The 72089-nt window shown below is 39.8% G+C and overlaps 2 protein-coding genes and 1 long non-coding RNA gene across 3 annotated transcripts; 1 reads left to right on the top strand and 2 right to left on the bottom strand.

Moving 5' to 3' along the window:
* Positions 1-21786: 21786 nt before the first annotated feature.
* On the bottom strand, positions 21787-22686 carry LOC149407770 (uncharacterized). The gene is made up of 2 exons (XR_016301494.1): positions 22333-22686; positions 21787-22039 (listed from the first exon to the last, which is right to left on the bottom strand). It is a non-coding gene; the product is annotated as an uncharacterized LOC149407770 (long non-coding RNA).
* A 15964-nt stretch (positions 22687-38650) lies between these two features.
* On the bottom strand, positions 38651-39166 carry LOC149407769 (uncharacterized). The gene has a single exon (XM_089621903.1). The coding sequence runs from the start codon at positions 39164-39166 to the stop codon at positions 38651-38653; it is 516 nt and encodes a 171-aa protein (XP_089478029.1).
* Positions 39167-45956: 6790 nt separating this feature from the next.
* LOC149407768 (Pentatricopeptide repeat (PPR) superfamily protein) lies at positions 45957-47716 on the top strand. Its single transcript, XM_089627430.1, has one exon. It carries the CDS (start codon positions 46000-46002, stop codon positions 47635-47637), a length of 1638 nt encoding a protein of 545 aa, XP_089483556.1. The 5' UTR covers positions 45957-45999; the 3' UTR covers positions 47638-47716.
* Positions 47717-72089: the final 24373 nt, after the last annotated feature.

Here is a 72089-nt window from a genome sequence, read left to right as displayed (position 1 = left end):
ATTGATCTAGGGTTTAATAAAAAGTTTAACGCTTCGGGTAAGCGGCGGAATTTTAAAAAATTTCTTTTGACAAGTAAAATGATTTTACTAACCTAGAAAAAGAGCAAGTACACGTAAATAAAAACTATTATGAGCATTATAAATTCACTAACCTTTTTAGAAGCTTGTCGCGATTTACAAAATTACCATTTTACCCTTCTAGCTGTTATTTCCTCAACTCCTTTGTCGCTTGTGAATAAGTTAGAAACAATGTATTGACGAGGAGCTAACAAGTCACATTGTTTCATCCAAAAGAGTCAGGACTCAATTTGGACACTGGCCAGTTCATTTATTCACATTCCAAGGAACAAAGCACGAGGTGATATACATTGCATTTCAGCAATCTTGTACATGAATTCCATATCTATGAGAACTTCACAAAGTTACTCACGACATCTTCATAACTTATTACTTCACCAAAAGGTCTTGTTCGGAATCACATAGTGAGTCCGAACTCTGACTTTCTCAAATGAGAATACGTAAGCTATGAAATGACATATCTCATTTTAGGATTAAGGTAAGCATGATGCAATTCATACGTAGTGACCTCGAGACATAAGAGGTTAAATGGTTTGTTCTTATATTGTCTCTAGAAATGCACTGGTCAATTCAGTACCTTCGGAATATACCTAGAAGAACTATAGAGTCTCCAACTCTCAATGTCCCATAACCAGACATCATAGATTCTCGCGACTTCAGGAATTTTTTGAACCATAACCTCTATCATCGCGACTCTGCTATAAAAACAAGGACACGAAATCAGTAACCCAAAACAACAATAAAGACGAGAATAGGGAAAATACCAATTACCTTGTATCTTGAACACCCATAAAAACGCCGACCAGGATGATCACCTTTCCACGCCGTCCGCAGAACACACACCATCTTGCATCGACACCGCGGCCTCTGCTTGTCATCGGAACCGTCAGAGAAATTACTCGTGGAAGATGACGCCATTGACGAACAGCGGATTGGATTAGGGTTTTGTTTCGGGAAGAAGGTTTTTTTTTCGCGATCTAGGGTTCAGACCAAATGGCGATTGAGTCTTTGATTTGAGATTTTCGATTTAAGTTATTTCTTCTATTTATTATTCGAGCTTATTTCATTTAGATTTTAGTTTTCAATTTCTTTTTCACTTCAAATAAACTAAGTCAGGGGTAAAATCATAATTCCACCAATAAAGTCTTTAAAATCATGCCACATCATCAAAATATTATAATTAAACGTCCAAATACTGACGGAAGTGGCTAGTAGTAACACGTGTCTAAGTTCTGAGTTAAGTTCTGCAACATTTCCGAGTCCATGGGGTGAAATGTAACCGAGGTACAAGTCTAGGGGGAAAAATGGGATTTATTCTTATAATAATTTTATATTTTTTTAGATCGACTTCAAGCAAATAGGCGGTGAGGTCGAATCAACGGCTGCTGTTGTGAGACACCCCAAGGGGGAGAATAAGACGAAGGGTAAAGACTACGGAAGCTCATCGTCAAATCACGATGTAAAATTCACTGAGAATATAATCTTAATTGTTATGAGATTGGCATGTTTTCAAGTGTATTCAGTGACATTATATTCACGAAATATTATTGTTGGTGACAAAAAAGTCACAGAATAAATATTCATCGAAAAGGTTGGTTTCGTGATAACATAGTCATGACACTGTATGATTTACTGAATTGTATGATTTCGTGACTTAATTGTCAGAATATTCAATTATTTTGTGACTTAGTTGTCACAATATTCAATTATTTCGTGACTTTATTGTCACAATATTTTGTTATTTCGTGACAACATAGTCACAAAAGAATACGACATTAACTGTTTTTTTTCTCTAAAATTGTAGATTCGGAAATCGGCATTGGAATGCGACCTCAAGGATTTTCGGTCAGAGGTTGCGAATTGGATGAAGAAGTTGCCGGCCATCATGCATGCAATGTCCGACTCATTGAGAAATGTAGTCGGAAAATAGGATGAACACCCGCCCAACACACTTACGGCAAAGCAGACTGTTTCGAAGCCTCTGTTGGAGGACGAGGCTGAGAAAGAAGATGAAGAAGAAGACGTCAATGAAGAAGAGTCTGAAGAAAAAAGTGAGAATAAGCCAGAAGAAGAAGAAAATCAGAGTAGTAAAGGCCTTAAAGAAGGAGAAAATGAAAAAGAGAAAGGCAAGAATGATGTGGTAGTAGTAGTAGCAGGAGAAGAAGAAGAAGAAGAAGAAGAAGAAGAAGAAGAAGAAGAAGAAGAAGAAGAAGAAGAAAAGACCAAAGAAGAAAAAAAGGGAAGAAGAAGAAATTGAAAAAGAAGGAATAAAAGAAGATAAACCAAAAGAAGAAGAAGAAAAAGAAGAAGAACAGATAGAGGAAGAGGAAGGTGGAGAAAGAGAAAACGAACATCAAGACAGAGAGGAAGGCAAAGAAGAAGAACAAGCAAATGAAGAACCAGAAAATGAAGAAGAAAAAAAAAAGAAGAAGAAGAAGAAAAAGAGGAAGTGAAAGAAGGAGGTTGTAACGATATGGCCTTAAGAAGAAGAAGAAGGATGATGGCAATGACGATGAGGACTGTCAACCGGAGAACGCGCCAAAGGAACATGGTGTTGAAATTGATCTAGGGTTTAAGAAAAAGTTTAACGCTTCTGGTAAGCGGCGTAATTTTAAAAAATTTATTTTGACAAGTAAAACGATTTTACTAACCTAGACAAAGAGCTAGTACACGTAAATAAAAACTATTATGAGCATTATAAATTTAATAACCTTTTTAGAAGCTTGAACGTTGAGAAGCTTTTGGAAAGTTGCAATGTTCATCTCCCCTCGCAGCACGTCTCTCTTCTTTCCTCGGCAACATGAGCAACCACGACAGTTCTATCACAAGAATCACTCGAGAGAAAAGGAATTAGTGAGTGGGCACTTTTAAACACGACGACTCGAGAACAAGTCTCAAAGTCGAAGAGCTAAAAACGCTAGGTCAAATGTGGACCTAGGTGCCAAAACAAAAACGAAAATAACTAGAGAGAGAGGAAGTCGGCCAATATTCTAGAGCGAGAGAGGCTCTCAATCTATAAAAATTTGGGATGAATAAACAATGAGAATGAGGCCTATATTTATAGGGGTGGGATTACCTTCAATAAGGTAGTTTCCTCTTCTATAGAATATCACATATTTATGAGCAAAATTTCCCTTTTTCCCTTAGAGTCACACGGCCATAATGCCTTCTAGAAGGCTTGGATTTGTTTCCTCTTTTGTTCCCTCCTTGCTTGTTGGCCGAATTCTCTCCTTCCTTGTGGAAGAAATTTGTTTCCTCTTTTTCTTTTAGCAAGTATCTTCATACATCAATGCACAAAGTAATCTCACTTTTTCTCTAGATGATGGGCGGCCAATGCTCTCTAGAAGGAGCTTCTAGAAGCTTCTTCATTTGTTCTTGACAACATGAGAAAGGCCCATTAAGAATTTTCAATAAAACTCTTATGAAATGAAATCAATCCACAAGGCCCAATTAATTTAATCTTGGCCGTGTGGTTTTAAGCCATCAAATGACCTTGTCAAAAAATTTACTAACATTCATTTCATCCTATGTCCAAAAAAACAAAATTACCCTTTTGACAATTTTCGTAAAAACTTGTCTCGTTCTTGTTTTGACTTAGCTTCTAGTTTAACTATTCCTACTCGATGTGGTTTGTGACAGTGACCTCGTGGATCCAAATGAACAAAGCTTGAGCTAAATACTTGGACTCAAAAGTTCACAAACCTTTTCCAAGTTTAGCTTAATGTCAACTGATTCCACTAAAGAGTTGACACTGAAAATCTCTCGGTTCAAATGAATTTATTTTATACTCAAGAATTCAACCTAATTGTAATGAATGGATCCACTGAATATTATCTATGTTTACCCTTCATGAATATCATCAGCTAGTCGGGACTTACAAAATTACCATTTTACCCGTCTAGCTGTTATTTCCTCAACTCATTTGTCGCTTGTGAATAAGTTAGAAACAATGTATTGACGAGGAGCTAACAAGTCACATTGTTTCATCCAAAAGAGTCAAGACTCAATTTGGACACTAGCCAGTTCATTTATTCACATTCCAAGGATTAAGGCATGTGGTGATATACATTGCATTTCAGTAATCTTGTACATGAATTCCATATCTATGAGAACTTCACAAAGTTACTCATGACATCTTCACAACTTAGTACTTCACCAATAGGTCCTGTTCAGAATCACATAGTGATTCCGAACTCTGACTTTCTCAAATGAGAATATGTAAGCTGTGAAATGGCATGTCTCATTTCAAGATTAAGGTAAGCACGATGCAATTCATACGTAGCGACTTTGAGACATAAGAGGTTAAATGGTTTGTTCTTATTTTGTCTCTAGAAGTGCACTGGTCAATTCAGTACCTTCGGAAGATACCTAGAAGAACTATAGAGTCTCCAACTCTCAATGCCCCATAATCAGACATCATAGATTCTCCTAACAATCGTACTGAGGTCAATAGTCCTTTGACCCTTAGATTGCGAATATATCGTTTTAAGCAAACTACGAAGAGTTTGTTCATGCAAATCTACATTTGTCTCTTCGTAAGTTGTTAAGTTTGTTTATGGACTAAAGACTAATGTTTTATCATAAAGCTTCAAACAGACAAGGAAGAATGAATGAACGTTTCAACTTTTTATTAATGAATAAGCAATTACAAGCAAGAGTCTTCATGAGACTTTATTACATCAAATGTACAAAATAAAGACTACAACTCTTCTTGTGGGCACCATTGGCAACAAAATCCCACTTGACTCAAAGAAGATGTGTGTAGTCCTTCATGCCTAATCCCTCTCGATGTTGGTCGAAGACCTTGTTCGCTAGGGCCTTGGTGAATGGATCTGCCAGGTTGCCCACCGTTAAGATCTTCTTCACTTCCACGTCTCCGCCCTGCACGATCTCTCGAAACAAATGGTATCAGAGCTATGGTCAAAGATATGCATGTATATGTAATTAAAATTATGAGCTTGAAAATCGTTTTCGGAAGTTTACTAATTTTGTGACAAGTTAGAATTGTTTTCTTAGATTTTTTTTAATTTATTGCTCTTGCCTTTTATATTAAAAATCATGTTGATTTTCTATGAGTTTGGGATGTTGTTAAAACACATTAGAATCAGTTCTAAAAGTTTTTAATTTTTTATATTAAAAAACGTGTTTTTAAGTTTGAGAAAATTTTGAGTAAATTTTGTGACTAGTTTTCTTGTCTTACTAGTTTCTTTTATTTGCCTGAATCGTTTTATGCTTGTTTTTATTTCCTTTATATCATGTTATTACTCTCTGCTCATAATTTGAAATTTAATGATTCTTAAACCAAATTAAAGGTATGTGTGTTCTCTTTCCAATGCCACCGGTTTTGGGTCAAAAGGACATCGGAGCAGCCAGTTATGGCGATTTCACTCCAAGGTGCGCGGCTGTTCCGAAAGTCCAGTTTTTTAGAAATCTGGATTTTCAGCCCCACTACCATGAGTTATAGAACTCTAATTAAAAATTTTCTTGAGAAATTTTTTTATAAGATTATAAATATAATGTGAAAGATTAAAATGTTTTGATTTTTAAAGTTTAATTGAAATTGAATCTTTATAAAACTAGTTTGAATTTTGAAAACCGTTTTCATTTTCAAACTTGAAAATATTTTGTCATCCAAATCAAATAAGTTTTCAAAATGTTTTCAAAACTATATCTATATCACATATGTTAAAAATCTATATGCTCTTGAAAATTTGAGTGGGAGGTCTCCTCGTAGACGAGCCGAAAAATAAAAAGGTATGTAATCTCAAACTTTCAAGTGTTCGAGTGAGTTGAAGTTCACACTTCCCTCATGCACTTTCCCGAATAGAAAATACGAAAAGATCCGAGTATGTACCTTGTGCCTTTATGCACTAACACTGCTCTGAAGCGTTAAACTTTTTCCTTAAAATTCCGCCGCTTACCCGAAGCGTTAAACTTTTTCTTAAACCCTAGATCAATTCCAACATTTGTCATGTAAATCTACATTTGTCTCTTCGTAAGTTGTTAAGTTTGTTTATGGACTAAAGACTAATGTTTTATCATAAAGCTTCAAACAGACAAGGAAGAATGAATAAACGTTTCAACTTTTTATTAATGAATAACCAATTACAAGCAAGAGTCTTCGTGAGACTTTATTACATCAAATGTACAAAATAAATACTACAACTCTTCTTGTGGGCACCATTGACAACATATGGGGACCAGACCAAGGCTCCTCAATCTACTGCGGACCCGAACCAAAAGGAACCAACTCAAGAATCCAAAACTCCCAACCGAAAACGCGAGGTGGTTGATGAGGTCAGTTCCTCATTGGTTATCACGGAAAGGGAAGCGGAAGGTTGACATTGTAGTACAGATATCTGCATCAACTAAGCCATCCGGTCGGCCAAGGAAGCCCCTGTCGTTTACACTCCTACACCTCTGCCGGCTATAGTTAAGAAGTTTGCAAAACCCGGTCTGAAGCCATCGGCCTATCCATTCTCCGAACCCCATGGAGGAAGCTTCCGAGATTGAACTGAAATCCTTGGAGAAATGGATAAGAGTTGGTATGCAAAATCATACCACAACAGGGTAAGTATCTTATATATTTGAATTAAGAAATTGATGACTGTTTTATTTGATCACTGGAATTCATGACGCTATGTTGTCAAGAAATATTTATTTGCGTGACTATGTCATCGCTAAGATTACGTCGTATTTGTGATAACGTTGTCACGAAAATCGGTGCCAGTGTTTTCGTTATTATGTAGTCACTGAAGTATTCTAGTTTTAACTAAAGATCCGCAATATTCTTAATATCATATTTTTTATACATGTCCAAGTACAGGAAAGAAGACGAAAGTTAAACCCCACATTTGACTATCCGAAATTACGAACAAGACTTGGTTTTGGAAATTATGGGAGGTACGTCAACATATGAGTGGCTGAATGGCGAGGTATGTCAACAGATTAGTGGTTTTGAGCATTAGTGACATGGTTGTCACTAATTATTGTGACACAGTTATTTGACAATGTGGTCATGAATTACTGTCACTATTTGTTGACCACATTCTCACTAAATTCCTTCTATGTTAACATTGACTTTTAGTACTTAAGGAAGAAGTGAAGTCAAGGGAAAGTCGATCAGAAGTATACGACAACCAACACACACTTTCCTGACTTTGTCATGGTCGTAAAAAATAATGGGATGAAGCTGAAGACAAGGACGGATATGATTAGATGAGTCATATCGAGCTTATGGAGGCTATGATGAGCGACGAAAGAGAGGGGATCTCACAAACGCCATGGACAGATGTAGACAATGTATAAATCCCTATGAATGTGTTGGGACACTGGATCTTGCTTGTCGAGGGTAATAGAAATTTCCACATTTTTGCCAATTTTACTTAATGTCATCGGTCTTGATCAAGGCAGCTTTGAGCCATTCAATTATTAAGAGTGGAAAACATGCAAATCAGACCACCAAGTAATTTTTTTTTATTAACAAAAAAACTATTTGTTTTTTAATTTGAAAAGTCTAATCTAATGTGGATCATTGTGACAGTGGCGATTGTGGTATGTTTTGCATATAGGCTGCGATCCACGGTGTTCTGCTTTCTGATTCGATGCATAAGGACATAGATATGTATGTAAAGAAGATGACATTGGAGCTGTTGACACATGGGGCTTTAAAGGTAATGGATACTCCAATCCAATTGAGAAATATGGTGTAGTATTTTTTGGGTGATTAGAATGTCACAAATACAAATATGACAAGTATATATGAATTAGTGTACCTAAGTTATGATATTTTTTTGGTATGTTGAAGTTTCAGTAAATATTATGGATAAATGTAGGTAACATTAATATATTTTGTCAGAACATAATCACGGCAAATAGTTTTTTGTTGGAATGATTCTTATAACAAAGTACCCCAACTTCTTGATAACATAGTCACTACCCTCTCAAGTTGTCTGAATCTTAAGTGGTACCATAATCATGAAACTGTTATCTAGTGACAACAAAGTCACAAACCAAAGGCAACGTAAAGTGATAATATATATATATATATATATATATATATATATATATATATATATATATATATTAAAAGGTTCACAGATTAAAACCACAGACTACGGACTCAGATCATTACAAAGACTCCCAAAACGAGAATACAAATAAAAAGCGCCACCTGAAGCCTGAAAACCGTAGTTCGAAGTGATGAAATCTCGCTTTCCATTTTTTTCCTTCTCCTGAGCAATCTTGGGATTATTTTCTTGGATCGGTTGCACATATATGGGTTTCTCCAACGGGATAAAGTGCTACCCCAATCCCCATCATCCTTACGCAAAAAAATATTAAAAAACTTAAGGGAGTTCACCGAATTGAGTCAACGAACCATATTTACACACTAATACCTTTTTATTATTGCAAGTCACGAACCTCCTCCCCGGATTTCCACCAGTCCAAGCCGTCCTCTCAGCCACATGTATGCCATATTCGCAAGAAAACCACCCATGTTCCATGGCTTCGAATTATTTCTGTTTTTTTAATTTGAAATAAAGAGCCAGAGATTTAGATTTTATTGATGGCGATCGAATAGATAAGGGTAATTAATAGCAACTTTATTTCAATTATTTCGATTAACGTCAATGACATTAGGTAAGGATATTTACAAGCAATTAATACTTGAATTCGTTGACCGTAGACACCAAAATATTGTGACTTTAACGTCACGAATTATAAGAAAAAACTTGCTGCCGAGTGTAGCGTGCTTTTACAACAAGAGCTCCCGTCAAATTTGGAAGACCTTGGCAAGTTCACATTGTTGTGCCCTATTGGAGACATCTTCATCGAGAACGCTTTATGCAATTTTAGATTCGGGCATCAACCTCATGCCTTCGGCCATCTTCAACAAACTCGAGGTGGGTGAACTAAAGTCCATGCGTACCACTCTCCAACTGGGGATCAGACTGCAAGGCACCCGTGCGGCTTCGTGGTAGACCTCCTTCGTGCAGCTTCATCATCGACATGGACAAGGATCATGATATCCCCATTCTCCTTGGAAGGGCTGTCTTGGCCACTTGCGGTGTTCGCATAGACGTTCAAGAAGGCGAGCTAAAGACGCTCATGGAGAACGAGGAAGAGACGTTCAAGATCTACAAAGCCCGAAAGCGGAAAAAAAGAAAGAAGCAGTCTATGCTCTCAAGAAGGACAAAGTCACCCCTCTGCCACCCCTACCTCCACCACGTGCTCCTCCTGAAAAAATCACGAAAGGCGCGAGAAAGGGCGCGACACCGAAGTCTCAATTCAAGATGGCGCAAGGACAATGTCTGAAATCGTTTAAAGAGGTATGGAGGAAGAAAGAGCGCATAAAAGAAGACCCATCGCTGCCTAAGCGCGACCGCGATGAGTAGGGGCGTTCGACCACCCCTGCGAGGTAAGTTTTCTCTCTCGTGTTTTTATTGATCTACATTGAGGACAATGTAAAAATTAAGTTTGTGGGTGAATTACTTTGCGCGGTGGTGCATTTGTAGATTATGTTTTTTTTTTTTTTTTTGTTTGTTTTATTTTGAAATTTGTGTTCTAGAGTGCTTAGACCAATGTATATATGCTTGCCAATGAAACTCTAACATCTTAAGATTTAGATTTGGAGTTTAATTTGCGAACTACTAGGTGTGAAAGACTTTTATCAATTTTGTGTGACCATTACTAGACACAAATTTTTTATGTCTCGAAACATAGGGGACCTTGAGAATTGACCCAACCGATCACTTGAATAAGAATACCTGCAACGCACAAGATGTTGTCAATGGTGCCCACAAGAAGAGTAGTAGTGTCTATTTATGTACATTTGATGTCATATAGTCTTACGAAGACTCTTGCTTGTAATTGCTTATTCATTAATAAAGTTGAAACGTTCATTCATTCTTTCTTTGTTTGAAGCTTTATGATAAAACCTTAGTCTTTTAGTCCATAAACAAACTTAACAACTTACGAAGAGACAAATGTAGATTTGCATGAACAAACTCTTCGTAGTTTGCTTAAAACGATATATTCGCAATCTTAGGGTCAAAGGACTATTGACCTCAGTATGATTGTTAGAAGAATCTATGATGTCTGGTTATGAGGCATTGAGAGTTGGGGACTCTATAGTTCTTCTAGGTATCTTCCGAAGGTACTGAATTGACCAGTGCACTTCTAGAGACAATATAAGAACAAACCATTTAACCTCTTATGTCTCGAAGTCACTATGTATGAATTGCATCATGCTTACCTTAATCCTGAAATGAGACATGCCATTTCACACCTTAGTATTCTCATTTGAGAAAGTCAGAGTTCGGACTCACTATGTCATTCCGAACAGGGCCTATTGGTGAAATACTAAGTTGTGAGTATGTCATGAGTAACTTTGTGAAGTTCTCATAGATATGGAATTCATGTACAAGATTGCTGAAATGCAATGTATGTCACCTCATGCTTTGTTCCTTGGAGTGTGAATAAATGAACTGGCCAGTGTCCAAATTGAGTCCTGACTCTTTTGGATGAAACAATGTGACTTGTTAGCTCCTCGTCAATACATTGTTTCTAACTTATTCACAAGCGACAAAGGAGTTGAGGAAATAACAGCTAAAAGGGTAAAATGGTAATTTAGTAAATCCCGACTAGCTGATGACATTCATGAAGGGTAAACATAGATAATATTCAGTGGATCCACTCATCATAATTAGGTCGAATTCTTGAGTAGAAAACAAATTCATTTGAACCGAGAGATTTTCAGTGTCAGCTCTTTAGTGGAGTCAGTTGGCATTAAGCTAAACTTGGAAAAGGTTTGTGAACTTTTGAGTCCAAGTGTTTAGCTAAAGCTTTGTTCATTTGGGTCCATGAGGTCACTGTCACGAATCACATCGATAGGAATAGTTAAACTGGAAGCTAAGTCAAAACAAGAACGAGACAGTTTTACGAAAATTGTCAAAAGGGTATTTTTGTCTTTTTGGACATAGGACGAAAAGAATGTCAATAAATTTTTTTGACATTGTCATATGATGACAAATGAAATAAATATTACTCAGCCATATTAGTGTAATTGGGCCTTGAGGATTAATTTCATTTCATAGAATTTTACTTGAAAATTCTTAATGGGCTTTTCTTATGTTGTCATGAACAAATGAAGAAACATCTAGAAGCTCCTTCTAGAAGCTCAAATTTCGTCCAACCCAAGGAAAATAAGGCTGAATTTCGTTCATGCCATAGTGGGAAAGAGAGTTTATTTTGTGCATTGATGTATGAAGATACTTGCCAAAAGAAAAAGAGGAAACAAATTTCCTTAAGAAGGAAAGTGCATTTTCGGCCAACTAAGAGGAAATCAAATGAGGAAACAAATCCTAAGCCTTCATGAGGCATGTTGGACGTGCAAGGCAATAGGAAAAGAGGAAACTACCTTTTGAAGGTAATCCTCCTCCTATAAATAGGAGCCTCATTCCTCACATTTCATTCATCCAAGTTTAAGAGATTTGAGAGACTCTCTCTCTAGAACTTTGGCCGAAAATCCTCTCTCTCTCTCTCTAGTTTATTTTCGATTATTTCTTGTCTTGGCACCTAGGTCCTCACTCGACCTAGTGTTTAGCTCTGCGACTTCGAGACTCGTTCTTAAGTCGTAGTGTTTAAAAGTGCCCACTCACTAATTCCTTCTTTTCGAGTGATTTAGTGATAGAAACTTTCGTGGTTGCTCGAGGTGCCGAGGAAAGGAAGAGAGACGTGCTGCGAGGGGAGACGAGCGTTGCAACTTTCCAAAAGCTTCTACAAGGTTCAAGCTTCAAGAAAGGTTAGTGAACTTCATAGCTCATATTGGTTTTTATTTACATGCACATGCTCTTGTCTAGGTTAGTAAAAACTAGTTTTACTTAAAAAGAAAATTTTTAAAATTCCGCCGCTTAACGAAGCGTTAAACTTTTTCTCAAACCCTAGATCGATTCCAACAAATGGTATCAGAGCTATGGTCAAGGGAATGCATGTGCATGTTTTTAAATTATGAGCTTGAAAATCGTTTTCGAAAGTTTACTAATTTTGTGACAAGTTAGAATTGTAATCTTAGATTTTTTTTTAATTTAATGCTCTTGTCTTTAAATTAAAAACCGTGTTGATTTTCTACGAGTTTGGGATGATGTTAAAACACATTAGAATCAGTTCTAAAAGTTTTTAATTTTTTATATTGAAAAACGTGTTTTAAAGGTTTGAGAATTTTCGAGTAAATTTTGTGACTAGTTTTATTTTCTTGCTAGTTTCGTTTATTTACTTGAAATCGTTTTATGCATGTTGTTATTTCTTTTATTCTATGTTATTACCCTGCTAATAAAACACAAATAAAAGCTTTAAACAATATCTTAAAACGTTCCGTTACACTCGATTCTTTTTCGCACTTAAAAGGACGAAGCTTTAATTTATTTCTTTTTCTTCGAGCTGGAATGTAAACCCGCATTAAAAGCGGCATAACTCTCTGCTCAGAAATCGAAATTTAATGATTCTTGAATCAAATTAAAGCTCTGTCTGTCCTCTGTCCAATGCCACCGGTTTCGGCTCAAAAGGACATCGGAGCCGCCAGATATGCCGATTTTACTCCAAGGTGCGCGGCTGTCTGAAACTCCAGTTTTTTAGAAATCCGGATTTTCAAACCCCACTACCATGAGTTATAGAACTCTAATGAGAAAACTTTCTTGAGCAAAAATGTTTTTCATATGATTATAAACATGATGTGTAAAGATTAAAAGTTTTGTTTTTTGAAAGATTAATTGAAATTGTTTTTTTACAAAACTAGTTTGAATTTTGAAAAACCGTTTTCACTTTCAAACTTGAAAATATTTTGTCATCCAAATCAAATAAGTTTTCAAAATGTTTTCAAAACTATATCTATATCACATATGTTCAAAATCTATATGCTCTTGAAAATTTGAGTGGGAGGTCTCCTTGTAGACAAGCCGAAAAATAAAAGGATGTGTAATCTCAAACTTTCAAGTGTTCGAGTGAGTTGAAGTTCACACTTCCCTCACGCACTTTCCCGAAATAGAAAATAGGAAAAGATCGAGTATGTCCCTTGTGCCTTTATGCACTAATACTGCTCTGAACATGTCGATCTAGGATTCTCTTCTAGTTGTCCGCTCTGTCGCTCTCTAACTAGGAAATTTGTTTCCGAACTTAAAAGAGTCGATGAACCATCTCCAAAAACTAAGTGGGAGGGTTATACTTGTTGTTTGTAACCCACGATCCCCAACACTAATGAAAAGTGCAAGTGTCGCCGGACTAAGAGTCACCCTCGTGGCCCTCTCTTAAATGAGAGTACTCAAGGGCGCTTTGCTCTGATCATTGCTCAATGAGCTATGTTCGAGAGTGAGACGATGATGACAAGACCTCCCCTCGGCGGATTGTTTTTCAAAGTCAATCTTTTGGACTAAGTGGTTGGTTACACACTTAGACTCAATCCCTAGTAATCCTCCCTCGAGGCCCTGCGAAAGGATGTGAGTGATCAAACCAATTTACAAGGTGGCTAGTCAAAATTGATGTATTGACATCTTGGCTATGCATTAATGATGAGTCATTTACTTATGAAAGGAGACTCGTTGCGGCCTTCCCTCGAAGGAGTAAAGTGTCATTTCGTTCATAACACCTTTGGATTTTACAAAAGTCTTAATGAAACTTAAATCCTAAACCAAAGACTAATCATAAACTTGTTTCAACTTATATAGGCAATATGTCTCTCAACCCTCTCTCTATCTTTCTTTCCTCGTACCAACTCGAAAACGAAAACTACATAGATTCGAAACATAACCTCGACATAATACCTACCGTTAACAAGCACAAATGGGTACTCACCACCCCGTGTCCTCCTCTGACGAATGATGATTCAACTCAAGAGGACAATGACGCCTTAGCGGCCTAGCTTCGATCCGATGAGATTGTGAGGTGCTATATCTTAGCATCTATGAACAATATGCTGAACAAGCAACATCGTGACATCGAGACTGCCGCTGACATGCTCTACAATCTCCTTGAGAGTTTTGGAGGGCAAAGGCGTCAAGCAAGGCAAAAAGCAGTCCGACAGTTTATGAACTGTCATATGAAGGCTAGGACTCCTGTTAGAGACTTTATGATACTGATCATTAGTTTTCTAAATAAAATGGAAATCCTAGGATCTGAGACTGATGGGAAGAATCTCATAGATATGATCTTAGAAACTCTCCCCGCGTCTCTTGATACCTCCAAGATGAACTACTCCATAAACAAGCTAGAGTACACTGCTACCAAGCTTATGGAGGAACTTCACACTGCTGTAGGTTTCACTAAGAGAAAGAGGAATCAAGGAGAGGCACATGCTACTGAGCGAAAAGCCTCCGCCTCTGAAACTGTGAAGAGACCTTACAAGGCCGACAAAAAGAACTGTCCCGCCTATCTCAAAGCAAAGGAACATGGTATTGTACTAGTTACCGAAGCATGCTTAGTAGCTGATAATGTATCAACGTGGATTCTTGACTCCGCTGCTACTAACCATATTTGCTGTTCCTTGAATGGTTTCAAGAAAACCAAAAGCTTAGAGGAAGGCGAGTTCTGTTTCAAATGGGGTGATGGGAGCCTGGTGTCTGCAAAGGCTGTGGGATCTGTGACGCTGTCTTTTGAAGACCGCACTTTAAACTTGAATAATGTTTATTTTGTTCCTACCTTTGGGAAGAACTTAATATCCGTTGCTCGTCTTCGTGAGCAAGATTATTGTTTAAAGTTCATTAAGAATGGAATTCGTATTTCGTTTCCTGATAATTCTTTTGTCACTGATGCATGTATGAAGAATGCTCTTTTCTACATCTATCCCACTCAACCTTCTCTTTTAGACACCGAAATAGATAATGATCTTATTAGGGAGCCAAAGAGGATCAAACTTTCTGAATCCTCCGATCTAACAAAATCAACACACCTATGGCACTTAAGACTTGGTCATATCAGTCTAGAAAGGATTAAGAGACTTGTGAGGGATGGTCCACTCCAAGCCTCTGCAATAGGTTCACTACCTACTTGTGAATCCTGCATAGAAGGAAAAATGACTAAGCGACCTTTCTCTGATAAAGGTCGAAGAGCCACTGAGTTGCTGGAACTAATACATTCTGATGTATGTGAGTATGTGGTCCGCTCAGCCAACAGGCACGTGGAGGATACGAATACTTCGTTACCTTCACTGATGATTACTCACGATATGGGTTTGTCTATTTGCTCAAACACAAATCCGAGACCTTTAACGTATTTAAGGTCTTTAGGGCTTTAGTGGAAAAGCAAACTGGCAAAGTGATCAAAACCCTTCGATCTGATCGAGGTGGTGAGTATATGTCTGGAGAGTTCGATGACTTTCTTAAAGAAGAAGGTATCGCTTCTCAGCTTACCGCACCTGGCACACCTCAACAAAACGGAGTGTCACAGAGAAGAAACCGAACTCTTATGGAGATGGTTAGATCGATGATGAGTTACTCATCACTCCCGCTTTCCTTTTGGGGATATGCCCTCGAAACAGCCGCTTACATTCTGAACCAAGTTCCGTCTAAAACGGTTCCTGGTACTCCTTATGAAAGATGGACTGGCCGTAAAGTAAGTTTGGGCCACATCCGAATTTGAGGTTGCCCTGCACATGTGCTAAGGCAAAAGACTAGCAAGTTGGCTAGTAGGTCAGAATTGTGCCTGTTTGTGGGATATCCAAAGGAAACTAAAGGTTTTACTTTCTATAGTCCCGAGGACGATAAGACTTTCGTTAGCACGAATGCTCGTTTCCTTGAGGAGGACTTTATGAAGGATGCGAAACCTAGAAGCAAAATTGTGCTTGAAGAAAAGTTGGGTGAGGAAGCTTCTACCTCATCTGTAAGAAATGTTCTTACCCCAACTGAAACACAACCTAACTCATCAGAATCTCGTCAAGTAGTACTTTGACGTAGTGGGAGGGCTTCTCAATAGCCTGACAGGTACATGTCTTATGGAGACTCTCTTGTAGCCGTCTCTGACATGGATGATCCTGTTTCCTATAGCCAAGCGATGGCTTGTTCTGAATCAAACCTTTGGCTTGACGCCATGAAAGTTGAAATGCACTCGATGTATGTCAACAATGTCTGGAAACTTGTAGACCTTCCTGAAGGGATTAAACCCGTAGGGTGTAAGTGGATATACAAGAAGAAAATGGGTCCTGATGGGAACGTTGAGACGTTCAAAGCACGACTTGTGGCGAAGGGTTATACCCAACAAGAAGGGATTGACTATGAAGAAACCTTCTCGCCAGTCGCGATGCTTAAATCCATCCGCATACTCCTATCCATAGCTGCAGCTCTCGACTATGAGATCTGGCAAATGGATGTCAAGACAGCCTTTCTGAATGGCAATCTTGACGAGCGCATTTACATGGCTCAACCAGACGGTTTCGTGGATAAAGGTCAAGAGACCAAGGTTTGTGAGTTGCTTAAATCCATTTATGGACTAAAGCAAGCATCTAGGTCATGGAATATTAGATTCGATGAAACTGTAAAGAGCTTCGGTTTTGAACAGTCAATAGATGAGCCTTGTGTTTACAAGTTAATACACGAAGGCAAAGTTGTGTTTCTGGTACTATATGTCGATGATATACTACTCATTGGTAATGACGTGGGTAAGTTATCTGAGGTTAAGGTCTGGCTGGCATAGCAATTCGATATGAAGGATCTAGGAGAAGCCGCGTACATTCTGGGGATCCAAATCTTTCGAGATAGGAAAAACCGGACCCTGTCGCTCTCTCAAGCATCTTATATTGATAAGGTAATGGATCGTTTCTCGATGCAAGACTCCAAGAAGGGCCAAACACCCTTTAGGCATGGAGTTTCACTCTCTAAGGACCAGTCTCCCAAGACTGCACAAGAGATTGAAGACATGAGGAAAATTCCTTACGCCTCTGCCGTAGGAAGCCTCATGTATGCCATGCTTTGCACTAGACCTGATATATGTTTCGCCGTTGGCGTAGTTAGCCGTTTCCAATCCAACCCTGGACCCGAGCACTGGATTGCTGTTAAGCATGTTCTTAAGTATCTTCGAAGAACTAGGAACTTGATGCTTACATACTAAGGTACCGACCTGACTATGACGGGATATACCGACGCTGATTTTCAAGCGGATAAGGATTCCAGGAAATCCACTTCGGGATCTGTGTTCATCCTTAATGGTGGAGCTGTTGTGTGGAGAAGTATTAAGCAATCTTGCATTGCTGACTCCACAATGTAAGCAGAATATGTGGCTGCTTGTGAAGCATCCAAAGAGGCTGTATGGCTTAGAAAATTCCTTAAGTATTTGGAAGTTGTTCCAAACGTCGACGAGCCCATGACCCTTTATTGTGATAATAGTGGGGCCGTCGCTAACTCAAAGGAACCTAGAAGCCATAAGCGCTCTAAGCATATTGAGAGGAAATACCATTTGATTCGAGAGATCGCGCAACGCGGAGACGTGGAGGTGAAGTAGATCTCTGGCAGATCCATTCACCAAGGCCCTAGCGAACATGGTCTTCGACCAACTTCGAGAGGGATTAGGCATGTAGGACTACTCACATCTTCTTTGAGTCAAGTGGGAGTTTGTTGTCAATGGTGCCCACAAGAAGAGTAGTAGTGTCTATTTATGTACATTTGATGTCATATAGTCTTACGAAGACTCTTGCTTGTAATTGCTTATTCATTAATAAAGTTGAAACGTTCATTCATTCTTTCTTTGTTTGAAGCTTTATGATAAAACCTTAGTCTTTTAGTCCATAAACAAACTTAACAACTTACGAAGAGACAAATGTAGATTTGCATGAACAAACTCTTCGTAGTTTGCTTAAAACGATATATTCGCAATCTTAGGGTCAAAGGACTATTGACCTCAGTATGATTGTTAGAAGAATCTATGATGTCTGGTTATGAGGCATTGAGAGTTGGGGACTCTATAGTTCTTCTAGGTATCTTCCGAAGGTACTGAATTGACCAGTGCACTTCTAGAGACAATATAAGAACAAACCATTTAACCTCTTATGTCTCGAAGTCACTATGTATGAATTGCATCATGCTTACCTTAATCCTGAAATGAGACATGCCATTTCACACCTTAGTATTCTCATTTGAGAAAGTCAGAGTTCGGACTCACTATGTCATTCCGAACAGGGCCTATTGGTGAAATACTAAGTTGTGAGTATGTCATGAGTAACTTTGTGAAGTTCTCATAGATATGGAATTCATGTACAAGATTGCTGAAATGCAATGTATGTCACCTCATGCTTTGTTCCTTGGAGTGTGAATAAATGAACTGGCCAGTGTCCAAATTGAGTCCTGACTCTTTTGGATGAAACAATGTGACTTGTTAGCTCCTCGTCAATACATTGTTTCTAACTTATTCACAAGCGACAAAGGAGTTGAGGAAATAACAGCTAAAAGGGTAAAATGGTAATTTAGTAAATCCCGACTAGCTGATGACATTCATGAAGGGTAAACATAGATAATATTCAGTGGATCCACTCATCATAATTAGGTCGAATTCTTGAGTAGAAAACAAATTCATTTGAACCGAGAGATTTTCAGTGTCAGCTCTTTAGTGGAGTCAGTTGGCATTAAGCTAAACTTGGAAAAGGTTTGTGAACTTTTGAGTCCAAGTGTTTAGCTAAAGCTTTGTTCATTTGGGTCCATGAGGTCACTGTCACGAATCACATCGATAGGAATAGTTAAACTGGAAGCTAAGTCAAAACAAGAACGAGACAGTTTTACGAAAATTGTCAAAAGGGTATTTTTGTCTTTTTGGACATAGGACGAAAAGAATGTCAATAAATTTTTTTGACATTGTCATATGATGACAAATGAAATAAATATTACTCAGCCATATTAGTGTAATTGGGCCTTGAGGATTAATTTCATTTCATAGAATTTTACTTGAAAATTCTTAATGGGCTTTTCTTATGTTGTCATGAACAAATGAAGAAACATCTAGAAGCTCCTTCTAGAAGCTCAAATTTCGTCCAACCCAAGGAAAATAAGGCTGAATTTCGTTCATGCCATAGTGGGAAAGAGAGTTTATTTTGTGCATTGATGTATGAAGATACTTGCCAAAAGAAAAAGAGGAAACAAATTTCCTTAAGAAGGAAAGTGCATTTTCGGCCAACTAAGAGGAAATCAAATGAGGAAACAAATCCTAAGCCTTCATGAGGCATGTTGGACGTGCAAGGCAATAGGAAAAGAGGAAACTACCTTTTGAAGGTAATCCTCCTCCTATAAATAGGAGCCTCATTCCTCACATTTCATTCATCCAAGTTTAAGAGATTTGAGAGACTCTCTCTCTAGAACTTTGGCCGAAAATCCTCTCTCTCTCTCTCTAGTTTATTTTCGATTATTTCTTGTCTTGGCACCTAGGTCCTCACTCGACCTAGTGTTTAGCTCTGCGACTTCGAGACTCGTTCTTAAGTCGTAGTGTTTAAAAGTGCCCACTCACTAATTCCTTCTTTTCGAGTGATTTAGTGATAGAAACTTTCGTGGTTGCTCGAGGTGCCGAGGAAAGGAAGAGAGACGTGCTGCGAGGGGAGACGAGCGTTGCAACTTTCCAAAAGCTTCTACAAGGTTCAAGCTTCAAGAAAGGTTAGTGAACTTCATAGCTCATATTGGTTTTTATTTACATGCACATGCTCTTGTCTAGGTTAGTAAAAACTAGTTTTACTTAAAAAGAAATTTTTTAAAATTCCGCCGCTTAACGAAGCGTTAAACTTTTTCTCAAACCCTAGATCGATTCCAACACAAGAACCTTCTCTGATCCCTAGTCTAGGCGAAATTGAGTGCGCATTAATCTTGTTGGGATGATGTATGCATTAGGATAAGCCATTTCAAGCTCAGCAGCCTACCCGAAACTCCTTATCAAGTAGAACCCGCTCACAAAAAGTCAAAACACTATTCCCTTCTCTTGTCTTAGTCATAAAAAGTCGAGCCGAGAAATTTAAAATTGCCTCAAACCCCGTTAACACTAGCGACTCAAGAGTGACTTTTAGAGTAAATTCTTTCGATTTTGTGACATGTTCTTTGACTAGTCTCTACGTATTTTATAGTTCATTAGACACCACGCTGGTGATTGTTTATTTTTATTTTTATTGTTTTGTATCAAACAAAAAATATATATATACAAAAAAGAAAAAAAGAGCAAAAGAAAAAAATACAAAAAAGGAGTGTTTAACATCTGCGTTTTATTGTTTATTTGTTTTTAGTTTTGGCGTGGTGCTCTGTGAAATTAATTTTGGAGACTCGGTCATTGCGTAGTCGAAGTTTAGAGGGAAACATTGGCGAATAAAGACTTAGAAAATGAAACGTTCTCGAAAGGAGAAACTATATGCCATGAACGTGGGGAGGGTTGAGTGAGTGACAAAAGCATGAGAGGGTGGAGGAATAGCTTACTCTTTTGAGTCTCTAATACTAACATTTAAGCCACTAAAAATTCCATTCAATACCTTTAACCTAAGCCTAAACATTACAAGCCTTAAAGACTCATGGACCAACTTAAAATGATGTGTGCACATTATTGGAGATCAAGGGAGATGAGGAGGCATATGGCTAGGTTGAATAAAAAATTCTCATATCTTTGATTATAGGTATTTTCTTGAAAGCGGCTATGTCACGCCACGAAACGAGGTGTGAACTAAACGAAGATAAGTGCTATTAAACAATTTATTTAACGCTAATAGAGTAACAAAACATCTCACAGTGCATACACAGTTATTTACTTTACAAATCCAAAGATAAATAAAACAGAATGCGAAAGTATAAACAAACTTTTACAAGCAAAAACTTATTTATAGACCTGCTAGATAAACTAAACCGAGACTTCAAAATATTTGACGACGCTAAACTCCAAAGTCGTCCTAACCCTTCTTCTCGCTTCATGATTATAAGAAAAATTTGAAGAAAATAGGATGAGCCTGAGGTCCAGTAGGTGCTATAGTAAGAGTAAAAAGATTTTCGAAAATAATACTTTACTTTATAATAATAATATTCTTGTCACGTGTAAATCACCATACACGTACAAGTATAACTCGTAGAAATGTAAATTGCAGGAATGTTAATGACATAAATTTAAATGTGTCTCTAGATACATATATACGTGTACTATTTCTTGAGCCGCCCTGCCAACTTAACCCGTGGCAGACCTTTGATCAGGGAAGGTGCACTCTCCGCACCATATATGTGTTTGTGTGAATCCGGCTTATCCAGGATATACGAAACGTTTTCTTTCGTAAATACGGGATATATGTATAAATATTGAAAATATTCTCAATTTCATGATCGATATTCCTATTTGAAATTCCGCCACACTTAGAAACAATTTTGGGTTTCGTGGCACGTTCGCAACCATTTTTCTTTTGAAAATAAAATATACTTGTGGTCAAACCATAAAATCAGGAAAGAATGGTTATATTAACCTACCTCGAGATTAAGCATCTATATCGCTCGTCCACGAGACGTTCACTGACATTGCAAATCCGGACGTTCACTAACGTCATGAACCCGCTAAAAAGTTTCTAGCCTTGTACCCTATTCCGATTAATCAAACCAAGTTTGAATAAAAAAAAAAAATTGATAACCCAATAGATTCAAGACTCAAAGCTCAAGATTTCAAAATTTATAATGCATATAAACATGTCCAATTTCTTGTTTCAAAATGAATCTAATTATCAAAACACAAGCATTAAATATGAAAATCAATAAACTCATAAAAAATAGAGAAACCCATATCGTTCAAGTTCCAACACCACCGTACTCAATACGATTCTCTGAGTCACAGCTTCTTAATCAACTCTACAAATAAATCTAGAAACAATTCAAAGAATTTTCCAGATTCCTCGATAAAACAACACTCGATCCAACTTAGAGAATAAAGTCATTAATTCACATTCTTTGTATCTTCCAATCCTTCCACGTAGAAGCATCGGCTCCGAACCCTGTGACACAAGATAAACCATTAATTTAAAATGACAAAAATCGGCCCAACAACATAAACGTGACACTGCTAACTGTTAAACAATACGAATATCTATCGATCCAAAAATTCAAAACGAGCATAACCAAGGGTGAAATCAGATTCAAGACCGATATCAGATTTGAAAAACCGTAACAAACACGAACAATTCTCAAACTAAGAAATCGAAGTTCTAGGACGCTTAAAAGCCCTAAATCTCATCAACATCATAGAGGAATTCCAAAATAGAGGAATAAAATTCAAGGATTTCTTTACCTTGAACGATATCCAACGACCTTGAATTCTTTCCGGCAAAACCGACTCCTAACCCGACGGCGACAAAACTGCGCTCCTCGTCGGCCACCCCGTCGCTCTCTCTTCTTCCCGATCGCCCGGCTCACCCTCTTGATTTCCTTCTCGGCGTGTTTCAATCCCGTGTTCTCGCTCACTCTCACTCTCGCTATCTCTTTCTCGATCTTTCTCTCTTTCTCTCTCGATTTCTTCTTCTTCCTCGCGCAGGATTTCTTCTCTCGGTTCTTCTTCTTTCTTCGTTCTCTTCTGCGTTTTTTTTTTCCTTGTTTTCATCTTTTGTTTCACGCGTTCATGAATAAAGAAGAAGGGAATAGTTGGTTGGATAAGGCTGAGGCTATTTCTGAAAATTGCTAATAAATCCCTCTTTAATTGAAACTTAACCCTTTCTTTCTATTTCTCTCTGAAATTCCTCCACAAATCATCTTTTCTGTTCTTATCTGTTGCAAATAAATCCTTTTCCATTTATTTATTTCCCGGGAGATGGAAAATATGATCTGAAAATTAATTAAATAATTTTTCACTCTGGAATTCTTCCATGTGGAATTTATTTAAGATTGTTGGAATTATTTTTCTCTCTCCTTCTCATCTTTTCAAACAAAAATATATTTCAAAACCTCATCGACCTTAAATGTCCTTAATTTCCATTATCGGTTTATTCTCGTTCTTTTTTTAGAAACTTAATTTACAACATTAGTCTTAAAATTTCGAGTCGCTATAGGTTGAATGGGTCATGAGACTTCGAATATGAAAGTTCGCAAGACAGGTAAGCAATGCAAAACGGCCTAGGTAACATGAGTTTGTATGATATCTTTCACATTTGGTAGTTGACTTAATGTTTAAAATCGTGAATTTTTTAGTCAATGTAAGACTATAGACTTTTAGTTTAGGCAAGCATTCATCAGTTGACGTAAATCAAACACTAAATTTTACTTGTTTGATTTAGTATAACTTCTTTGTCTATTTATATTTACTTTCTAGTTGTGTACTGCTTGAGGACAAGCAAATGTTCAAGTTTTGGGGTATTTGATGACTGTGTTTTATACGTGCAAATCTATCATTCCCGAGCATGAATTTAGCGAGTTCTCGAGTGTATTTCAGATTATTTTGGTGTTTTATAGTGAATTTATAGTTTTTTGTGCATAGACGAGCTTTGGGTCATCACAAGAGTCATTGAGAAGAAAACAGGATTCGAAACGGAGCTAAATAAAAGATTTAGGTAAAATTCAAAGGCTGATCAACAACATCAGTGCGGCGCGCCAACATTCACCACGCTGTGCTGAAATCCCGTCACAGATCGTGTCCAAAACTATTATCCAGCGCAAAGCGACCAATGTCCAACTCGCTGACGCCTAGTTCATGAATGTTAATTACCCGATTTTACACGTTTTTGAGCCTTTGGATCCAATCCGAAGGCCCAGATAACCTCTAAACTTATATATTATGAGTTGTAACCTCATAAACACATCTTTTGCTTTCCCTGCATTTTTCTTAGAGTGTTTGGTTGTTTTTAGAGCTTTTGAAAGAGGAAAAAGTGTTCTTCGCGTAATGGACAACCTGAAGAGTCTCCAAACTTCAACTTCAATCGTTCTTTTTTTTAACTTTTATTTTTTTATTACTTTGAGTTATTGTTGAACATCATGTTTATTTAATATGAATTCTCTTTTGCTTTCAATCTTTGTTTTATTGCTTTTAATTATTCTGTTATGTTTAGTGCTGATTATGAATTCAATTAGAGGCTACGTTTCTTATAGGGTTGTGATGTAGCCAGGATTGATGATGGTTAAGAGGGTTTGTTAGGGTTAAGATTATGCTTAATTGATTCGCTATTATGTTTGCTTTATATGAAATATGCTTAATGCTTTCTACTGCTTGATCACCATTAGGATTGTCTTCTAGGATTGTTTAGCTATTCGAGAAAGAGTAAATAATCGTGCTTTTATTCATGTCTTCGTAGTTGATCCTAGATTAGTAGAAAATCTAGGCAATTTATGTAATCGATCGACTCTTGTCATATTGCGTGTCATTGTTTTAATAAGATTTGAGACCGAGAGGATAACAATATGTCAATTACATAGGTTTCCTAGAACATTCGAGAGAGGCTAGTGAATAATTTCGATAGAGTGAGATCAACATCCATAGGAGTATATTTTGTTGTTCAAATCCAAAACCTCCGACCTAGTTAGTTTCGGTGAAATCGTGAGCCCTACTTTTCCTTTATTGATGCTTAATTCATTGTTTTTGTTTTATTTAATCTTGTTAATCATTTCAAAACTTCATCACTCTTTCTTGGAATCAATTTGCAACATGTTTGAGTAAAATCGCTAATTCTTTTAGTCCTTATGGGTTCGACATTAGTTACTTCCATAACTATATTACTTGGGTGATACATTTGCTTATGTGTGTGATTTATTCGCAACAATAGTTCCATTAACAGTACAACTGTCAGACATTGAGCTTCTGAGTCATCGACATGAAATGGCTCAAGCTGAGCTTGTAACTGATGTTGATGACGAAGGAGGCGATAAAGGAGACGCCAATGAAGAAGATGAATCAAGTGTTGTTTTTTAGGGAGAAGCTGTTGATATTGATATAGATGTGGATACTAATATTATATCGAGTGACGATGAATGAGTAATATTATATTACTATTTTAATTGTTTGATTCGATCAAACAAGTAATTTTTTCTTATATTGTTTTCATTTTACAGGATGTCGACCACCAGTTGAGTAGGTGGAGGTGTTGATCCCTCACGGACACTGAGATTTGTTGTTTCAAAGAATAAACAGGGACCGACAATATGTTCAACTTCTGAGCGAGCAAAGAAATAAGTCGAAGGTGCGAACGTAGATGGCTACGATCCGGTGGAACTCACAATCTACAAGACTGTGAGAGAGAAGAATAAAAAGATCGGCTTATTTTCTAGCCGCATAGGGAGTTGGATCCGTTCGTTGATTCCAATACACGTCGATAGGTGGACAGACATAGAGACATAGTTGGTATCCAAGCTGAGTACACTTTTGTGTACACAAATCCTGAGACCTGTAAGGTACACTCAGCATACTTCTTTCGAGCCCAGGTCTCACATCATTCGTGATACAAAGCAATCTTTTTCATAATGGAAATTCGAAACTAGCAAGGAAGTTCATAATAAAATATAAGGGGTTACGAGATATCGCAATACTGGAAACGCCAAAGGGCATCACGCATGCTGACTAGGAAAATGCAATAGCTAGGTTTAAATCAGATTACTTTAATGTAACATTTTTTAAAATAATTTCTTAACTTCTATGACCTCGAATTAAATTTATTTACGTTTAGCAGAAAATGTCTCCTCGCAACAAGGAAAATCAAAAGAAGAAGGAGACATTCAGTCGACAAGGGTCATACCTTTCTTGGCTAATCATCATGCAAATGTAAGTTGTAATTTCAAAATAATTTGAATAAAATATATACTAAGTATATATTAACACGTTGCGTAAATTTTATTAATACTCATAGATGAGGTCAGAGGAGACGTTGGGCTTCTCACTTGAGGCGCGGTAGCACCTCTACCAAACCGCAACCGGGGAATAGACAACGCCAACTGCGAAATCCCTCTATGTAAGTTGTAATTAATGTTTGCATTAATTTAATTATTTTAATTACTAATTATTGATTATATGATTATCATCATTGTTTTTTTATCACATGTGTAAAGGAACAAATCCAGAGACAAGTGGCTGACATTCAGCGGCAAGGGCCAAAGCAAGGCGATGATGTAGGCATCAATGACTTAGAGCGGACAGCTATGCGCCTAGTTCTTGGGGAGCGTCGATATTGAGAAATTGGGATAGGTCCCTCGATCCCTATGGGACCTTTGCTCCATGTTGAAGTTCGTGATGAAGCCGCATCTAGTTCGTCCTCCCGCATTCAGCAATCCGATTCAGCGATCGAGGAGTTACAGGCTACGCTTCAGTCACAACAAGCCATGATAGAGTCCCAGGAAGCCATGATGGAGAAAATGCAACGATAAATCTGGGAGCTCTCACAGATGATAAGACTGAGTCAACAGCTCAGTCATCATCCAGGACACCGCAACGTCAGAGTACGCCACCACCAGCTCCGAGGGATGATCAGACTACGCTACCTTCTGTAGAACACCAACGAAATCATCCTAGCAGCAGCGCAAGCAACGAACGACGAAGCAAAGGTGGAAGAGGATCAAATATGATGGATAAGTGGTTTCCCGGGCGCAAGAAGAAATAGTCTGTATAAATGTTTAGCCAATAGAACGTTATTTTCTATGTTACTTTTTATACAAATTTTGGATTTATAATCTTTTATATTACGTTTTTTAAGTAATTTATTTTCCATTCTGAATTTCTATTCCGATTTATAATATTATCGAGTTAATTTCAATTATTGATATTTAAAAATATAAATTATATATATATATATATATATATATATATATATATATATTTGAAAAGGGATACGACTAGTCGCATCCAATGGTCTCGCGCGCTATGGCGGGAAGAGTTTTGGATGCGACTTCCAATGGTCTCATGCGCTTTGGCGGGAAGAGTTTTGGATGCGACTTTGTCACATCCAAGTGTCTAGTACCCCGCCAAAACTTGTTAACATCGAAGCGACTATGGATGCGACTAGGCACATCCATGAGCAATGGCTTCATACTCTCAGATGCAACTTTATCGCATCCATAGTCGCATCCAAATTTATTTTTGGATGCGACTTTCGAGCCTTTGGATAGTCGTATCCAAAGCCAGTATTTGTCCTATTGGAGACATCTCAAAAGATCAAATCACTGTTTCAATCGGCATTTATTCCAAGGAGATGGATACTAGAGAGCACGATTCTTGCGAGAGAAGTGTTGCATAAAATGGGGAATATCCGAGGATTTGGAGGCCTTTTGGGAGTTAAAATTGAATATCTGAGGATTTGGAGGCCTTTTGGGAGTTAAAATTGACATGAGTTAAGCTTATGATAAGATGGATTTGGGATTCCTCTTTGTGGTTTTAAGGAATTATGGCTTCTCTCATAACGTGGTAGAATGTATCGAGCAATGTGTGCGCCACGAGTGTGATCCTTCTTAATGGCAGCCCTCTCAAGGCTCTCAAGCTTGAGAAAAGGCTACCTTTAAACTCTCTTCAAGTTTCCTCTCGAGCAAGAAGACGGCTAAGCACTTTGGACACAAAAATAAAGAGATACGGAGAGAGCGGACTGCTTGTCGTATCCTTTTCTCAAGCTACAACAAGGGGTCCGCTCTCTCCGTATCTCTTTATTTTTGCATCCGAAGTGCTTAGCTGTCTTTTTGCTCGTGAGGAGGCCAGAAGAGAGTTTAATGGTATCAAAATCGGGAACGGGGCTTCGTGTATTTCACACTTGATGTTTGCCGATGATACCATTCTCTTTGGTAGAGCGAAGTTGAGCAAGATCAGTGTTGTGTGGAAGTGTGTGGAAAAATATCAAGAATGGTCCGGGCAAGAAGTCAATCTTTCCAAGTCCGGGGTCTTCTTCTCCAAAAATTGCTCAGGGGACTTGAGAAGAATAGTTTAAAATCATCTTGTTATGAAGGAGTGCGACTATGACATAACGTACTTGGGTAACCCGTTATTTGTGGGAAGCAACTGGAGCAAGTCCTTTTCTTTTCTCAAGAAAAAGGTTCATAATAGTCTCGATGGATGGATGGCCAAAACTATTTCGAGGGCCGGTCGTCCAACGCTTATATGATCGGTTATTCAAAGTGTGCCTACATACTCGATGTCTACCTTTAAACTCCGTGTGACATTTAGTAGAGCGCTAGACAAAATGGCGGGAAAATTTTGGTGGAGTGGAAAATGGGGTAACATCAATTATTTGCCTCTTCTTTAATGGGATAAAATTTTCAAGCCAAGGATCGTGGAAGATTGGGGTTCCGCAAATTTGACGATATCGATTCGACCCTCATTGCGAAAATTGGATGGCATTTGGCAACCAAATCCAAGTTGTTATGGTTGAATATCCTTTTGAGCAAATATTGTAAGAGGCAAAGCTTTCTTGAAGTGGTTGCGTAAGATGGTATTTCCCCTAACTTGAGAGATATTTTATCCAGGAGAGAGCTGAGATTAAAAACAACTCTTGCTACATCATTGGGTTTGGTAGTAAAGTTGGATTTTTTGAAGACTCATGGCTTTACCAGGATCGGAAAATTATTCCGACTAGGATTAATATCGATCGATCTATGAAGGTGAGCGATCTATTTGACTCTCGGGGAAGGTTCTGGAATCTGAGATCTGTGCAGAGTTTATTCACTCCCCAAGATGCTGAGAGGAGATTTCAAAACTGTGTATTCTTAGAGCCTCGTGGAAAGACAAATTGATGTGGAAGGCTGTTAACTCGAGAATTTTCAGTGTTCGCTCTGCAACTATTCAAGCCCATCGAGCCCCCTTGATCCCAAAGATGATGTTTAGAATAAGATTTGGAGACAGAATGGCCCTGAAAGATCGAAATTTCTTATGTGGAGAATCGTTGTTGAGGCCCTTCCAACGGACACTCGAGGTATGTTCCTAGATAATCTTTGCCGGGTTTGTGGTCAGGTTCTGTAGACTGTAGCCCATGTAATGTTTGTGTGCGACAATGCTAAGAGATTCTGATTCGTTGAGGCTATGTGGACCAGGTAGGATATCGTTGATTCCAATTTTGGGAATGAGTCCATTAAAGCTTTGTTCCTCAAAAGCGAGGTTAGGAACAGTGCTTCCAATTTAACACGAGATATTCTGGTTAGGGCGGGGACCATTCTTGAGACCATCTGGCAGTGGAGAAACAACACCATCTTCAACCCTAATTTGAGAAATCTCGAGAGAGCGATGTGTGCTATTTTGTCTTGCTTTTTAGAGAGGAGAAGCATTTTCCAAAGTCTTTCTCGACCTAGTCGAGGTTCAGATTCTGAAATGCCAAGAAAGTGACCGTGGAAGGCGATGACCAAGCTATCATGCTTGGTCTGAAAAAGAAGGGATCAAGCCCAGACTAGCGTCTACATCTCAGTTTGAGTCAATTAAGGATATGGAATCTTCGTTTGAAGTTATCAATTTCTATAGGTTGCATAAGAGTGTGAATTCCATAGCCTACGATCTTTGTCAATGAGCTGTGAAAGGGATTGCATTAGGTTTTTGTAATTTTTCAGATTTACCAAATCACATTAGATTTCATTTCAATTGTAGTGGAGAATTTTCATCCCTGGTTCGGAACAGTTCTATGGCGCTTGCCGATGTTCAATGACATGCTAGAGATCATCTAGACGGAGCTACAATGGGTTCAAGCCAACCCCTCCTAAAAAAAATTATATTAAACTTTTTGGTCTTTTTAAAAAAAGTTTACATTTTTTAAATTTAAAATTCATACTTTTAGCCTATTTTTAAAAATATTTATATTTTTTTTTACCCTGAAAATTTATATATTAGCTCCCCTTAAATTCTTTTTTCAAATTAATCTTTCCTAGTGAGCTTTCTTGACTCCGTCTTGCTATTTTCCTCCATTGATCTCCTTCTCCCAAGGGGTACTTAAAAAAAAAATAAAAATAAATCTCTTGTTTCATACTTTCATTTCATATTGTATGTTGCTTTCTAGTAATTAAGACTTAGTCGAATTTATTATTTCTATACTAATATATAAATTAGTTTAATACCAGATTTTTTTAGTAAAGAAAAGACTGTTATTCTTCTAAGTGTGTGTTTGGTTGAAGATAATGCAGTGTAATCACATTCCAGGGAATGTGATTAAAGTAATCAGATTTCCTAGAATGTAATATTACAGTATTTGGTTCTAAAATTAATATTTTATGCAGATTCCTGAGAATGTGACATTAATGCGTTTGGTTTGACAAAGTAAAATAATGTTTAGTATAAATTATAAATAATAAAGAGATTTGTAACTAACTAGGTTACTTTAAACATGTGATTTTTGATCTAGTTTATGTTTGACAATTTTTAGTGATATAGCAAAATGGCTTATGTGACAATAATTAAGGTCTGATTTGCCCTTATTTATTAACAAATTCATCACTTTCTCTCTCCTATCTTTTTTCAAATAATTTTTTTTTGCATCAAAACTTCAAAAATTCGTATCTTTCTCATACGAACTCGAAATTGAGTGATTTCAGATCCTACAAATTCGTGGCATCGAGATCTTCAAAAATAGACCCATTGTGTTTGATGAAAAATTATATTTACGTCGATAATTTCAAAAAAATTAAGTTATTTCCATATTTAAGGTAGTAACGTGATTTTTCTACATATATGGTATTAAATATGATTTTTCATCAAACACATTGGATCTGTTTTTGAACATCTCGGCATCACGAATCTATAGGATTTGGAATCACTCAATTTCGAGTTCATATGAGATAGATATGATTTTTTGAAGTTTTTATGTAAAAAAAATGTAGGAGAGAGAAAATGACGAAATTATTAATAAATAAGGGCAAATCCAACCTTAATTATTGTCACATAAACCTAGTTGCTATTTCTCTAAAAGTTGTGAAACGTAGGCTAAAAAAAAATTTCGTAGTTTCATTTTGGCTATTTTGCTACACTGCCCAATAATAAACCTCTTATAAATAGACAAACATAAAAAAATAAAATAATCATTAAATTTAATACAAATATAAATAAATGATTTTGAAACAATAAAAAAATAAACAATATTAGAAATATAAACCTTATCTAATTTTTATTTCTGATATTTTTTTTTCAATTTCATCATAATAATTTTTGTATGTATTTATCGGCTAACGTATTAAATAAGTTTATGTCTTTTTTTATGTTGATTAATTAGATTTATGGTGGTTGAGATTTTTTTCTTCTCATAGAATAAGTGTGAGACTAAATAATAAGAAATATAAATTTTTGCCACAAAAACAAAACGACATAATTCTCTTAAAAATATTTCAAAATAAAGATAATTATACAACAAATTATTAATTAAAGACTTATAATAGTAATACAAAATAATATCATGTATAATATATATAACTAAGTATATGATATAATAAATAATTTGTATATCGTATTTCATATATATATATATATATATATATATATATATATATCATATAATATAGGGTAATTTAGCAAAATAGCTAACTTAAACGTTGAGAATTGCTAAATAGCCAAAGTTTAGTAAATATTAGGTAAATAGCCATAAATGATGACATGTGTTAATATGGTAGTGATTATTTACTTAATATTTACATGTGTGAAACCTTAGCTATTTAGCAATATCAAACGTTTAAGTTGGTTATTTTTCTAATTTTTTTGTATAATATATACATATATCTATGTATAAAATAAAATAAAATATCTAATATAATATATCAGCGTGTGAATATATATATATATATATATATATATATATATATATATATGTATTTTATACAAAACAATTAAATATGTATATACGTATATAAATATCTATATATGTATTATAAAAGGATTTTTTATATGAACTAGACATTTCAAACGTAGTGTTTGTTGATGTCGATTTGTGGATCATTCAACAATCACAAATAATAATATATGCTAATATTTTATATTTATTTTATACGGGTTTCAGAAGATGTCGTATAAGAAACAATATAGAAATGAAAGTTTTAACGAAAGGAAGACGACAATAAACTTTATTATTGTTGCCACAGAATTACAAAGTAGGACGAAGTGACGAACTTAATACGACGAGCTCAAGACTATAAATACACGAATATAAAATATGGTTGGTTGAGAGCTGGGATTGTAAGCTTGCATGTGCGAAAATTGTTGTCTCCACTTCTATTTATAGGCGAGATGGAACTTTCTTGCCGAAGACACGTGGTCTTCGATCCGCACTCCTCGTCAGGGCTGAAGTTGTCTCAGATCCGGTCTTCTCGGCGTGGTCTTTTCTTTGACTGACCAATTCTTCTGACCAGGAGGGCGTGGTCGAGCTAGAAGGGGCGATTGGACTTGGGCCGATCTGTCGAGATCGAACTGGGCCCAAGATTGATTCCGTGGGCCGACCTACAAAACAGATAATGGGCTTTGGCTGACCCGAAGCCACCTGAGATATTTATTCGAAATAAAAGGACTTGTTTTTAGCTCCCACAATTAGCCCCCAAATATTTTAAAAATATTTCGAATATCTCTCTTTTTTTTAAATATTTCCCGCGGAGAATCCGAACTGCCTCGAATTAACAAGGGGGGAAATCAAATATTCGGAGCCACGTGGCATCGTGTGATAACGCGATATCTTCACACATGGCGCGACATGACTGTACTTGGTAAGTCGAAGTCGGGGAGTCTGTTGATATCTTTGCAGATATCAAGGGAATATCTTTGATTTGATTTTTATTATTTTTCGAAATCATTAGATTTTTTCGGGATTTTGGTTAATAATGAAATGTATAAATAAGCGTGCCGAATACTCGTTTCTTCTCATTTATATTCTCTTCATCCGCGGTTAAAAGTGTTGGTGAATCAAGCGCGTATTAGACACGAACAATCGTTCTGATGCGACTCGTTTGAGATGATTCCACTATATAACCATATTAATGCGGAAAAATAATTAATTACGTTGATCATAAGCTAATTAAATTATGGTTATAATTAACAAGATCTAGTTATGTTTAATTAATTTAATTCACGAGGGCATATTTATAAAGCAACTGATTTGAGCGAAAAACGAATACTTACATTGATTTTAGGTTCAGCTACAGAACGCTCCTAAACCAATCGCGTACTCCTTCCGTCGTCTTGATAAATGACTCGAGGATGACACCTTAGTCTTCCGAAACGTAATCTCCGAGACGAATAAGAAAGATGAGTGGGCACAGTCTTTATCTCACTAGATCACGAAACTAGGTGTTTCGAGATCTCGCTCTTATTTTACTAAGAATGGAAACGAATTTCCGAGGGGAGGGAGAGGCAGAAGTGCACGGCCAAGGTAGGCTAGGGTGCACGAAATTTTTCTCAAAAATTACTTATTTTTCTCTTCTCATGAACCCCTATTTATAGTAGTAAAATGAGATATTCATGGAATCTTCCAGAATATTTTATTTTCTTTTATTGCGTTCACACTAGAGGATTTAATCTAAGCCCTTGGATCTCAACAAATGAATCCTACTTTTTCTCTCATCCATCAGATCAATATCTATGAGATATTATTCTCTATTTAAATAGAGTATATTTTATTTAGTGAGAGAATAAAGGAGAATATATTATTCCCCTTTAAATATATTCTCATATATTCTCCTAAATACTTTCCTTTAAATAAAGAGAAAATATAGGACAATAGCTTATATTATTCTCTCTCCTTTATTTAAACAACTAAAGAGAAAATATTGGTAAATACCAATATTATAAAAATCGGTTTTTAGGCACACGGCCAAGGGGATTTGCGCAACTCCTATGCCAAAATTCCCAAATCCGATTTTCATATTTTGTGCAAGGCCCAATTGCTTAAAACCTAATTAATTATTTATTTACTTGGTCCAACAATAAACAAATAATTAATAATTTTTTATTTACTTGATCAAACAATAAATAAACAATTCTACCATAAATATTTATTTAATTCTGCGAATACCCGTTTTCCAGAATTAATGCTGTCAATCACAATTACAGCAAGTGAGATTAATAACGATAAACATTATTATACGAAAGTTCTTATCCGCCTTTATCAGAGCCGAATCGGGGACTATGGACCTAGTAATAGAAGCTTAACAGATCCGATGAAAAAGACGAAATAGTCATTTCTCTTTTTCCATCGATTCGTTTAATCTTGGTCAAATACTCCACTTTGTAAGTCAAGACTGAACTCTCCTTTATACTAGAATTATATTTACTCATCGTGACGAGTGTCCACTGATATAGTCAGTTCGTGATCAAGATCCTCCAGGTTCAACCCGTGTCAAGAGAAGTCAATTTTTCCGTTATACTTCTCTTGATACATATCAGCCCTGAGCATTGTTGCTTCCCCAGCGAAAGATTCTTTCGAACGTTACTTACTTCGAAAGTGCTAGCAATCTATCGGTTCTGGAATCAACCCTTAGGTGAGTGAACATTAACCTTCTTTCAGGAAGGCTGAATTCTGTATCTGTAAATCACTTCCCACTCGAATCATGCTCTGAGAGATTCCCAAGACATAAGTTGTGATTAGCATGAATAGCCTTTTAGCGAATGAGTCAAAGAGCTCAGTAACATAACCCAATGTCCATGATCACTTCAGGATTTAGATCAAGTCTCACTGTGACCATCATAGCGGCCTCGGTTAGTGTGTCGTAACGGTCCTTAAACGACACATCTACAACCAAGACCTGTCCAAGTCGTACACTTACCACAAGTAGAATGCTCCCACATAGTGATCAGCCTTCACCTATGTGTTCCACATATATGACTTTAGACATAGCTTTCCAGGTGTATATCAGTCATCGACCTCGTTTTAGCTCACCGCCTGAACTCAGATGCCCAGCACGTGACTCAGTTTAATACGGAGGCTATGGAAGATAGTTGTTATTGATTCTAATTGTTTAGAACTCAACCCACTAATCATATAATGCTAATAAAGTAATCTTATTATCGAATTTAGTAATCATTTATTCATTATCTTCAAGTGGGCAATATTCGCAACAAAAAGGTAATTCTATCTTTTGAACTTTTCTCTTTATTTCGAACTTGAGTTCTCTCTCTAAGTTCTTTCAATTCGCTTAGACTTCGACTACTTCTTATTCTCAGCTCGACTAGCGAGCTCAAACGAGTTCATATCTTTAAACACTTCGTCCTTAGGAAACTTCAGAATTAGATGTCGAGCTCAGGACTTCGTCCTTCAGGGTCTCAACCCTTAGGAAATCAGGACATCCTTCTTCCTTCTTCCGTGACCTCAGCCGACCTCAGGGGAATTCGCGAAAAATACGAAACCCCCCCAGAAATTAAAATTCTTCTTCCCCCTCCTGGAGCCACTGCCGATACCATTGTGGAGGGTTTCTGTTGCATATACGAAATTTGGTTAGAGAAGTGCGGCCTGAGATTTCCTATTCACCCTCTCTTGTTCGACTTCGTCTAGACTTTAGGGTTAACCTTGCCTCAGATGTGTCAGAATTTTGTCAGGATGCTGATGGGGCTGATAGCTGTGGCCCATGAAGAAAAAGTCGAACTCACACTGATGGATTTAGTCCGTCTTTGGGTTGTTAAGGCAAATTCGAAACATGATCCAAAGTGTTTCTATCTTTCGAGGGCTGCAGGAAAGGGAGTGATCTCGAGCTTACCCTCGAAAGACAAATTTTGGGGGAGGCGATATTTTTACTTTGCCGTAAACGAGCATTCACTCGGAGATCGAGCTAGTTCTTTTTCGTCGAAGTGAGCGAGCTCGCCGAGTATGCACGAGAATTTTATTTTATTCTATTCTATTCTTTTATTTGTTTTTTTTATAGGTAAGTGAGATAAACTAACATTTATCTACTCTGTTTTTCAGAAAAGATCAAGGCGCCATCTCAAGGAGTAGAGTTCGCCGAGAAGCTCTCGATATTGCAGGAGGGCGAAGTAGAGTGGTCAAACTTCACTTCTTACAGGTTCATCTCAGCCAAGCTTTGGCCTCGCCCACCAACTCTTTTAGAAGATTTTGAAGAAGATTAGATCGACAAATTCCATTTTGTCCTTTTTTTGCGATCAATTGCGTATGTGCTATTTTGCTTAGGTTTTTATTATTAAGATATATTTTTTTTTTATTTGTAATTAGATGTAGGGGACAATATGAATACCCCGGTCAGTGCTCGCGAGGTGAGGACAAACAAGAAGGGGGTGCTACCTCGACTTCGACCCCAACCCCGTCGGTTCCCGTCAACGATCCCGAGGTCGAAGTGACCGGGGTTCGTTTGACGTCCGAGATCCCTGTCGTCCTGGTGCCTTCCGACAAGGTACCTGAGAAGACCGAGGTCACTCCGGTGGTCGTCCAGGAAGCCGAAGCCCCCGGGACTGAAGAAGGTCGTGCCTCCGGAAGGACCGGCGCCCAAAAAGAGGAAGATACCGGCGAATCGGGTTGCTGAGGGCGGAGCCTCTGGAGAAGGGGAGAAAAGGAAGAAGAAGAAAGATCAAGCCCCTGACCTCGCCGGTAGGGACGGAGAGGAGCCCGCCCTTGGAGCCCCCGCGACCGAGGTGGCTCGGGCCGACAAAGGCAAAGCTATTGCCGAGGGCAGTAGGGCCCAATCGAAGTCGAGGAGTAGCGGGCGAGATGAGACCACCCCGACTACTTCTCGCAAGAAGAAGCATGTCGTCAACTTCCATTACGCACAAGATCATATGCTGTGCGACGAAATCCACTCCTCGGCGGGCTTTTTGTGCCAGCTTACCTGGTCCGATATGGCCCTTCCGAAGGTGCCTGAGCTCGCCGAATCGGACTGCTACCGAATGATGGCTTCGACCATCACTTGGGTAAGCGTTGTTACATATGTATTTATTTTTCCCCTTTTTTTATAGCCGACCTGTTGTTCTTGTAAGAATTTAGAGAATTGTAATTGGGGTCGAGCTAATGATTATTTTGTTTTTTCAGCTATCGACCCAACTGAACCGAGGTGTCTTTTGCTATGAAAAGCGCCTCCGCGATGCTAAGGTCGAGCAGGAAAAGCTTTCCGAGGTTCAAAAGGGAACGGAGTCTCTCCAAAGCGAGCTCCAGGAGATGAACGATAAGATCGCCACTCTTCAAGACGATCTCCTGGCTAAGGATGCCCTCTTAGAGAGGTCGTACGGCAAGATTGAACGCCTCAATGGCAAGGTTCTTTACTTGTCGGTCGACCTTGATGACAATAAGGAGAAAATCAAGGGGTGGGCGGCTCGTTCTGGCGGCTTTGAAAGGGAGAAGGAGAAGTTGTCTGCCGATCTGGCGGCCCGAGACAAAGAGCTGAAGGACGCTCTCGAGGAGCTCGCTCGGATGAAGAGGACGGCGAAGGCGGAGCGGGATCGGGCTGTGCATGTGGCAAAGAAGGCGACCTCGCTGCGATACAGGGAGCACATTCTCAAGTACCGTGCTCAGAAAGAAAAGACGAACGAGGCCATCCTTGTCCTTAAGAAACTTGAGCAGTGTCGGGGAAATAGGGAGCTGATCTCGGAGGCATTGAAGGGTGAGATCTCAGACTGGGCGGGCGAGATGAAAGATACCGAGGACGACATCGCCGAGTATGAGGCCGACTACGCGGCCATCGCCATCCCCGAGGTCGAGGACGTCCCTTTCACTCCCTACTCGGACCGATCTCATGTCGATGCCTCCACAGTCGATGATGAGACCGCCGTCATTGCTGAGCATGGCTCCATGCTCAATAAGGTTGACGAGGTCTTGAACTCTATCCCCGAGGAGAACGAGAATGTGGCGGCATTTACACCTACTCTCGAGCGAGCAAGTGCCGAGGTTCTGCCCCAAGACCAAGTCTAAGCTCCTATTTTCTGCCGGCAAGGGTTTTACTTTTTTTTTATTATGAATTTATTCTCTTTTAATTTTCGGTAATTTTTTGGGCCCGTGTATTTTGGGCAAAGTTTTTATTATTTTTGAGACAATTATAGGGGGCTTCGGTACCCCTATTTTATATTTGGATTATTTTTATTATTATATTTTATGCAAGCAATTTCATTTCTTAAGTTCTGCCAAGTCTTTAAGCTCGCCAAATTTTCTTTTGCATGCATGAATTTTTATATTCAGTCCGTCCGCCAGATCTGAATGTGCACAGTATCATTCAGTTTGCCCCCGAGATAAACTAGACTTGAAAAATCCGTTAAGTCTTTTAGATCGCCCGTATTTGACCTAAAATGTTTCCTTTAACTATTTCAGAGAATTTGCTAAGTCTTTTAGATCGTCAGAAATCTAAAAAGTTTCCCTTAGGTTTAGGTTTTGTAGCGGTTCTTTGTTCAAAATCTGTCAAGTCATTTGGATCACCGCTGATCCGAAACGTTTCCCCTTAGATTTGAAGCCGAAGTCCGCAAATGAATTTAATCAAGATTCTGTTAAGTCTTTTAGATCGTCAGGGATCTAAAAGGTTTCCCTTAAGATTTTTGGAAGAGGTCGACTTTTTGGAGTCCGGTCTCTTACATGACGCTGTGAGATGTCGGATCTCGCCGGAGACATCGTGAGGTATTTGCATCGTTGGCCAGGTCCGAGGTCGGGGTTTTCGGCCGAGATGCGAGCTCCGTAGCTCAGAAATACCTTTTTATAGGGGGACTGTGCCTTTGTAAAGAAAGGCTGCCTACGTACCCTTATGTAGGGATCAAGTCGGACGTAGTTCAATTCTTACTGGTTTTAATAGTAGTATTTTTTGAGGTTCGAGACGTTCCATGACCTTAAAACCGAGATTCCGTTTAGTGTTTCAAGTTCATAAACGCTGGGGTATGCTACTTTGGTGACCCTATAGGGACCTTCCCATTTCGCCCCAAGTTTTCCGGCGTTTGCCTCGGCAGTGTTTTGGAAGATTTTTCGGAGGACTAAGTCCCGTACGTCAAATCTTCTCGTGTTAACGTCTTTATTGTAGAATCTGGCGATGGATTGCCTATAACGGGATAGCCGTGCTAGGGCCGAATCCCACTTTTCCTCTACAAGATCTAAGGCATCGCATAGTGCCTCATCTTTTTTTGGCTCACCCTCAGGCACGTGTATTACCCTAAGGGTCTGCACCTGGTGTTCGATTGGGATGACAGATTCGACTCCATGGACGAGGGAAAACGGAGTTTCCCCTATCTGCCTCCGCGGACTAGTTCGGTAAGCCCATAGCACACCCGACAGCTCTTCTGCCCACCGCCCTTTCTTAGCGTCGAGCATTTTCCTTATGGAATCTACTATGGTCTTGTTTGTTGCTTCTGCGTGTCCATTTCCTTGAGGATATCATGGTGTTGACATCCTTACCTCAATGTTATTGTGGATGCAAAAGTTTCAGAATTTTTTTTATATGAACTGTGACCCGTTGTCCGTTATGATCTCATGGGGGGTTCCATGTCGACAGATTATATTTTTCCAAATGAATGATGTGACGTCGACATCTTTTATCAAGACGAAGGCACCTACTTTGATCCATTTGAAAAAATAATCTGTTAAGATTAGTAAAAATCTTAGTCCGCCAGGGGCGACCGACATTGGTCCCACGATGTCCATATACCATTTCATGAATGGGTATGGCGCCGAGATAGAGGACAACTCTTCCGCGGGTCTTTCTATGTTAGGGGCATGGCGTTGGCATTGGTTGCAGCGGCGCGAGTGGGCCTCGCAATCTGCCAACATGGTCGGCCAAAAGTAGCCTTGCCTCTTTATTTTGAGGGCGAGCGCTCGCCCGCCCGCGTGATTTTCGCATTCTCCTTCATGCACGTCTTCCAGGATTTGCTTGGATTCCTCCATCCCGACACACTTGAGGTAGGATCCTGCGAAGCTTCTCTTAAACAGGCTTCCGTCTATGATGCAAAGTCTCGCGCTTCTCAGCATGAGTTTGCGTTTCGCCATCTTATCGGATGGGACCGTACCAGTCGTGATGTAATGCAATACTTCATCTCTCTAATCCCCCCTTCTATTGTTATGACTGCGGTAACGGTCATGGCAATGGAAGGTTGTTTGATTGTTTCTACTGGTATGACCCTTTTGAGGTCTGGATCCGGGGTAGATGCCAAGGCAGCCAACACGTCGGCCGAAGTATTCTCGCCTCGAGGGATCCTTGTCAGGGAGAATTCTTCGAAATGTTTCGTAAGATCTTTTATGACTTTCAGGTAAGCTTCCATTCGCTCATCCCTAGTCTCGTATTCCCCGGAGTATTGGTTTGCTACGAGTTAAGAGTCGCAGAAAGCTTCCACTTTCTTTGATTCGACTGCAGTGGCCAACCTAAGTCCGACAATTAGTGCTTCGTACTCGGCTTCGTTGTTTGACGCAACGAAATCGAGCCTGAATGATTGTTCTATAGTCTCACCGTGAGGGGACGTCAGGTGTATTCCTACTCCCGCCCCTTGCTTTGACGATGCCCCATCCACTTTAAGTGTCCAGGTGCCTTCGACTTCGGTCATGGCGGGGCTTTCACTTGGGAGTTCGATGATGAAGTCCGCCAAAACTTGCGATTTTGCGGATGTCTTCATTCGGTACTCAATATCGTATTCGCTCAGTTCAACGGCCAACTTGGTTAACCTTCCCGATTGATTGGGGCTGTGTAGGAAACTTCTGAGCGGATTTGATGTCATTACTATTATGTTGTGAGATTGGAAATATGAAAATTTTCGGCATGGCGGAAACGACGACCAAGGCCAACTTTTCCATAACAGGATATTGAGTTTCAGCGTCAACTAACGACTTGCTTGTATAGAAGATCGGTTGTTGGTCCCCTTGCTCTTCTCTGACGAGTACTCCACTAACGGCCGCTTGGGATACTGCGACGTACAGGTAGAGCAGCTCCCCCGTCGATAGATACTCTTTCAATCTTTTGAACGCCTCTTCGCACTTGTCGTCCCATTCGAGCTTCTTATTTCCTTTATGGAGCCGGTAGAAAGGGAGACATTTGTCCGTGGACCGAGAGATGAAGCGGTTGAGAGTAGCGATGCATCCCGTCAACCTCTGAACTTCACGCCTATTACGGGGCGAAGGCATTTCTCGCAAGGCATGTAGTTGATCCGGGTTAGCCTCAATTCCTTGTTGGGTAACTAAATATCCAAGGAATTTACCGGGTGAGACTCCGAATGAACATTTAGTGGGATTGAGTTTCATTTGATATTTATTCAATACCTTGAAACATTCCTCCAAATGCCCTATATGGTCGTTTTCCCTTAGGGACTTTACGAGCATGTCGTCGATATACACTTCCATCGTTCCCCCTATCTTCTCTTTGAACATTTCGGTGACTAGCCTTTGGTAGGTGGCGCCAGCGTTTTTTAGTCCAAAGGGCATGACCTTGTAGCAGTACGTGCCTCGGTCGGTGATGAAAGCTGTCTTTTCTTGGTCATCTGGATGCCTCGGGATTTGGTTATATCCTGAGAATGCGTCCATGAATGAAAGGATCTTATGTCCCGCGGTTGCTTCGACTAGCTGGTCGATACGAGGCAACGAGAAGCTGTCCTTGGGGCATGCTTTATTCAAATCGGTGAAATCAACGCATACCCGCCATTTTCCATTCTTTTTTTTTCACGACGACAGTGTTTGCCAGCCAATCCGGATATTTTACTTCGCGGATTGAATCTGCACTGAGCAGTCTTTCGACTTCGTCGTTGACAACTCGTTTCCTATCGGGACCGAGCTTTTGTCTTTTTTGTTTTACAGGTTTAAAACTAGGATCGATGTTAAGTTGGTGAGACGTAACGTCGATGCTTATTCCTGGCATATCTTCGGTTGACCAGGCGAAGGTGGACTTGTTTCGTTTTAAGAAACAGATCAGCTCTCGCCTAATACCACCATTAAGCTTGGTTCCGATTCCGACACACCTGGAAGGATCGGAGCCATCGAGCTGTACTTGGACTGTTATCTCGGTACTCGGCGCATCAAGGGAGTCGGGTTCTTCTAGCGCAGAAGCGCTCTCGGCTGACTCCACGTTCATTAATTGCTATTGTTCTTCTTTAATCGCTTTAGCGCAATGCTTGTGGCTAGTGAGATAGCAGCTGCGGGAGGTCGCCTGATTGTCCCGGATCTCTTTTATCCCCTCAGGCGTATGGAAGCGAATACATTGATGAAAGGTTGAAGGCACAGCCCTCATCCTATGTATCCATGGTCTTCCCAAGATAATATTGTAGGGGGAGAGACAATCTAATACTTAGAATTATACTATTTTATTGATTCCACTTGTTTTTACAGGTAACCTGATCGTTCCTAAGGATGTAGTAGTTGACCCATTGAAACCCGTCAGTTGGGTTTGTTCTCTTTCGATCTCGTCTTCGCTGGTTCCCATCCTGGCCAGGGTATCTTTGAAGATAAGATCTACGGAGCTGCCTCCATCGATTAGGACTCTTGCGACCTCACAGTTTGTCACATCAATCGTGATTACGAGTGCGTCGTCGTGCGGATCGGTTGTCCCTATGGCTTCTTTTTCGAAGAACGAGATTTGGACGTCTTGTTCTGGTCTGATTCTGGTGGTCTGGTTACTTAACTGACGTTGATATGCTTTGAATGAGTTGACTGTTCCATTGCAAAACTTTGAGCCGCCCATTATGAAGTCAACTCTATGTTTTGCGATGGTCGGTGGGGAATTTGGTTCCCCTTCCTCAACAGGTCTTGATCTATTGGGGGAGGGGTTGCCCCTTCCTCTGTTGTTATTGAAGACCTTCTTTTTTGGCGAGGGTCCTAGATCAACGTCTTTTAGTTCCCCTTTTGCATATTTTTCTGCTAGAGCCTTGCGCATGGTTTCACAATTAACCATGTCGTGGCCGTTAGCTTTATGAAAACTGCAATACGCATTGGGGTCCCGTGTCCATTTTTTTGCATGGGGACCTCCCTCCTTAATGTCTTCATCGACATTGAAGGTGTAATTAGGAGGGCGTGTTGCATTCTGGCATGAGGTGTAGCGTCGTGGGGATTGACCCTGGGAGGGTTGCCCCGAGCATTTACAGGCCTTATCCAAGTGTTGGAGGGCGGTTACTTTTCAGCCGCGCGTTGCCTCTCGTAGGAAGCGAATTCCTCTTCGGCCTTCGCATAATTTGCGGCTTTGTGAATCGCATCTTCCAACGTGAGGGGACAGTTAACAGTCATCTCTAGTTTCAGCTTTGAGTCGTGCCTTAACCCGTTCCTTAGAGAGGTTATGGCAGATTCGTGACATACGTTAGAGATTTTTGAGAGCACATCCTTGTAACGGATCATGAAATCCTTCAAGGATTCGTTCTCTTTCTGTTGAATTCCCCATAAATCTGCTATAGTCAGATCGTCCTCCACGAACATCGAATAGTGTTTCAGGAACGCAGCCAATAGTTTGTCAAAACTATCGATAGAGTTCTGCTCGAGTTTGGAGAATCACTCTAAAGCGGACCCATATAAGCTTTCTACGAATAGTTGGCAGTAACCTGCCTCCAATTCTCTCTCAACGAGCATAACCCGTCCCATTGTGACTCTGAAGGACAAGATAAAAGCTTTCGGACTTGAAGTGCCACTATACCACGGCAGGCGAACCTTTCCGGTATCTCCCAGTTGCACTTCGGTAATATTTCTGGCAAAAGGAGTCCTCCTCGTTTCTTCAACGAGGCAATCTATTTCGGGGGCCGAACTGGTTGCGGAATGAAATTCTGAGTGAACAGCTCTCAGTTCGGCCGTTATTGACTCCTTAAATCGGTCTAGTTCGGTCATGCTGGGTTCGCCCCCGTGAAAGAGGCGAGGTCCCGTACGGGTAGGTGTGACTGCGGTCGCCTCGATCGGGCTATGACGGGTCTGATTCATCCACCAAAGCGTTGGGGGTGTACATTTGATAGGTCGCTGAAGGGCGAGGTCCCGCATTAGTCGGGAAAGACCCAGATGGTGCTCCCCCTAGGGGAGGCCGGAGGGAGACCGGAAGGGTCGATCGTGACTTATGTCGCGACTTCGCCAGCAGTCCCCCCAAGCTGGAAGCTTGTGCCGGGAGACTGGTCTGTTCCTTGGGCGACCTGGATCCCTGAGAAATCCAGACGGACTCCGGGAGGGAGAGCCCGGCTCGTCTGCGCAGCCGAGGCTGCTTGACGAGCAGATTCCGAGGCGGTCGTATCTTCGGATCCCGCCTGAGGGTCCGGAGTGTTTTGAGGAGTCAAGAAAGTATTCAACCGGTCGTTAAGAGCACGATTGGTCTCTGCTTGCGCGTCTATTTTTTTGGTCAACATATCCAGGGTTGCCCTGATCCCAGGACGGATCTCCTCTCCAGATTCGTAATGAGTCGGAGTGGAAGACATGATAGAAAGTTTCTTTCGAGGTTGGTCTTTCTGAATTTTCCCACAGACGGCGCCAAATTGTTGATGTCGATTTGTGGATCGTTCAACAATCACAAATAATAATATATGCTAATATTTGATATTTATTTTATACGGGTTTCAGAAGACGTCGTATAAGAAACAATATAGAAATGAAAGTTTTAACGAAAGGAAGACGAAAATAAACTTTATTACTATTGCCACAGAATTACGAAGTAGGACGAAGTGACGAACATAATACGACGAGCTCAAGACTATAAATACCCGAATATAAAATATGGTTGGTTGAGAGTTGGGATTGTAAGCTTGCATGTGCGAAAATTGTTGTCTCCACTTCTATTTATAGGCGAGATGGAACTTTCTTGCCGAAGACACGTGGTCTTCGATCCGCACTCCTCGTCAGGGCTGAAGTTGTCTCAGATCCGGTCTTCTCGGCGTGGTCTTTTCTTTGACTGACCAATTCTTCTGACCAGGAGGGCGTGGTCGAGCTAGAAGGGGCGATTGGACTTGGGCCGATATGTCGAGATCGAACCGGGCCCAAGATTGATTCCGTGGGCCGACCTACAAAACAGATAATGGGGCTTTGGCTGACCCGAAGCCCACCTGAGATATTTATTCGAAATAAAAGGAATTGTTTTTATCCCCCACAGTGTTAAGCAAAATAACCAAGGTTTCATAAGTTAGTGCATTTTAACCACTTATAAGGTAAAAATACTAATATACCCTTAATTATTTTCAAAAAAATTAATCTACATTTCCAAATTTTAATCCACGACACTTTTTGTATTAATCCACTATTCGATAAACCATAAGAAGAAGGTGTCAAAAAAAATTAATCATGCTTTCAATATATTTAATCCACTCTTCGATAAACCAGAAAGAAGAAAAAGAAGACAAAAATGTCAAAAAATTTAATCATGTTTTCCAAAAAAAATTTAATCCACTATTCGATAAATTAGAAGTAGAAAAAGAAGGTGTCAAAAAATTGAATCCTGTTTTCCAAAAATTTAATCCACTGCTCGATAAATCAGAAGAAGAAAAAAAGAAGAAGAAGAAAAAGAAAGTGATGGCGGTGTTGAGAATCTGGTCAAGATCTGAAGCGGACGAATCTTGATCTCCGCCAGCTTGTACGAAATCCACTCTTTCTTCGCCTCCTCCGGTAACTTGATCTCCGCCGTCCATGTGTACTTCCGATCCTCGGAACCGCCATGGCTCCTGATCCTCGAGAGCCGCGATTCAAGCGCGCTACAGACTCGGTCACATAGCTTGTCGAAGACCATGATTCCAACTCGCTCGACTCGGCGGTGTGAAAGCTTTCGCTCAACTTGGATCAGACTGTCGAAGAGCTCAAGATCGACTCTGAGTTCATTGAACAAGGAAGGGAATGACAGGGATTTGGGGGACGAATGGTAGAACACAAGAGTATTTTTAGGGTTTTTTTTTTCTTTTTCTTTTTTTTTTTTTTTTTTTTTTTTTTTTTTAAATTTTGGTCTAGTTTGTCTCAACTTTGAAAACTTTGACTATTTTGTCAAATCCGAACTTGAAAAAGGCTAGATAGGCGCTTTACCCTTTTAAAAAGATTACTATGACAATGTAATCTGAATCACACTTATTTGATCATATTAAAATTACCTTATTTTAAAATAATCTCATTATCTAATTAATTACATTTTTGGAATTTTTTCTATATTAAGTATTAACCCACACCAAATAATATAATCTTTAAGATTAATCGGAACGTGATTAACATCACCACCAAAAGATACCTAAATAATGATAAGAAAGAGAACTATCGATAGAAGCACGTATCGTCACAAGAAATCGATCATATGGCAGAAATGCACGTCCCTCAGAGCTCTGAAACAAATCCACGCTTCAATGCTTGTCGGAGGTTTCAACTCCGACGTTTCATCTCTCAGAGAGTTCATCTTCGCCGCGGCTGTGTCAATTTCCTCCACCATAGACTACGCACACCAGGTGTTCGATCAAATAACCCAACCGGACATCTTCATGTGGAACTCCATAATCAGAGGCTCTGCTTCGAGCGGAAATCCTTCGAAAGCTGTTTATATGTACGGACGCATGGTAAGGAAGGAAATATCTCCGGATAGGTTCACTTTTCCGTGCCTTTTCAAGGCCGTGACTAAGCTTTCGTGGGTCGGAATGGGTTTAGGGTTTCATGGAAAAGTCTTGAAGCTAGGGTTTGACTCGAATAGCTATGTTCGAAATGCGCTCATCAATTTCCATTCCAACATTGGTGATTTAATTTATGCGAGAAAGCTGTTCGATGACGGCGATGGATCAGCGAAGAGCGACGCGGTGGCATGGTCGGCGATGATCGCTGGGTTCGGAAAGCGCGGGAAACTAGATATTGCGCGGAAAATGTTCGACGAAATGCCTCAGAGAGATTTAGTCTCGTGGAACGTGATGATAACGGCTTACGCTAAGCGAGGAGAAATGGGAAAAGCTAGAAGGTTATTCGACAGAGCTCCGGCGAGAGACGCGGTGACGTGGAACGTGATCGTTGCCGGTTACGTTTTTTCCAGAGAATTTTACTCGGCGATCGAAGCTTTTGACGAGATGAGAATCTCTGGTGAAAATCCTGACGAAGTGACAATGATAAGTGTCCTCTCGGCCATCGCCGAGCTCCGAGATTTAGATCTAGGGCTTAAGGTCCACCGTGAGATAAGATTCTCTGGTGGTCCGAGCGTTTTGCTCGGCAACGCGCTTATAAACATGTATGCGAAATGTGGGAGCATTGAAAACGCCCGCCAGGTGTTTGACGAAATGCCTCGAAAAGACGCGACAACGTGGAACTCGGTGATGAACGGGCTAGCCTACAACGGCCACGCCGAGGAAGTTCTGAGCCTATTCGAAGCCATGCTGGAGCTGAAATCAATCAGACCCGACGAGATTACTCTCGTGGCAGTCCTCGTGGCGTGTAGCCATGCCGGGAAGGTCGAAGAGGGACGTGGATACTTCGACTTAATGAGGACAAAATACGGAATCAAACCCAACGTTAAGCAGTGCGGTTGCATGGTCGATATACTTGGCCGTGCGGGGCTTTTGGGCCAAGCGTTTGATTTCATAAAGGGAATGGAAGTCGAGCCCAACGCGGTGGTGTGGCGGGCTCTTCTCGGGGCTTGTAAGGTCCATGGAAACGTTGAGCTCGGACGGGTCGCCAGCGAGGCGTTGCTTGGAATGAGGATGGAGAGTGAGAGTGGCGACTTTGTTCTTCTATCGAATATTTACGCATCGAGAGGCGAGTGGCTTGGGGCGGAGAGCGTGAGGAAATCGATGGACGACCGTGGGGTCTTGAAAGAAGCTGGCTGTAGTTTGATTGAAATTGAAGCTGATGATAATAATTATTTTCATCGTCATCATAGCCTTAACATGGAACAATCTTCTTAGATGATTAACAAGCTCATAACATAGTTGTAATATTAAATCATTTTCATATGAAACTTAATTTCATTTATAAACATATATAAACTTAGATAATCTATTTATAATTTTAAAAGTAGCAATAAAATAAAATAACACTTGTTAATATTTATTCATGTTTCAATGGTTAAAATATCATTTGATTAGTTATTTATTTATTTAATTTTATATAAAACGAGTAGTTAAAGCGTCTCACTAGATAGGTTGAACAAACAAATTAAATAGTTCAGTAGTAATAAAATACCATGCAATCATTTATATGATTGTTTTAATAAAAATTTATTAGTTTACAAGCTAAAAATGTCATTTTGCAAATTTAAAGCTATTTACACAAAATGTCTTACTAATTGAAGATTAATTCTTCTTTATGGCTTCATGGAGATGTATTACGGTTAACCTTCGCCTTGAAATTCTGGTTAAGATTAACATTAAGCAAATTGTTTTTAAAAAGGGTTCGCTTCGGTTAACCGTTTTGTTTTTTTTTTCCTTAGATTTAGAATTGACCAAATATACCATAAAAATGCCCATTTCCAATCTTTTTCCAATTAATAGCCTTAATTTAAATTTTTAATGGTTAACCTCGAGCAATTTTAACCTAAACTCTTTGTTAAATATTAGGAAATATGTTAAATTTTATCAAATTAAATATTTTACATAAAGATACAAAAAGTCGTTTCTATGATTATTTTCATAAAAAAAGTAAAATAAATAACTAGTTCAGTAGCTCAAAAACTATATACACAAAATATCCTACTAGTTGAACTTTTATTATTCATCATAGCTCCATGCAGATGGATTACGGTTAACCTTTGCCTTAAAATTTTGGTCGAGCTTGCTATGGTTGTTAGGATCGATGTGAACATATGAAGAACAACCAAAGACTGTAGGTAGGAGACTTGGTGAAATTACCTTGGTGCGAGGAAAAGACTTGAGGAGGATTTGAGCCAGCTCGGAAAACAATCTTTAATACATAAATCTCCGAAGCATTTGTCCTCCCAAAAGTGCACAACGGACCGTCCCTTATTTTTGAATGAACGACTATAAAAGTCCGCCCGAACGACAACAATGAATGCCACAGGCTTCGATAAATGCAATAAAGCGGAGTGTCTCAGGTCCACTGTTGGTGTACAGGCTGTAAATTACTCGTATAAATTTGTGCCACATCGTATCGTCTTCAAGATAAAATCTCCATAACCCCTTCTTAGCAAGAATGGCATTGCTCCTATGAACTTTGTAAGCTCAAGTAGTTTCTGATATATCTTACTGTACGATTCATTTAGATGCATAGATGTATAGTAATCCAAATGATTACATGAAACTCAGAAGTAAAATTACATATACGAAAGAGAGAAAGAGCACAAGAAACATTATAAGAGAATTTTGTGATACATCGTATTGTACAATTCATATAGATATGGAGATTCAGAAAATGAAGTAGAATAATCCAAAAGACAGAGTCTAGAGAGCACAAGAAATATTATAAACGAATGCGAAGTATCTGATTTATACACCATGTTCCCCATTCGTCTATTGACCTTCTTAACTGACGTTGACAGCCTATAGAGGTCCTAGATCATAAGGACATAGATTTCCAAAGTAATGACAAAAATGCATAGAGTAATAATCTTTTCTATTTAAAAGTTCAATGTTAGAGCTTCAAATCTTTCAATCTTCTCCTTGCCGTCTTTCTTGTTCAATGAAAATTAAAAAAAAAAAGCTTCAACATAAGCAGACTAGAATTAACGGAAAGGGAGTTCAAGGGAATAACGTTCAGATTGTTCTATAAGAAAGAAAAAGAAAAAGTACTCCATCTTCATTAATTAAACGAAGCCCAGTAAAGAGTTGATTCGAAAACACCTATATTTCTCCTTTGAACCTCCCTCCCAGCGCCATAAATTTAATTAGTCATATAAAAGCAGTCCAAATGATAAACAAAAGCAAATAAATCAATATACGCATTTCATAAAAATTGTGAACTTCACATTACCAACCAAACATGTACCTAAAAGCTTTGTGGCTTGTGGTAAAATTGCTGATGCCCGGATAATGAGGAAAGATCAATACTCTGGAAACAACTATGGAACGGAAATGGAACGGAAACGGAATTGCAATATAATGGAAAGCCATTGGCAATTGCTAAGGCTAAGCCTACTCAGCGGGAAAAAAAAAGTGAAATTGTGTAGGAAACTTACAGAACAAGAAACGAGAATAAGAGGAAATTAAAGAAACCTATTATTGATTCGAACATTACGAAAGCATTTTGGTCCTTGCTAAGCTGCTCAGCTTTCTACCATCGCCGTTTGGAGAAGAAACAATAACTTGGGATACAAAACTTGTATATGTTTGGTCACATAGACTTGCGTGATGGAATGCAATACCGCGCGCTGTGGCGCAGGATTTTCAACTTCTTTCATTCCGGCAGAGATTGACACGCAGAAAGAGAAGGTCGCCACATTGCTGCTGCTCTATGCGGTGTAGTGACCGATGCATAATTTATAGAGAGGGTTTTTTTAGACCTTAACCACAACTAACAATAAATATAAGATAAAATTTCAGCAAGAGTTTCACGACACACGAGGAAGAGTGAGGAAGAATGTTCTCTTCAAATTTTCAAATTTTGATGCCTTTTATTATCAGTTTATCATCGTCTTCCTTTTCATGTTTCTCAATTTTCAAAACCTTAATGTTAGAAGTCTTCAATTCTCGGCCACAGCGACGCCACCGGTGAGCAGCCTTTATATCAACAACAGAGGTGATCCTGGCCGTCACGAGACAACCTTTTTTACTTTACTCATTTACAAAAGCTCAATAATTTTTCAAGGAAACAAGGTTTTAGTAGGCCTGAATTTCAAGACCATAACATAAACCAGAGGAAGAGCAGAAAAAAATAAAATAAAAGCGGTTGTGAAACATTTGAAAGATACGATTAAAGTCAGGTAATGTCAATTTCTGAATAATGAATGCCTATTAACACAACCTGTCATCGAGAGTGTTTGGGTGAGAAAGAGTGTTTGGGAGAGAAAATGATTTTACTCAATTAGAGTAATAGCTGCAATTCTCATTAACCGAAAATGAACTTACAAAAGTGCTTATATACACGCTCTGAAATATGAGCAAAAGAATAACAAATTAAAGAATGCCACGTGTATAACACGTAGGAAAGAATAAGAGGAATAAGTGACGTCGTTGTACTCCTAATACGCCCCCTCAAGGTAGACGATATATATCAGATAAGGACAACTTGGACTTGAAACCTCTAAGCAACGGTGCCGGAAGGCTTGGTGAGCACGTCAGCGAGCTGTTGGCGAGTGCGAACCAGTAGAAGCTTCAGAGCCCTGTGTTGCAAATGATGGAGAACGAAATGACAATCCACCTCAATGTGTTTCGTACGTTCGTGAAACGCCGGATTGGTAGCGATGTGAATCGCAACCAGATTGTCACATAACAAAAAAGTCTTCGAAACTTGCGTGACCTGAAATCAACAAGCAACTAATGAAGCCACAAGACCTCACTCGTTGCAGTTGCAATCGCACGATACTCTGTCTCAGCAGATGACTTTGACACTATAGACTGCTTTTTAGACTTCCAAGAAACCAAGGAGTCACCCAAGAACACATAGAAACCAGTGATCCATTTTCGTGAGTCGGAGCAAGTGGCATAGTCAGAATTCGAGAAGGCTTTGATCTACATAGTGGACGAAATAGGATACATCAATCCTAAGCCAGGCTGAGACTTGACATATCTGAGGAGGTGATGAGCAGCATGCAGATGTGTGTCACGAGGAGCCGCAATAAATTGGCTCAAAATGTGAACAGTGAAAGCAATGTCCACTCGAGTAATAGTCAAATATAGGAGGTTCCCAACCAACTTTCTGTAATGAGAAGGATCACTGAGCAAATCACCATTAGTGCTGTTCAGAATCGCCTTGGGATTCATAGGGGTTTGCACTGGTTTAGCATCCAAGAAACCAAAATCCTCAAGCAATTGCAAGGCATATTGACGTTGAGACACAACAATGCCAGTAGAAGATCGGGCCACCTCCAAGCCCAAGAAATACTTCGATTCCCCCAGATCCTTGAGCTTAAATAGGGAACTCAGCTCAAGCTTGACCCCATGAATAGTGTCCAAATCAGGTCCAGCAAGGATACTGTCGTCCACATGTAGGAGCACGGCAATGAAACATGCACCAGAGCCTTTTGTGAACAGTGAATGATCTGCCTGAGACTGGACAAAACCCAATCATTGAATAGCCGCAGTAAACTTGATGTTTCATTGTCTGGACGCCTGTTCGAGGCCGTAGATAGACTTGTGCATGCGACACACATGCTTGCCGTTGAACTGTTACCACTTAGCATGAGTCAAATGGCTGGACCAAATAAGTCGCCATTCAGGAAAGCGTTATTAACATCTAACTGGACCAAATTCCAACGCTGGACAACATCAATTGCTAGAAGCAGTTTGAAGCTAATGAACTTTGCAACTAGAGAAAAAGTCTCAGCATAGTCAATGCCCTCCAATTGGCTATAGCCTTTCGTAACTAACTGTGCCTTGTGCCATGCAAGTTCACCATCAGCGCCAAACTTGTTCTTGAATAGCCAACGACAACCAATTGCAGTTTTACCCGCTGGCAAGGGAACAACTGACCAGGTGTGATTGGCCAGCATGGCATCAATCTCTTCCTTCATAGCTTGACGCCATCGGTCATGTTTGACTTCCTGATGATAGAACCGTGGCTAAGAATGGACAGAAACAGACAGTGCAAACACTCTGAAACTTGGAGGCAAATTTGCATAGCTAATCACTTTGTCCAAACTATGAGGAGAAGCCATAAAGCCATTAGCATGACCATCAGAGCCTACCAGAGCATCAGCCATATAGCAGTGCTAATCCCTCAAGCGAACCGGTTGAGTGACTGGTCTTGTTGACCGACGTTGAGTCGCCATGGTGGCAAGAAGTAGTTCAACATGTGTAGGAGCAACAGGGTCAGGGTCATGGTCATTGTCATCAGTGACAGGTTGGTCACAAACCACTGGTTGAAAGGAGGGAGTGAGTTTGCTAGGCTCATCATCATAGTGCTCAACACCAATTGGCTGTGATGAAGGCAGTGAGGGATCACCAAAAGGGTCACTGATATCATCTATTTCAGTGATGTTGAGGAAAGGGAAAATGTGTTCGTGAAAAACCACATCCCTGGATAAGAACATTTAACGCTTGTCGATGTCGAGTAATCGGTAACCTTTCACGCCCGGAGGGTAACCAAGGAACACACAACGTCTTGCACATGGTTCGACCTTGGTCCGGTGAGCTTTGAGAGTGGATGCATAAGCAAGGCACCGAAAAACCCGAAGCATAGAGTAATCTACAGGTTTACCATACAAGCACTCAAATGGTGACTTGTGGCCCAAGACAGAGGAAGGTGTAGGTTGATCAGATATGTCGAATTAAGTACACAATCAGACCAGAATTTTAGAGGAACTCGCGATTGGAAATACAGAGCATTGGCTACATTCAGGAGATGCTGATGTTTTCTTTCGACCACCGAGTTCTGCTGAGGTGATTCGACATAAGAAAACTGGTGCAGTGTGCCCTACTTTGAGAAAAAATTAGCAAAGACTAACTCCCTCGCATTATCTTATTTAACCCCTAAATAACCTTTCCAAACTGTGTATGAACCATGGAACAGAAACGCGGAATCAAAAAATGCACATCCTCTTTATATTTCATCAAGAAAATCCAACAGAAATGAGAACAGTCATCTACAAGTGTAAGAAAATAACTGTGTCCCGAATGAGAATGCACATGATACGAAATCCAGACATCACAATGGATCAAGTCGAAACGGTTTTTAGACAATTTATTAGATGCAACAAAAGGCAAACGTCGTTGCTTGGCAAGCGGGCAAACACTACAAGGGCAAGATTTGCTGCTCGAAGTAAAATTCAGGAGTCTCTTGAGAGGCTCCAACTTCTTGAAAGATAGGTGTCCAAGTCTTTCATGCCACACTTGTGAAGTTGTCTGATTAACTTGAGCTTCATTACAGCCTCTGCCATTGATGACATAGAGCCCGTCTCTCGTCTCAACCCTGCCAATCGTTCTCCCGTGTCTTGTATCCTGGATTGTGAAGCCACGAGCAGTGAATAAGATTTCCACATTCAAATCCTCAATTAACGCATGGACATAAAGTAGGTTGAACTTGAATTCAGGGAAAAACAATACATCCTTCAAAATCAGATCGGTATTGAGTGCCACATCTCCAAACTGATGTACTGGAATTACTGTATGATTAGGAAGTGTTACAGTCGATCTAGCAACATGTTTGAGACTCACAAATTCCATAAGCACATATGTGCTTCGGAGCACCAGAGTCTAGTATCCATACTGCATTCGTGCCATAATTGCAATTATGAAATTTTTCAGAATAACAAGCACCTGCGTTGTAGGTTGTTTGGTTGACGTCGGTGTTGGATATGGACGCCGTGATTGTGCTCATGTGAGTTGCAAGTAGCTTCATCATGTTGTTGCACTGGTCAAGCACCTGAGCCATGGTGAGCTGGTTGTGATCATCACCTTTAGTTGACTGTTCTGCAGCTTCCACACAGTTTGCTTGAGTCTTGGATTTTCCTTTTCCATGAAGATAACCATGCAACTTGTAGCATTTGTCCATGGTGTGACCAGGGATTTTGCAGTGAGCACAAACTGGTTTCTCCTTCTCTTTCTCGTACGTCTTCTTTAGAACTTCATCTTTCACTGCCATAGCAATGGCATTAGAATTCTCAGCATGAGAGTGATTATTTCCAACATTGTGCTATTTTTCTTCTTGAGTAATTAACGCGAACACCTTGTTGATTGTCGAAATAGGATCCATCAGAAGCACCTAACTTCTCACACCAGCATACAATTCATTCAATCCCATAAGGAATCTCATAACATATTCGTTCTGGAAAAACCCATTCAGATTCTTCACACCGCCGCATTTACATGTGCCACAAGTGCAACTCGGACGGAAGTTGTTCAACTCTTGCCAAATCGTCTTCAACTTGGTGAAATATATTTCAACTAATTTATGGTTTTGAGGTAGGTTCGTCAATTCACGCTTCAGCTCGTAGATTCTAGGACCATTAGATTGCTGAAACCTCTCATTCAGATCGGTCCAGATCTTAGCTGCAGATTCTCCGAACAAGAGACTAGACGAGATCTCTTTCGATACAGAATTCATCAGCCAAGCTATCACTATATGGTTGTTATGCCTCCAAGAGTTCAACAGAAGAGGATCAGATCCATCCGGCTTTGGAATGGATCCATCAACAAAACCGAGTTTGTTTTTCACAGACAATGCTATTAACATAGATCTGTTCCATGATGCATAATTATCTCCATTCACCAATTGCGATACAAGTACCGTACCTGGATTGTCTAAATGATGAAGATATTATGCATTGAGTGGATCATCAATGACTGATCTTCGTGAAGCTCCGATGGTTGAAGGGTGTTTGGCCTAAAGGGTGTTTGGCCCTTCTTGGAGTCTTGCATCGAGAAGCGATTTGTCAATGGTGCCCAAAAGTGTTGTCAATGGTGCCCACAAGAAGAGTTGTAATCTTTATTTTGTACATTTGATGTAATAAAGTCTCATGAAGACTCTTGCTTGTAATTGCCTATTCATTCATTAATAAAGTTGAAACGTTCATTCATTCTTTCTTTGTTTGAAGCTTTATGATAAAACCTTAGTCTTTTAGTTCACAAACAAACTAAACAACTTACGAAGAGACAAATGTAGATTTGCATGAACAAACTCTTCGTAGTTTGCTTAAAACGATATATTCGCAATCTTAGGGTCAAAGGACTATTGACCTCAGTACGATTGTTAGAAGAATCTATGATGTCTGGTTATGAGGCATTGAGAGTTGGAGTCTCTATAGTTCTTCTAGGTATCTTCCGAAGGTACTGAATTGACCAGTGCACTTCTAGAGACAAGATAAGAACAAACCATTTAACCTCTTATGTCTCGAAGTCACTATGTATGAATTGCATCATGCTTACCTTAATCCTGAAATGAGACATGCCATTTCACAGCTTCGTATTCTCATTTGAGAAAGTCAGAGTTCGGAGTCACTATGTGATTCCGAACAGGGCCTATTGGTGAAGTACTAAGTTGTGAGTATGTCATGAGTAACTTTGTGAAGTTCTCATAGATATGGAATTCACGTACAAGATTGCTGAAATGCAATGTATGTCACCTCATGCTTTGTTCCTTGGAGTGTGAATAAATGAACTGGCCAGTGTCCAAATTGAGTCCCGACTCTTTTGGATGAAACAATGTGACTTGTTAGCTCCTCGTCAATACATTGTTTCTAACTTATTCACAAGCGACAAAGGAGTTGAGGAAATAACAGCTAGAAGGGTAAAATGGTAATTTAGTAAATCCCGACTAGCTGATGACATTCATGAAGGGTAAACATAGATAATATTCAGTGGATCCGCTCATTATAATTAGGTCGAATTCTTGAGTAGAAAATAAATTCATTTGAACCGAGAGATTTTCAGTGTCAGCTCTTTAGTGGAGTCAGTTGGCATTAAGCTAAACTTGGAAAAGGTTTGTGAACTTTTGAGTCCAAGTGTTTAGCTCAAGCTTTGTTCATTTGGGTCCATGAGGTCACTGTCACGAATCACATCGATATGAATAGTTAAACTGGAAGCTAAGTCAAAACAAGAACGAAAATAGTTAAAAGGGTATTTTTGTCTTTTGAGACAAAGGATGAAATGAATGTCAATAAATTTTTTGACAAGTTCATTTGATGGCTTAATGTCACTCGGCCATGACTTGATCATTGGGCCTTGTGAATTAATTTCATTTCATAAGAATTTTATTGAAAATTCTTAATGGGCCTTTCTCACGTTGTCATGAACAAATGAAGAAGCTTCTAGAAGCTCCTTCTAGAGAGACTTGGGCGCCTACCCTATAGAGAAATAGGAGAGATTATTTTGTGCATAAATGTATTTAGATACTTGCCAAAAGAAAAAGAGGAAACAAATTTGCATATGCATGCATAAGGGAATCGGCCATGTTGAGAGAAAAGGCAAGCCATGAACAAAATTGGAAACAAATCAAGGCTTCTAGAAGCCTTGTGTTGGCCGAGTGTCTCAAAGGGAAAAAGAGGAAATTGGCTCATGAATATGTGATATTCTATAGAAGAGGAAACTACCTTATTGAAGGTGAGACCTCTCCTATAAATAGGAGCCTCATTTCCTCACAATTCATTCATCCAGGTTTAAGAGATTTGAGAGACTCTCTCTCTAGAACTTGTGGCCGAAAATCCCCTCTCTCTCTCTAGTTTATTTTTCGATTTTTTCTTGTCTTGGCACCTAGATCCTCACTCGACCTAGTGTTTAGCTCTGCGACTTCAAGACTTGTTCGTAAGTCGTAGTGTTTAAAAGTGCCCACTCACTAATTCCTTTATTTCGAGTGATTTAGTGATAGAAACTTTCGTGGTTGCTCGAGGTGCCGAGGAAAGGAATAGAGACGTGCTGCGAGGGGAGACGAGCGTTGCAAACTTTCCAAAAGCTTCTTCAAAGTTCAAGCTTCAAGAAAGGTTAGTAAACTCTTAGCTCATATAGTTTTTTAATTACATGTACTTGCTTCTTTGTCTAGGTTAGTAAAAACTGTTTTTAGTTGAAAAGAAATTTTTTAAAATTCCGCCGCTTCCCGAAGCGTTTAATCTTTTTCTTAAACCCTAGATCAATTCCAACAAATGGTATCAGAGCTATGGTCAAAGATATGCATGTACATGTTTTTAAAATTATGAGCTTGAAAATCGTTTTCGAAAGTTTACTATTTTTGTGACAAGTTAGAATTGTTATCTTAGATTTTTTTTTAATTTATTGCTCTTGCCTTTAAATTAAAAACCATGTTGATTTTCTATGAGTTTGGGATGTTTTTAAAACACATTAGAATCAGTTCTAAAAGTTTTTAATTTTTTATATTGAAAAACGTGTTTTAAAGGTTTGAGAAATTTCGAGTAAAATTTTGTGACTAGTTTTCTTGTCTTACTAGTTCCTTATTTTTTACTTGAATCGTTTTATGCTTGTTGTTATTTCTTTTATGCCTTGTTATTACCTTGCTAATCAAACAAATTTAACAACCTTCATAAAACGTTCCGTTACACTCGATTCTTTTTCGCACCTAAAAAGGACCAAGCTTTAATTATTTCTTTTTCTTCGAGCTGGAGTAAACCCGCATTAAAAGTGGCATAACTCTCTGCTCAGAAATCTAAATTTAATGATTCTTGAATCAAATTAAAGCTCTGTCTGTACTCTGTCCAATACCACCGGTTTCGGCTCAAAAGGACATCGGAACCGACAGATAATGCGATTTTACTCCGAGGTGCGCGGCTGTCTGAAACTCCAGTTTTTTTTAGAAATCCGGATTTTGAAACCCCACTACCATGAGTATAGAACTCTAATGAGAAAATTTTCTTGAGCAAAAATGTTTTTCATATGATTATAAACATGATGTGTAAGATTAAAAGTTTTGATTTTTGAAATATTAATTGAAATTGAGATTTTACAAAACTAGTTTGAATTTTGAAAAACCGTTTTCACTTTCAAACTTGAAAATATTTTGTCACCCAAATCAAATAAGTTTTCAAAATGTTTTCAAAACTATATCTATATCACATATGTTCAAAATCTATATGCTCTTGAAAATTTGAGTGGGAGGTCTCCTTGTAGACAAGCCGAAAAATAAAAAGATGTGTAATCTCAAACTTTCAAGTGTTCGAGTGAGTTGAAGTTCACACTTCCCTCATGCACTTTCCCGAAATAGAAAATAGGAAAAGATCGAGTATGTACCTTGCGCCTTTATGCACTAATACTACTCTGAACATGTCGATCTAGGATTCTCTTCTAGTTGTCCGCTCTGTCGCTCTCTAACTAGGAAATTTGTTTCCGAACTTATAAGAGTCGATAAACCAACTCCAAAAACTAAGTGGGAGGGTTATACTTGTTGTTTGTAACCCACGATCCCCAACACTAATGAAAAGTGCAAGTGTCGCCGGACTAAGAGTCACCCTCGTGGCCCTCTCTTAAATGAGAGTACTCAAGGGCGCTTTGCTTTGATCATTGCTCATTGAGCTACGTCCGAGAGTGAGACGATGATGACAAGGCCTCCCCTTGGGGGATTGTTTTTCAAAGTTGATCTTTTGGACTAAGTGGTTGGTTGCACACTTAGGCTCAATCCCTAGTAATCCTCCCTCGAGGTCATGCGAAAGGATGTGAGTGATCAAACCAATTTACAAGGTGGCTAGTCAAAATAGATGTATTGACATCTTGGCTTAGCATTAATGATGTGTCATTTACTTATAAAAGGAGATTTTTTGCGGCCTTCTCTTAAGGGAGTAAATTATCGTTTGGTTTATAACACCTTTGGATTTTATAAAAGTCTTAATAAAACTTAAATCCTAAACCAAAGACTAATCATAAACTTGTTTCAACTTAAATAGGCAATATATCTCTCAACCTTCTCTCGTTCATCCTTTCCTCGAACAAACTCGAAAACGAAAGCTACGTAGATTTGAAACGTAACCTCGACATAATACCTACCGTTAACAAGCACAAATGGGTACTCACCACCCCGTGTCCTCCTCTAACGAATAATGTTTCAACTCAAGAGGACAAAGACGCCTTGGCGGCCTGGCTCTGCTCCGATGAGATTGTGAGGTGCTATATCTTTGCATCAATGAACAATGTCTTGCAACAACAACATCGTGACATCGAGACTGTCACCGACATACTCACCAATCTACATGAGATGTTTGGAGGGCAAAGGCGTCAAGCAAGGCAAAAAGCAGTCCGACAATTTATGAACTGTCGCATGAAGGCTAGGACTCCTGTTGGAGACTTTATGATATTGATCATTAGTCATCTGAGTAAAATGGAAATCCTAGGATCTGAGATTGATGGGAAGAATGTCATAGATGTGATCTTAGAAACTCTCCCCGCATCTCTCGATACCTCCAAGATGAACTTCTCCATTATCAAGCTAGAGTACACTATTACCAAGCTTATGGAGGAACTTCACACTGCTGTAGGTCTCACTAAGAGAAAGAGGAATCAAAGAGAGGCACATGCTACTGAGCAAAAAGCCTCCGCCTCTGGAACTAAGAAGATACCTCACAAGGCCAATAAAAAGAACTGTCATGCCTATCTCAAAGCAAAGGAACATAGTATTGTACTAGTTACCGAAGCATGCTTAGTAGCTGATAATGTATCAACGTGGATTCTTGACTCTGCTGCTACTAACCATATTTGTTGTTCCTTGTCTGGTTTTAAGAAAACCAAAAGCTTAGAGGAAGGCGAGTTCTGTTTCAAATGGGGTGATGGGGGCCTGGTGTTTGCGAAGGCTATGGGATCCGTGACGCTTTCTTTTGAAGACTGCACATTAAACTTGAATAATGTTTATTTTGTTCCTACCTTTGGGAAGAACTTAATATCCGTTGCTCGTCTTCTTGAGCAAGATTATTATTTAAAGTTCATTAAGAATGGAATTCGCATTTCGTTTCATGATAATTCTTTTGTCACTGATGCATGTATGAAGAATGCTCTTTTTTACATTTATCCCACTCAACCTTCCATCCTAGACACCGAAATAGATAACGATCTAATTAGGGAGCCAAAGAGGATCAAACTTTCTGAATCCTCCGATCTAACAAAATCAACATACCTCTGGCACTTTAGACTTGGTCATATCAGTATAGATAGGATTAAGAGACTTGTGAGGGATGGTCCACTCCAAGACTCTGCAATAGGTTCACTACCTACTTGTGAATCCTGCATAGAAGGAAAAATGACTAAGCGACCTTTCTCTGATAAGGGTCGAAGAGCCACTGAGTTGCTGGAACTAGTACATTCTGATGTATGTGGTCCGCTCAACCAACAAGCACGTGGAGGATACGAATACTTCGTTACCTTAACCGATGATTACTCACGATATGGGTTTGTCTATTTGCTCAAACACAAATCCGAGACCTTTAACGTATTTAAGGTCTTTAGGGCTTTAGTGGAAAAGCAAACTGGCAAAGTGATCAAAACCCTTCGATCTGATCAAGGTGGTGAGTATATGTCTGGATAGTTCGATGACTTTCTTAAAGAAGAAGGTATCGCTTCTCAGCTTACCGCACCTGGCACACCTCAACAAAACGGAGTGTCAGAGAGAAGAAACCAAACTCTTATGGAGATGGTTAGATCAATGATGAGTTACTCATCACTCCAGCTTTCCTTTTGGGGATATGCCCTTGAAATAGCCACCTATATTCTGAACCAAGTTCCGTACAAAACGGTTCCTGGTACTCCTTATGAACGATGGACTGGCCGTAAAGTGAATCTTGGCCGCATCCGAATTTGGGGTTGCCCTGCACACGTGCTGAGGCAAAAGACTAGCAAGTTGGCTAGTAGGTCAGAATTGTGCCTGTTTGTGGGATATCCAAAGGAAACCAAAGGTTTTACTTTCTATAGTCCCGAGGACGATAAGACTTTCTTGAGCACGAATGCTCGTTTCCTCGAGGAGGACTTTATGAAAGATGCAAAACCTAGAAGCAAAATTGTGCTTGAAGAAAAGTTGGGTGAGGAAGCTTCTACCTCATCTGTAAGAACTGTTCTTACCCCAACTGAAACACAACCTAACTCATCAGAATCTCGTCAAGTAGTACTTAGACATAGTGGGAGGGCTACTCAAAAGCCTGACAGGTACATGTCTTATGGAGACTCTCTTGTAGCCATCTCCGACATGGATGATCATGTTTCCTATAGCCAAGCGATGGCTTGTTCTGAATCAAACCTTTGGCTTGACGCCATGAAAGTTGAAATGCACTCGATGTATGTCAACAAAGTCTGGGAACTTGTAGACCTTCCTGAAGGGATTAAACCCGTAGGGTGTAAGTGGATATACAAGAAGAAAAGGGGTCCTGATGGGAACGTCGAGACGTTCAAAGCACGACTTGTGGCAAAGGGTTATACCCAACAAGAAGGGATTGACTATGAGGAAACCTTCTCGCCAGTCGCGATGCTTAAATCCATCCGCATACTCCTATCCATAGCTGCAGCTCTCGACTATGAGATCTGGCAAATGGATGTCAAGACAGCCTTTCTGAATGGCAATCTTGACGAGCGCATTTACATGGCTCAACCAGACGGTTTCGTGGATAAAGGTCAAGAGACCAAGGTTTGTGAGTCGCTTAAATCCATTTATGGACTAAAGCAAGCATCTGGGTCATGGAATATTAGATTCGATGAAACTGTAAAGAGCTTTGGCTTTGAACAGTCAATAGATGAGCCTTGTGTTTACAAGTTAATACACGAAGGCAAAGTTATGTTTCTGGTACTATATGTCGATGATATACTACTCATTAGTAATGACGTGGGTAAGTTATCTGAGGTTAAGGTCTGGCTGGCAAAGCAATTCAATATGATGGATCTAGGAGAAGCCGCGTACATTCTGGGGATCCAAATCTTTCGAGATAGGAAAAACCGAACCCTGTCGCTCTCTCAAGCATCTTATATTGATAAGGTCATGAATCGCTTCTCGATGCAAGACTCCAAGAAGGGCCAAACACCCTTTAGGCATGGAGTTTCACTCTCTAAGGACCAGTCTCCCAAGACTGCACAAGAGATTGAAGACATGAGGAAAATTCCGTACGCCTCTGCCGTAGGAAGCCTCATGTATGCTATGCGTTGCACTAGACCTGACATCTGTTTCATTGTTGGCGTAGTTAGCCGTTTCCAATCCAACCCTGGACCCGAGCACTGGATTGCTGTTAAGCATGTTCTTAAGTATCTTCGAAGAACTAGGAACTTGATGCTTACATACTCAGGTACTGACCTGACTATGACGGGATATACCGACTCCGATTTTCAAGCGGATAAGGATTCCAGGAAATCCAGTTCGGGATCGTGTTCATCCTTAATGGTGGAGCTGTTGTGTGGAGGAGTACTAAGCAATCTTGCATTGCTGACTCCACAATGGAAGCAGAATATGTGGGTGCTTGTGAAGCATCCAAAGAGGCTGTATGGCTTAGAAAATTCCTCAAGTATTTGGAAGTTGTTCTAAACGTCGACGAGCCCATGACCCTTTATTGTGATAATAGTGGGGCTGTCGCTAACTCAAAGGAACCTAGAAGCCATAACCGCTCTAAACATATTGAGAGGAAATACCATTTGATTCGAGAGATCGTGCAGCGCGGAGACGTGGAAGTGAAGAAGATCTCAACGGTGGACAACCTGGCAGATCAATTCACCAAGGCCCTAGTGAACAAGGTCTTCGACCAACATCGAGAGGGATTAGGCATGAAGGACTACACACATCTTCTTTGAGTCAAGTGGAAGTTTGTTGTCAATGGTGCCCAAAAGAAGAGTTGTAGGCTTTATTTTGTACATTTGATGTAATAAAGTCTCATGAAGACTCTTGCTTGTAATTGCCTATTCATTCATTAATAAAGTTGAAACGTTCATTCATTCTTTCTTTGGTTGAAGCTTTATGATAAAACATTAGTCTTTAGTCCATAAACAAACTTAACAACTTACGAAGAGACAAATGTAGATTTGCATGAACAAACTCTTCGTAGTTTGCTTAAAACGATATATTCGCAATCTAAGGGTCAAAGGACTATTGACCTTAGTACGATTTTTAGGAGAATCTATGATGTCTGGTTATGGGGCATTGACAGTTGGACACTCTATAGTTCTTCTAGGTATCTTCCGAAGGTACTGAATTGACCAGTGCACTTCTAGAGACAAAATAAGAACAAACCATTTAACCTCTTATGTCTCGAAGTCACAACTTATGAATTGCATCATGCTTACCTTAATCCTGAAATGAGACATGTCATTTCATAGCTTACGTATTCTCATTTGAGAAAGTCTGAGTTCGTACTCACTATGTGATTCCGAACAGGACCTATTGGTGAAGTACTAAGTTATGAAGATGTCATGAGTAACTTTGTGAAGATCTCATATATATGGAATTCATGTACAAGATTGCTGAAATGCAATGTATATCACCTCATGCTTTGTTCCTTGGAGTGTGAATAAATGAACTGGCCAGTGTCCAAATTGAGTCTTGACTCTTTTGGATGAAACAATGTGACTTGTTAGCTCCTCGTCAATACATTGTTTCTAACTTATTCACAAGCGACAAAGGAGTTGAGGAAAGAACAGCTAGAAGGGTAAAATGTGACTTGTTAGCTCCTCGTCAATACATATGATGGCCTAGATCACTTGGCCATGATGTGTTTATTGGGCCTTGTGGATTAATTTCATTTCATAGAATTTTACTTGAAAATTCTCAATGGGCTTTTCTTATGTTGTCATGAACAAGTAAAGAAAAATCTAGAAAGGCTTTCTAGAAGCCCTTTGGCCGTCCAACCCAAGAGAATGGGAGACTAATTTCGTGCAGCCCAATAGAGAAAAAGAGAGTTTATTTTGAGCATTAATGTATGAAGATACTTGCCAAAAGAAAAAAGAGGAAACAAATTTCCTCTAGAAGGAAAGTTCAATTTTGGCCAACTAAGAGAGAAAGCAAATGAGGAAACAAATCCAAAGGCTTCTAGAAGCTCATTTGGACGTGCAAGAGGTATGAGGAAACTACCTTTTGAAGGTAATCCTCCTCCTATAAATACCCCACCTCATTCCTCTCATTTCATTCATCCAACATAAGTTAGAGATTGAGAGACTCTCTCTCTAGACATTGTTGGCCGACTCCTCTCTCTCTCTCTCTCTAGTCAATTTCGTTTTTGTTTTGGTACCTAGGTCATCATTTGACCTAGTATTTTAGCTCTTCGACTCTAAGAATTGTTCTTGAGTCGTCGTGTTTAAAAGTGCCCACACACTAATTCCTTTCTTCCTCAAGTGATTCTTGTGATAGAAACTTTCGTGGTTGCTCGAGTTTGCGAGGAAAGAGGAGAGACGTGCTGCGAGGGGAGACGAACGTTATCAACCTTCCGAAGGCTCATCAACGTTCAAGCGTCTAAAAAGGTTAGTAAACTTCTATGCTCATAATAGTTTTTATTTACATGTGCTTGCTCTTTGTCTAGGTTAGTAAAAACGTTTTACTTGTGAAAAGAAATTTTTTAAAATTTCGCCGCTTACCGAAGTGTTAAACTTTTTCTTAAACCCTAGATCAATTCCAACAAAGTGATCCATCACCTTATCAATGTAAGATGCTTGAGAGAGCGACAAAGTCCGGTTCTTCCTATCTCGAAAGATTTGGATCCCCAGAATGTACGCGGCTTCTCCTAGGTTCTTCATATCGAATTGCTTTACCAGCCAGACCTTAACCTCAAATAATTTACCGACATCATTACCTATGAGTAACATATCATCGACATATAGTACAAGAAACACAACTTTACCTTCGTGCATTAACTTGTAAACGCACGGCTCATCTATTGACTGCTCAAAGCCAAAGCTCTTCACAGTTTCATCGAATTTAATATTCCATGACCTAGATGCTTGCTTTAATCCATAAATGGACTTAAGCAATTCACAAACCTTGGTGTCTTGACCTTCTTCCACGAAATCGTCTGGTTGAGCCATGTAAATGCGCTCTTCATGATTGCCATTCAGGAAGGCCGTCTTGACATCCATTTGCTAGATCTCATAGTCGAGAGCTGCAACTATGAATAGAAGTATGCGGATGGATTTAAGCATCACAACTGGCGAGATGGTTTCTTCATAGTCAATCATTTCCTGTTGGGTGTTGTCGCTCGTTTTCGGACAACGATTTAGAAGCCTCAAACGGTTCGACCCAAGGCCGCACCAAGTGGTCGCGTTCGGGCTCGAGCGTGTCGGACTCGGTATCCCGAGTCTTCCCTTAGCTGCGAATGTCCCTTGAGTTCGTCCAAGCACCTGAAAAGAAAGAAAGAACACGTGAACTACAAAAGGGAAACAGAGGGGGTGCCTCTGTTTACCTCTCCAACGCTCAACATTAGTGGGATTGAGGTGGAGTATATAGGTTTTAGAGGGTGAGAGGCCAAAGATGAGCGAAACGAGCGAGTTATGAGTTCGGCAGCGTTTTGAGACTCAAAATTGGATTACCTGGGTCAAGGGAGGGACCCTTGTATTTATAAGCGACCAAGGGGAGCTTGGGGAACCCCTTGGCCGAGTAAGCCTCTTGGGTCGGCCATGTTGTCAATGGTGCCCACAAGAAGAGTTGTAATTGTTATATTGTACATTTGGTGTAATAAAGTCTCATGAAGACTCTTGCTTGTAATTGCTTATTCATTAATAAAAAGTTGAAACGTTCATTCATTCTTCCTTGTCTGTTTGAAGCTTTATGATAAAACATTAGTCTTTAGTCCATAAACAAACTAAACAACCTACGAAGAGACAAATGTAGATTTGCATGAACAAACTCTTCGTAGTTTGCTTAAAACGATATATTCACAATCTAAGGGTCAAAGGACTATTAACCTCAGTGCGATTGTTAGAAGAATCTATGATGTCTGGTTATGAGGCATCATAGAAAATCAACATGATTTTTAATTTAAAGACAATATTGAGGAAATGACAGCTAGAAGGGTAAAATGGTAATTTTGTAAATCCCGACTAGCTGATGATATTCATGAATGGTAAAACACTGATAATATTGTGTGGATCCACTCATTACAATTAGGTTGAATTCTTGAGTAGAAAATAATTTCATTTGAACCGAGAGATTTTCAGTGTCAACTCTTTAGTGGAGTCAGTTGACATTAAGCTAAACTTGGAAAATGTTTTGTGAACTTTTGAATCCAAGTGTTTAGCTCAAGCTTTGTTCATTTGGATCCATGAGGTCACTGGCACGAATCACATCGAGTAGGAATAGTTAAACTGGAAGCTAAGTCAAAACAAGAACAAAAATTGTCAAAAGGGTATTTTTGTCTTTTGAGACATAGGATGAAATGAATGTCAATAAATTTTTTGACAAGGTCATTTGATGACTTAATGTCACTCGGCCATAATAGGATTAATTGGGCCTTGTGGATTAATTTCATTTCATAAGAATTTTATTGAAAATTCTTAATCGGCGTTTCTCATGTTGTCATGAACAAATGAAGAAGCTTCTAGAAGCTCCTTCTAGAGTGAAATAGGTGCCCAACATACCCAAAGAAAGAGAGAATATTTTGTGCATAAATGTATCATGATATTTGCCAAAAGAAAAAGAGGAAACAAATTTCCCACTCATGCATAGGGAATTTCGGCCACATGGGTCAAGGGAGAAGCAAATAAAAGAGGAAACAAATCCAAGGACTTGGTTGGCAAGCCTTGGCCGTGTACCTCATGAAAAAAAAGAGGAAATTGGCTCATCAATATGTGATATTCTATAGAAGAGAAACTACCTTATTGAAGGTGAGACCTCTCCTATAAATAGGAGCCTCATTCCTGACATTTCATTCATCCAAGTTTAAGAGATTTGAGAGACTCTCTCTCTCTAGAAATTGGCTGATCCTCTCTCTCTCTCTCTAGTTAATTTTCAATTTTTGTTTTGACATCTAGGTCCTCATTTGACCTAGTGTTTAGCTCTGCGAGTTCAAGACTCGTTCTTAAGTCGTAGTGTTTAAAAGTGCCCACACAGTAATTCCTTTTCTCTCGAGTGATTTAGTGATAGAAACTTTCGTGGTTGCTCGAGTTGCCGAGGAAGGAAGAGAAACGTGCTGCGAGGGGAGACGAATGTTGCAACCTTTTTCCAAAAGCTTCTCAACGTTCAAGCGTCTAGAAAGGTTAGTAAACTTATATGCTCATATTAGTTTTTATTTACATGTGCTTGCTCTTTGTCTAGGTTAGTAAAAACTGTTTTACTTGAAAAAGAAAATTTTTAAAATTCCGCCGCTTAACGAAGCGTTAAACTTTTTCTTAAACCCTAGATCAATTCCAACAGGCCATTGGCTGACTGAAAGCTTTGACCGGCCAATGGCCGGCTGAAAGCTTGGGCCGGCCAATGGCCGGCTGAACCTTGGGTCATATGAAGTTGACTCGGCCCTTGGCCGAGTGAAGAGCCTGGCCGGATGAAGGTTCACTCGGCCGTTGGCCGGGTGAACTGCTGGAAGGTTCACTCGGCCATTGGCCGAGTGAACTGCCTTGCCGGCTGAAGGTTCACTCGGCCATTGGCTGAGTGAACTTGCCTGGCCGGCTGAAGGTTCACTCGGTCATTGGCCGAGTGAAGGGGCTGAACCTTCGGCCGGCTGACCCTTGGGTTGGTCATTCGCTTGGACCGGCCAATGGCTGAGTCAACCTTGGGCCGGCCATTGGTTTGGGCCGGCCAGTGGCCGAGGCAAGGTTTCGCTGTCCGAGGCCTCACGCCAGTCGTGTGGGTCGAAGTGACGCCTTTGCCCTTGTCGGTCCGAGACGAGCCGACAACATTAGCGCCCCGAGTTTCCGGTCGAGCGTGGGTCGAGTGGAAACTCAGTACTTGAGCTGACGTGCGGACCCGGGATGAACGCTCTCGAGGTTGTGATCGCATCGTAGAAGGGCTTTTAATGCATCGCGAGGGACGGCTTTTGTGTGTCGCGAGGGACGGGTTTTGTGCGTCGCGAGGGACGGCTTTTGTTCATCGTGAAGGACGGCTTTTGTGCGTCGCGAGGGACGGCTTTTGTGCGTCGCGAGGGACGGATTTTGTGCGTCGCGAGGGACGGTTTTTGTTTTGCGTGTCTTATGTTCTCGACTTACTATCGTAGTCGATTTGCATGGTTTTGTTGGTGAGCGTCTTATTTTCTCGATTTGCCGATGAGGGCGTGATCGATTTGCGCGGCTTGGTAATGCGTGGCTTATTTTCTCGACTTACCAATGAAGGCGTAATCGATTCGCACGTCTCGATGGTGGTGCGTGGCTTATTTTCTCGACTTACCAACGAAGGCGTAATTGATTTGCACGGCTTTATTGTGGGTGCGCGGTTTATTTTCTCGACCTACCAATAAAGGCGTGATCGATTTGCACGGCTTTGTTGTGCGCGGCTTATTTTCTCGACCTACCAATGAAGGCGTGATCAATTTGCACGGCTTTGTTGTGCGCGGCTCATTTTCTCGACCTACCAATGAAGGCGTGATCGATTTACACGGCTTTGTTGTGCGCGGCTTATTTTCTCGACCTACCAATGAAGGCGTGATCGATTTGCACGGCATTGTTGTGCGCGGCTTATTTTCTCGACCTACCAATGAAGGCATGATCGATTTGCACGGCTTGGGCCCCGTGGGGCCTTGGTGCCACATTTGTGTGACCAGGTTTTCCGTGGACGCTGGCTAGACTAGTTTCGTCCGGTGGGTGCAGGCCTTTGAAACCCATTTGTGACTCGCTGCTTATTGGCGCACGAGCTGGATGTTGTCAATGGTGCCCACAAGAAGAGTAGTAGTGCCTATTTATGTACATTTGATGTCATATAGTCTTACGAAGACTCTTGCTTGTAATTGCTTATTCATTAATAATAAAGTTGAAACGTTCATTCATTCTTTCTTTGTTTGAAGCTTTATGATAAAACCTTAGTCTTTTAGTCCATAAACAAACTTAACAACTTACGAAGAGACAAATGTAGATTTGCATGAACAAACTCTTCGTAGTTTGCTTAAAACGATATATTCGCAATCTTAGGGTCAAAGGACTATTGACCTCAGTACGATTGTTAGAAGAATCTATGATGTCTGGTTATGAGGCATTGAGAGTTGGAGACTCTATAGTTCTTCTAGGTATCTTCCGAAGGTACTGAATTGACCAGTGCACTTCTAGAGACAAAATAAGAACAAACCATTTAACCTCTTATGTCTCGAAGTCACTATGTATGAATTGCATCATGCTTACCTTAATCCTGAAATGAGACATGCCATTTCACAGCTTAGTATTCTCATTTGAGAAACTCAGAGTTCGGACTCACTATGTGATTCCGAACAGGGCCTATTGGTGAAGTACTAAGTTGTGAGAATGTCATGAGTAACTTTGTGAAGTTCTCATAGATATGGAATTCATGTACAAGATTGCTGAAATGCAATGTATGTCACCTCATGCTTTGTTCATTGGAGTGTGAATAAATGAACTGGCCAGTGTCCAAATTGAGTCCTGACTCTTTTGGATGAAACAATGTGATTTGTTAGGTCCTCGTCAATACATTGTTTCTAACTTATTCACAAGCGACAAAGGAGTTGAGGAAATAACAGCTAGAAGGGTAAAATGGTAATTTAGTAAATCCCGACTAGCTGATGACATTTATGAAGGGTAAACATAGATAATATTCAGTGGATGCGCTCATTATAATTAGGTGAATTCTTGAGTAGAAAATAAATTCATTTGAACCTAGAGATTTTCAGTGTCAGCTCTTTAGTGGAGTCAGTTGGCATTAAGCTAAACTTGGAAAAGGTTTGTGAACTTTTGAGGCCAAGTGTTTAGCTCAAGCTTTGTTCATTTGGGTCCATAAGGTCACTGGCACGAATCACATCGATAGGAATAGTTAAACTGCAAGCTAAGTCAAAACAAGAACGAAAATTGTCAAAAGGGTATTTTTGTCTTTTGAGACATAGGATGAAATGAATGTCAATAAATTTTTTGACAAGGTCATTTGATGACTTAATGTCACTCGGCCATAATATGATTAATTGGGCCTTGTGGATTAATTTCATATCATAAGAATTTTATTGAAAATTCTTAATGGGCCTTTTTCATGTTGTCATGAACAAATGGAAAAGCTTCTAGAAGGCCTTTCTAGAGTCATTATAGGCGCCCAAATACCCAAGAGAAAAGAGAGATTATTTTGTGCATAAATGTATGTAGATACTTGCCAAAAGAAAAAAGAGGAAACAAATTTCCTCTATGAGGAAAGCATAAGTTCGGCCAACACAAGGGAAAGAGAGAGACAAACTAAATGAGGAAACAAATCCAAGGCTTATTGAAGCACATGTTGGACGTGCAAAGCAAGGGAAAAATAGGAAATAAGATTTCTCATAAAGGCTTGGAAAATAAGAGGAAACTACTTCTTTCCAAGGCCAACCCTTCTCCTATGAATAGGACCCTCATTCCTCTCATTCTATTCATTCCACATAAGTTAGAGATTGAGAGCTTCTCTCTCTAGAGCTTGTGGTTGCCGCCCCTCTTCTCTCTCTCTCTAGTTTATTTTCGATTTTTCTTGTTTTGGCACCTAGGTCCTCACTCGACCTAGTGTTTAGCTCTGCGAGTTCAAGACTCGTTCTTAAGTCGTAGTGTTTAAAAGTGCCCACTCACTAATTCCTTTATTTCGAGTGATTTAGTGATAGAAACTTTCGTGGTTGCTCGAGGTGCCGAGGAAAGAAAGAGAGACGTGCTGTGAGGGGAGACGAGCGTTGCAACTTTCTAAGATCTTCTCAAAGATCAAGCTTCAAGAAAGGTTAGTAAACTTCTTAGCTCATATTAGTTTTTAATTACATGTACTTGCACTTTGTCTAGGTTAGTAAAAAACTGTTTTTACTTGTAAAAGAAAATTTTTAAATTCCGCCGCTTACCGAAGCGTTAATTATTTTCTTAAACCCTAGATCGGTTCCAACACTGGGCGGCGAGCGTGACCGTACCACCTTATGAGCGTGGCACCCTTGGGTGCGTGTGTCGTGTGATAGGCGGGGTTAGGTGTAGACTTGATCCCTTGGCGAGTGTGGCACCTTAGTGCACTGGTCGCGTTTTCGGGTTGAGTCTCTTGGGTTGAGTCTTCTGCCCTTGTGAACGCGACGCTATGGCACGCGTGTCACGTTTGGGGACTCAATTGGCCCATTCTTTCTCTCACAAGAGCGTCGTGCAGCGAATTTTGGTGCGCCGTTAGGGGCGACATAAGCACGTCGTTAGGGACAGTTTTTTTGTGTTGCTCGTATGAGAGCACGCAGATTTGTCATCAAGACTTGCGAGTCTATCGATTATTAGTGAGTCAAGAAGTCGTGCATGTTTGACATGAGGACTTTCAAGTCGAAACTCAAGGAATAGACCTGACTTGAGGAGCCACGCGTGAGGTCGACTTGAGGGTTGGTCATGTGTAGAGTCGGCAAGAGGACTTATCAATCGACTCGTGGATTCGGAGCTCGACTCGAGGGATGAAATCAACTCGAGGAGTCATGTAGAGTTGGCACGAGGAGTAGTTAGTCGACTCGTGGACTCGGGACTCAACTCGAGGAGTCATGTAGAGTCGGCACAGGGAGAGTAGTTAGTCGATTCGTGGACTCGGGACTCAACTCGAGGTATGAACTCAACTCGAGGAGTGAACTCAACTCGAGAAGTCAACCAACTCGAGGAGTGAACTCAACTCGAGGAGTCATGTAGAGTCGGCACGAGGAGTAGTTAGTCGACTCGTGGACTCGGTACTTGACTCGAGGGGTGAACTCAACTCGAGGAGTGAACTCAACTCGAGGAGCCATGTAGAGTCGGCACGAGGAGTATTTAGTCAACTCGTGGACTCG

The sequence above is a fragment of the Urtica dioica genome, chromosome 1, assembly GCF_054948205.1.
Source record: "Urtica dioica subsp. dioica isolate 48M chromosome 1, U.dioica_male_clone48M_v1_H2, whole genome shotgun sequence".
Classification (NCBI taxonomy): Eukaryota; Viridiplantae; Streptophyta; class Magnoliopsida; order Rosales; family Urticaceae; genus Urtica; species Urtica dioica.
This window is presented reverse-complemented; position numbering and strand designations above follow the sequence as displayed.

Excerpts from the sequence above, each read along its gene's own strand:
- LOC149407768 (XM_089627430.1), top strand. The coding sequence starts at position 46,000 with ATGATAAGAAAGAGAACTATCGATAGAAGCACGTATCGTCACAAGAAA.
- LOC149407769 (XM_089621903.1), bottom strand. The coding sequence starts at position 39,166 with ATGCTCGACGCTAAGAAAGGGCGGTGGGCAGAAGAGCTGTCGGGTGTG.